The sequence below is a fragment of the Prunus mume genome, linkage group LG5, assembly GCF_029339155.1.
Source record: "Prunus mume cultivar Tortuosa linkage group LG5, ASM2933915v1, whole genome shotgun sequence".
NCBI lineage: Eukaryota > Viridiplantae > Streptophyta > Magnoliopsida > Rosales > Rosaceae > Prunus > Prunus mume.
This window is the reverse complement of record NC_142702.1, coordinates 9,869,914-9,942,002: the sequence shown is the minus strand read 5'-3', so window position 1 is coordinate 9,942,002 and position 72,089 is coordinate 9,869,914. Positions and strand designations below refer to the sequence as shown.

General features: G+C 38.8%; 1 non-coding gene and 1 pseudogene across 1 annotated transcript; one reads left to right on the top strand and one right to left on the bottom strand.

Annotated features, from left to right (window-relative positions):
- The first annotated feature begins 26,237 nt into the window (after positions 1 to 26,237).
- LOC148916864 (uncharacterized) lies at positions 26,238 to 46,837 on the top strand (annotated as a pseudogene).
- Positions 26,727 to 26,833, bottom strand: LOC148916865 (small nucleolar RNA R71). The gene has a single exon (XR_016127553.1). It is a non-coding gene; the product is annotated as a small nucleolar RNA R71 (small nucleolar RNA).
- Positions 46,838 to 72,089: the final 25,252 nt, after the last annotated feature.

Below are 72,089 nucleotides of genomic sequence, written 5' to 3'. Positions count from 1 at the left end.
ATACACCAGCCACTCCAATTCAAAATGAACTTCGCACGAACCTGAATTGTCCAATTCAGGGACCAATCGAGATTAGATTGAGTCCAAAACATGGGGAACATCATAATATGATGGGAGAAGTCATTTTGGGGGTTTTCAATGAAATCCAATCTCTAGAACTATGAAGTACGCCAACCACTTGCATTTGAGCGAACTTCGTACAAACCCGAATTGTCCAATTTCATGGAGCAATTGATATTGGATTGAGTCCAAAACTGGTGGAACATTATAATGTTGTGGGAAGATTGATTTGGTGAGTTTCGAGTGAAATCCAATAGCTAAAACTTTGCAATACGCCAACCACTCCATTTCAGAATGAACTTCGTACGAACCTGAATTGTCCGATTTCATGGACTAATCAATACTGGATTAAGTCCAAAACTTGGGGAACATCATAATATGGTGGAAGGAGTCATTTAGTGAGTTTTGAGTGAAATCCAATGGATAAAACTATACAGTAAACCAACCACTCCGTTTCATAACGAACTTACGAATCGAATTGTCCAATTTCATGGACCGATCGATATCGGATTGAGTCCACAACTTGGGGAACATCATAATATGGTGGGAGGAGTCATTTAGTGGGTTTTGAGTGACATCCAATTGCTAAAACTACTCAGCCCAGTAAGCACTCCATTTTAGAACGAACTTCGTACGAACCTGAATTGTACAATTTCGCGGACCAATCGATATGGGATTGAGTCCAAAACTTGGGGAACATCATAATAGGGTAGGAGGAGTTATTTGGTTGGTTTTGTGTGAAATTCAATCTCTAAAACTATGCAATACACCAACCACTCTATTCCAGAACGAACTCGTACGAACCTGAATTGTCCAATTTCATGGACCGATCAATATCGGATTGAGTCCAAAACTTGGGGAACATCATAATATGGTGGGAGGAGTCATTTAGTGGGTTTTGAGTGACATCCAATTGCTAAAACTACTCAGCCCAGTAAGCACTCCATTTTAGAACGAACTTCGTAACCTGAATTGTACAATTTCGCGGACCAATCGATATGGGATTGAGTCCAAAACTTGGGGAACATCATAATAGGGTAGGAGGAGTTATTTGGTTGGTTTTGTGTGAAATTCAATCTCTAAAACTATGCAATACACCAACCACTCTATTCCAGAACGAACTTCGTACGAACTGAATTGTCCAATTTCGTGGACCGATCAATATCGGATTGAGTCCAAAACTTGGGGAACATCATAATATGGTGGGAGGAGTTATTTGGTGGGTTTTCAGTGACATCCAATTGCTAAAACTATTCAATACACTAAGCAATCTATTTTAGAACGAACTTCGTACAAACCTGAATTGTCTAATTTCGTGGCCCAATCGATATCGGATTGAGTCCAAAACTTGAGGAACATTGTAGTGTGGTGGGAGGAGTCATTTGGTGGGAGCAGTTGGGAGCAACTAAGAGAGGTGTGCTTCACCAGCCAAAGGGGAGGATAAAATTGCACTTTATAAATAGAGAGCTGCACACTCATTCAAGGAGGGGATAGAGAGAGTCAGATACACATTTTCACTTCATCCATTACTCTCATACACACATTCAGATTCACCACAAAGAAAGAAGAGAGCTTGGAGTTGTCCTGAGAAAGAAGAGAGCTTGTTCTGTATTCATAGTTATGTTTAACTAATCCTTTTAGTTAGGGCTTAGGATGAAGCCCTAGTCATGAATATTCAATGTTATGGATGATTTTATAGTTAATTGATTTCCTTACTTTCATTATCAAGTTGTTAATCTCCAGCCTATTATGTGCTTGATGTATGTTTTCTTGGAGTAGCTAACTAGGATTTTATGCATCTAGAACAAGTTGGGAAGGGGTTTAGATTCACCAATTCTACCCTCCTTTCACAAGCAACATATGAATGGCCTAAGAATCATTCAAGGGGTTAATAACCATAGGTTGACTAGGACAGATACCATGTTCTAGGACTTGTGTGATTATCATATTCTCATGAAACTTAATGACTCTTGTATGCTTTATTCTAAGTAGATACCATGATTAGGTTGCATATTAGAGATCAAGTGTTGTGTAGATACCATGCACAATCACATGCCTTCGGAGAATCATGCATCCTGCACCTAGATACCATAGGCTTGTATGCGATAATCTATTGTTGATGAAGCTTGAGTCAATTTCTATGCATTCATAACTTGGATAGGAAAACTAGTGGTTGATTCCAAGGCTCTAACACCTCTCAATTATTGTTTCACAATCTGTTAATTGCAGCCATTGTTTACTTTCGAGCACTTTCATTTCACTTTCTTCTTTTCATTTCAACAACAAAAACCCCCCATTTCGAGTGCGTAAGTAATTAGCGAGAGGCATTGTCGAATTCGACTTTGCCTTTAGCTAGTTAGTCAGTTTCCTTGTTCTATATTTTTCTAGCATTCTAAGTAATTTAACTTGGAACCAAGTTACCATTCTCTTTGGGATCGACCTCGTATTTACATAAGTTATACTATAAACAGTTTGTACACTTGCGAGAATTAAAGTTGCTACTTTTAATAACTCATTTAAGTTGTTAGGAATCGAATCAACAAGGAGTCATTTAGTGAGTTTTGAGTGAAATCCAATGGATAAAACCATGCAGTACACCAACCACTGCATTTGAGCGTTGCAAGAACCTGAATTGTCCGATTTCTTGGACCAATCGATATCAGATTGAGTCCAAAACTTGTGCAACATCATAATGTTGTGGGAGGAGTGATTTGGTGAGTTTTGAGTGAAATCCAATGGTAATACTATGCAATACACCAACCACTCCATTTCAGACCGAACTTCGTAAGAACCTAAATTGTACAATTTCGTGGACCGATCGATATCAGATTGAGTCCAAAATGTCGGGAACATCATAATATGGTGGAAGGAGTCGTTTGATTGGTTTTGAGTTAAATCCAATCTCATGAACTAGGCAATACGCCAACCACTCCATTTTATAACAAACTTCGTACGAACGTGAACTGTCCGATTTCATGGACCAATCAATATCGGATTTAGTCCAAAACTAGGCGAACATTATAATGTGGTTGGTGGAGTCATTTGTTGGGTTTTGAGTGATAAAAAATCTCAAGAACAATGCAATACACCAACCACCACATTTCAGAACGAACTTCGTATGAACATAAATTGTCCGATTTCAAGGACCAACCGTTATCGGATTTAGTCCAAAACTTGGGGAATAGCTTAATGTTGTGGGAGGAGTCATTTGGTGAGTTTTGAGTGAAATCCGATTGCTAAAACAAAGCAATACACCAACCACTCCATTTCAGAACAAACTTCGTACGAACCTGAATTGTCCGATTTCATGGACCAATCCATATCGGATTAAGTCCAAAACTTGGGGAACATCATAATGTGGTGGGACGAGTCATGTAGGGAGTTTTGAGTGAGATCCAATGACAAAACAATGCAATACACCAACAACTCCATTTCAGAACAAACTTCGTACGAACCTGAATTGTTCGATTTCATGGACCAATCCATATCGGATTAAGTCCAAAACTTGGGGAACATCATAATATGGTGGGAGGAGTCATTTGGTGGGTTTTGAGTGAAATCCAATGGCTAAAACAATGTAATTCACCAACCACTCTATTTCAGAACGAACTTCATACGAACCTGAATTGTCCGATTTGATAGACCAATCGATGGGTTTTGAGTGAAATACAGTGACTAAAACTATGCAGTGCACCAACCACTCCACTTCAGAATGAACTTCATACGAACCTGAATTGTCTAATTTCATGGACCAATCGATATTGGATTGAGTCCAAAACTTGGGGAACATCATAACGCTGTCGGAGGGGACATTTGGTGAATTTTGAGTGAAGGCCAACTGCTAAAACTATGCAATACACCAACCACTCCATTTCAGAATCAACTTCATACAAACCTGAATTGTCCGATTTCATGGACTAATCGATAAAGGATTTAGTCCAAAACTTGGGGAACATCAGAATATGGTGGGAGGAGTCATTTTGTGGGTTTTGAGTGAAATCCAATCTCAAGAACTATGCAAAACACCAAGCACTCCATATCAGAACGAACTTCGTATGAACATGAAGTGTCCGATTTCAAGGACCAATCGATATCGGATTGAGTCCACGACATGGGGAATATCTTTATAGGTAGGAGGAGTCGTTTAGTGAGTTTTGAGTGAAATCCAACGGCTAAAACTATGCAGTACATCAACCACTCCATTTCAGAACGAACTTCTTACGAACCAGAATTGTCAGATTTCATGGACCAATCGATATCAGATTGAGTCCAAATCTTGGGGAACATCATAATGTTGTGGGAGGAATCATTTTGTGGGTTTTGAGCGAAATCCAATGACTAAAACTATGCAATATACCAACCTCTCCATTTCATAACGAACTTCGTACAAACCTGAATTGTTCGATTTCATGGACCAATTGATATCGGATTGAGTCCAAAACCTGGGGAACATCATAATATGGTCGGGGAGTCATTTGGTGGGTTTTGAGTAAAATTCAACATCTAAAACTACACAATACACCAACCACTCCATTTCATAACGAACTTCGTGCGAACATGAATTGTCCGATTTCATAGACCGATTGATATCGGATTGGGTACAAAACCTGGATATACCAACCTCATAATGTTGTGGGAGGAGTCATTTAGTAAATTTTGAGTGAAATCCCATGGATAAAACTATGGAACACACCAACCACTCCAATTCAGAATGAACTTCGTACGAACCTGAATTGTCCAATTTCATGGACCGATAGATATGGGATTAACTCCAAAACATGGGGAACATCGTAATATGATGGGAGGAGTCATTTGGTGGGTTTTGAGTCAAATTCAACCTGAAAAACTATGCAATGCACCAACCACTCCATTCCAGAACGAACTTCGTATGATCAAGAATTGTCTGATTTCATGGGCCAATCGAGATCGGCTTGGGTCCAAAACTTGGGGAACATCATAATGTTGTGGGAAGAGTCATTTTGTGAGTTTTGAGTGAAATCCAATGGCTAAAACTATGCAGTACACCAACCACTCCATTTCGTAACGAACGCTGTAGGAACCTGAATTGTCGATTTCATGGTCCAATCGATATCGGATTGAGTCCAAAACTTGGGGAACATCATAATACGATGGGAGGAGTCATTTGGTTGGTTTTAAGTCAAATCCAATCCCAAGAACAATGCAATATACCAACAACTTCATTTCAGAACGACATTCTTTTGAACCAGAATTGTCCGATTTCATGGACCAATCGATATCGGACTGAGTCCAAAACTCGGGGAACATCATAATATGGCGGGAAGAGTCATTTGGTGGCTTTTGACTGAAATCCAATGGCTAAAACTACGCAATACTGCAACACCTCCAATTCAGAACAAACTTCACACGATCCCGAATTGTCCAATTTCATGGACTGATACATATCGGATTGAGTCCAAAACTTAGGGAACATCATAATATGATGGGCGGAGTCTTTTGGTGGGTTTTGAGTCAAATCCAATATAAAAAACTATACAATACACCAACCACTCCATTTCGGAATGAACTTCGTACAAACCTGAATTGTCCGATTTTATGGGCCAATCGATATCGGATTGAGTCCGAAACTTGTGGAACATCATAATGTTGTAGGAGGATTCTTTTGTTGAGTTTTCAGCGAAATCCAACAGCTAAAATTATGCAATACACAAACCACTCCATTTCAGAACGAATTTCTTACGAACCTGAATTGTCCGATTTCGTGGACCAATCGATATCGGATTATGTCCTGAACCTGGGGAACATCATAATATGGCGGGAGGAGTCATTTGGTGGGTTTTGAGTAAAATCCAAGAGCTAAAACTACGCAACACACCAACCACTCTATTTCATAACGAACTTCGTGCGAACATGAATTGTCCGATTTCATGGACCGATTGATATCAGATTGAGTCCAAAACCTGGGGAACATAATAATATGCGGGAGGAGTCATTTGGTGGGTTTTGATTAAAATCCAATGGCTAAAACTATGCATTATACCAACCACTCCATTTCATAGCGAACTTCGTACGAACTGTCTTGTCCGATTTCATGGACCAGTCGATATCTGATTGAGTCTAGAAGTTGGGGAACGCCATAATGTTGTGGGAGGAGTCATTTGGTGAGTTTTGAGTGAAATCCAATCTCTAGAACTAAGCAATACACCAACCATAATGTCTGATTTCATTGGCCAATCGATATCGGATTGAGTCCAAAACGTGGGTAACATCATAATGCTGAGGAAGGAGTCATTTGGTGAGTTTTGAGAGAAATCCAATTGCAAAAACTATGCAATACACCAACCACTCCATTCCAGAACGAACTTCGTACTAACTTGAATAGTCCAATTTCAGGGGCTAATCGATGTCAGATTGAGTCCAAAACCTGGGGAACATCATAATGTTTTGGGAGGAATCATTTGGTGAGGTTTGAGTGAAATCCAACGGCTAAAACTATGCAATACAACAACCACTCCATTTTAGAACAAACGTTGTACAAACCTGAATTGTCCGATTTCATGGACCAATAGATATCAGATTGAGTCCAAAACTTGGGGAACATCATAATATGGTGGGATGAGTCATTTTCTGGGTTTTGAGTTAAATCCAATCTCAAAAACTATGTAATATAGCAACCAGTCCGTTTGAACGAACTTGCGATCCTGAATTATTTGATTTCATGGGCCAATCGAGATCGGCTTGCGTCCAAAACTTGGGGAACATGATAATGTTGTGGGAGGAGTCATTCGGTGAGTTTGAGTGAAATCCAACTGCTAAAACTATGCGATAGACCAGCCACTCCATTTAAGAACGAACCGTACGAACTGAATTGTCCGATTTCATTAACCAATCGAGATCGGGTTGAGTCCAAAACTTGGGGAACATCATAATGTGGGGGGAGTAGTCATTTGGGGGGTTTTAAGTGAAATCCAATGGCTAAAACTATGCAACACACCAACCACCCGTTTGAGCGAACGTCGAACTCAATTGTCCGATTTCATGGACCAATCGATACCGGGTTGAGTCCAAAACTTGTGGAACATCATAATGTTGTGGGATGAGTCATTTGGTAGGTTTTGAGTGAAATCCAATGGCTAAAACTATGCAACAGACTAACTACTCCAATTGAGCGAACTTCCCACAAACCTGAATTGTCCAATTTCATAGACCAATAGATATCGGATTGAGTCCAAAACTTGGGAAATACAGTAATATGGTGGGAGGAGTCATGTGACGGGTTTTGAGTAAAATCCAATCTAAAAAACTATGCAATACACCAACCAATCGATTTGAACGAACCGTACGATCAATTGTCGATTTCATGGGCCAATCGAGATCGGCTTGAGTCCAAAACTTGGGGAACGTCATAATTTTGTGGGATGAGTCTTCTGGTGGGTTTTGAGTGAAATCCAATGGCTAAAACTATGTAGTAGACCAACCACTCGATTTCATAACAAACGTCGTACGAACCTGAATTGTTCGATTTCATTGACCAATCGATATCGGATTGAGTCCAAAACCTCGGGAACATCATAATATGGTGGGAGGAGTCATTTGGCTGGTATTGAGTCAAATCCAATCCCAAGAACTATGCAATACACCAATAACTCCATTTTAGAACGACATTCGTACGAACCTGAATTGTCCGATTTCATGGACCAATCGATATCGGATTGAGTCCAAAACTTGGGGAACATCATAATGTGGTGGGAGGAGTCATCTGGTTGGTTTTGAGTCAAATCCAATCTCTAGAACTATGCATTACACCAACAACTGCGTTTCAGACAGAACCTCGTACAAACTTGAATTGTCCGATTTCGTGGACCAACCATATCGGATTGCATCCAAAACTTGGGGAACATCATAATATGAAGGGAGGAGTCATTTGGTGGGTTTTGAGTGAAATCCAATCCCTAGAACTATGCAATACACCAACCACTCCCTTCAGAATGAACTTCGTGTTAACCTGAATTGTCCGATTTAATGGACCAATCGATATCGGATTGACTCCAAAACCTGGGGAACATCATAAAATGGTGGGAGTAGTCATTTGGTTGGTTTTCAGTCAAATCCAATCTCTAGAACTATGCACTCCACCAACCACTCCATTTCAGAACGAACTTCATATGAACCTGAATTGTCCTATTTTATGGGCCAATCGATATCGGATTGAGTCTAAAACTTGGGGAACATCGTAATGTCATGGGAGGAGTCATTTGGCGGGTTTTAAGTGAAATCCAATAGCTAAATACGCAATACACCAACCACTCCATTTCAGAACGAACTTCGTACGAACCTAAATGCTCCGATTTCATGGACCAATCGATATCGGATTGAGTCCAAAACTTGGGGAACATCATAATGTTGTGGTAGGAATCTTTTGGTGAGTTTTGAGTGAAATCAAATAGCTAAAACTATGCAATACACCAACCACTCCCTTTCATAACGAACTTCGTATGAACCTGAATTGTCCGATGTAATGGACCAATCGATTTTGGATTGAGTCCAAAACTTGGGGAACATCATAATATGGTGGGAGGAGTCATTTGGTAGGTTTTGTGTGAAATCCAGTCTCTAGAACTATGGACTTCACCAACCCATCCATTTCAAAACGAACTTCATATGAACCTGAATTGTCCGATTTCATAGGGCAATCGATATTGGATTGAGTTCAAAACTTGGGGAACGTCACAATGTCATGGGAGGAATCATTTGGGGGCTTTTAAGTGATATCCAACAGCTAAAACTCTACAATACACCGACCACTCCATTTCAGAACGAACTTCGTATGAACTACGCAAATCTTGTGGAACATCGTAATATGATGGGTGGAGTCATTTGGTTTGTTTTGAGTCAAATCCAATGTCAAAAAATATGCAATACACGAACCACTCCATTTCATAATGAACTTCGTATGAACTTGAATTGTCCGATTTCATGGACCAATCGATATCGGATTGAGTTCAAAGCCTAGGGAACATCATAATATGATGGGAGGAGTCATTTGGAGGGTTTTGAGTGAAACCCAATCTCAAGAACTATGCAATACACCGACCAATCCATTTCTGAAAGAACTTCGTATGAACTTGAATTGTTCGATTTCATGGACCAATCGATATCGGATTGAGTCCAAAACATGGGGAACAACGTAATATGACGGGAGGAGTCATTTGGTATGTTTTGAGTGAAATACAATCTCTAGAACTACGCAATACACCAACCACTCCATTTTAGAATGAACTTCGTACGAACCTGAATTGTCCGATTTCATGGGCCAATCGATATGGGATTGAGTCCAAAACTTGGGGAACATCATAATATGGTGGGAGAAGTTGTTTGGTAGGTTTTGAGTGAAATCCAATGGCTAAAACTATGAAATACACCAAGCACTCCATTTCATAACGAATTTCATACGAACCTGAATTGTCCAATTTCATGGACCAATTGATATCGGAATGATTCCAAAACTAGGGGAACATCATAATGTTGTGGGAGGAGTCGTTTTGAGTGAAATCCAATGGCTAAAACTATGTAGTGCACCAACCACTCCATTTTAGAACGAACTTCGTACGAACCTGAATTATCCGATTTCATGGACCAATCGATAACGGATTGAGTCCAGAACTTGGGGAACATCATAATATGGCGGGAGGAGTCATTTGGTGGTTTTTGAGTGAAATCCAATGGCTAAAACTATGCAATACACCAACCACTTCATTTCGTAACGAACTTCATCCGAACCTGAATTGTTCGATTTCATGGACCAATCGATGTTGGATTGAGTCCAAAAGTTGGGGAACATAGTAATGTTGTGGGAGGAGTCATTTGGTGGGTTTTGAGTGAAATCCAATGGCTAAAACTATTTAATACACCAACCACTCCAATTCAGAACGAACTTCGTACGAACCAGAATTGTCCAATTTCATAGACCAATCGATATCGGATTGAGTCCAATCCTTGGGGAGGACCATAATATGGTGGGAGCAGTCATTTGGTTGGTTTTGAGTCAAATCCAATCTCAAGAACTTTGCAATACACCAACAACTCTATTTCAGAACGAACCTTGTACGAACTTGAATTGTTCGATTTCGTGGACCAATCGATATTGGATTGAGTCCAAAACTTTGGGAACATCATAGTGTGATTTGAGGTGTCATTTGGTGGGTTTTGAGTGAAATCCAATATCTAAAACTATGCAATACACCAACAACTCCATTTCAACAACAAGAATGTTGAAGGAGGTGGTGCGCTTGTTGTCCAACGTCGAAAACCCATACGTGAGTTTTCCGTTCACAAAGTCACCGATCAACCTTCGTGCATCGTCTATCCTCAACTCAGAGTTGACAGGTTTGAGCTTAAAAGTGGTATGATTCATCTTCTTCCAACTTATTATGGTAATACTACTGAGGATCCTTACATGCATATTAAGCAATTCTTTGAAATATGTGCTACGATCAAAATTCAAGGCCTTGATGATAAGCAGATTAAGATGAGGCTATTCACATTCAGTTTAAAAGACAAAGCTAAGTCTTGGTTATACTATTTGCCTAATGCGTCAATTCGTACTTGGGATGAGCTTTCTAATAAGTTTTTCCAGAAATTCTTTCTGACTCAAAAGACTAACAAGATTAGAAAGGAAATCCTTGGTTTCACACAAAAGGAAGGAGAAGCTTTTTCATCAATCTTTTGCAGAGCACATGCTAGCAAGGATTAAAATATCGGCCGTGCAGATAATATTGGGCCTCCAATTTACGGATATTTCGGGGGATATATCGTTATCGTTTTAGGTATCGGGAAGAAATCAACAAAAATGACAGATATAGGCATTGAAACACATAATTTTGGTGTAAAACTTTCATAGATGTTATGTACATTGTCAATGAATGTATTGAACAAATAAAACTCAAAATTTACTAATAATAAGATATATATATATATATATATATATGATGAAGTATAAGTGGTATGTAATGCGCGTTATGAAAAGTTTGAAAATAAAAAGTTGATTAGAATGAATAAACCATGCATAAATTCATAGTTTATTTAAACATTGGATTACAATTTAGATGAGTGTCCAACTACATAAATGAAGAGCTCCTATGAGGTTCAAACAATGAGGAACAACCATCTAGATTCATACAATAATCATACCAAGTCATGTAACCCGAGTAGTTTGTAAGCCATGTTTGAACATGGTGCACATATGTCTCTCTTGAGCTCCCTACTGTCCTCCCATATATGGGATAGTTAGGATTAACCCAACTAGTAGGTCCATAATCTATTTCCTCATCTTGAGCTCCATATCTAGTTCCATTATAATCAGACATGGCATAACCATAGCCATCATAAGATTCATTTGAGTTAGTACTAGGTCTAGTTCCTATGCTCATAGATCCAAAACTGATCGCCATGTCCTCTTCGGATGAATTGATTGGTTGGCTTCTTTTCTTTGAGTATTGCTTCCGAATTGCGTCAATGTCTGGTCCAGCTTCTCTGCATCCATGATCCTCATCTTGGGTGGTATGAGTAAAATCAGCCTCAACAGTAAATGGGTTGTATTGTCTTCCTTCTTCATTACCTCCTGATCCATCATTACTTCCTCCATTATTATCTGACGAATTGGATGAACTTTCCATTCTACTAGCACTAGCATCGTCTCTCAAGGGACGTCTTTGACCTTGCCTAGGTCCAAGCATATACCTCCAAAAAATATTTTCAGTTTCAATTTGCTTCAAAGCTTTTTAATTTTTTTGGGTTTTGTTATGGGTATCGGGAAATATCAGGAAATATCGGCAAAATATCGGGAATATCGCACTTAGCGGGGATATATCGTCGATATAGGGGAAGATATGACCTTACCCCCCAATATCGGTGTCGACAGTTCAAAATGTCGATATATCGGCTGATATATCGGTGTATCGGCCGATATTTCAATCCTTGCATGCTAGAATAAGTAAATTCCCTTCAAGCAAGGAATCCTAATAATGATCCGTACTCAAACACGTACAATCCGAGGTGGAGAAATCATCCTAATTTCAAGTGGAGCAATAACTCAAATGTGCAACAATCTCAAGGACCTCCCCCAAGATTTCAAATACAACAAAGGCAATTCCAGCAAGCACCCCAACGAGTGCAAGAGCAAAGGGGTGACCAAATGGGAGAATTGCAAGACATGTTCAAGAATTTCATGGGGCAACAGATGCAAACCAATCAGAATCTTCAAAATGCAGTGAACAAGCTAGAAGTGCAAGTTGGGCAGATTGCATCCTCCTTGAGCAATAGAGCATCCGAAACATTTCCAAGCCAAACGGAGGTGAATCCAAGGCATCAAGAGCATGCTAAAGCAGTACACATCTTGAGAAGTGGTAAACAAGTTGATAATAAGGTTAGAGATGCCAATGAAGAGCAAGAAGATGGAGAAAACGTGGAGATCATTCAACCACCACATGGGCAGCCCACAGGTTCCACCAAATAGCCCCTCAATGCTCCTAGAAAGAGCACAAGCCCTAAGGTATCATCTAATGCTAATCAAGTTCCAATTTCAACTAATGCTTTTAGGCCTATTGCACCATTTCCCAGTAGGTTATCAAAGTCAAAGAAAGATCAAGGCTTGGATGAGATAATGGAAACATTCAAGAAGGTGCAAATCAACATCTCATTGCTCAATGTCATTGCTCAGATTCCAAAGTATGCAAAAATTTTGAAGGATCTATGCACTAACAAGAGGAGATTCAAAGAGCATGAACAAGTTGCATTGAGTGAAGAGGTCAGTGCAGTGTTACAAAGAAAGCTACCTCCAAAGCTAAAGGATCCAGGTTCGTTTTATATACCTTGCATAGTTGGTGATTTTAAGTTTCAAAAAGCTTTGCTTGATCTTGGTACTTCTATAAATCTTATGCCATATCATGTTTATGGGAAACTTAACCTTGGTGAGTTGCAAGCCACAACTGTGCGCATTCAATTGGCAGATAGAACTATTCGGTACCCCAAGGGCATTCTAGAAGACGTTTTGGTGAACGTAGAAGGTTTAATCTTGCCAACTGATTTCTTAGTCTTGGAGATGGAAGAAGCACCAATTCCTGACAATGAATTGCCCCTTATCTTTGGCCGACCCTTCATGGCTACTGCTAGGACCAAGATTGATGTAGAGCAAGGCACTCTCACCATGACCGTTAATGGAGAAACTGTTGCCTTCAAAGTGTTTGATGCCCTGAAGCCAAATGTTGTACAAGATTGTTTTCAAATTGAAGTATTTGGTAATCCAGGGAAAGAGAGATTTGATGGCCTTCCATATTCAGTAGAATCATGCTTGCTAAAAAGAGGAGACAAGGAGGAGCAGGGGGCAGCCCTCATGTTCAATGCTACAATTCCCACACACAAGAAGGGGCTGCCCAAATTTGGAGATGTGAATATTCCAATCATTCCTACAATTCATTGTGATTCTATTCATAAACAGAAAAGGAAAAGAAAAGCAGCAAGGAATCAATGGAAAAAGAAAACAAACTTGGTGAACTCTCTTGCATTGCATGAGGTGTCGATTGAGCCCAAAACCCCCATTCACTATACAAAGTTTGGACGTCCAGCAGAAGATGTGAAACTTAGAGCTTCTTGGGAGGCAACCCAAGGTGACGATGAGAAGATAGAACGTGCGAGGAAGCTTGCTTGCGTCCTAATTGCTTCAAAGGGGAGTTTTTCTGAACTCTAACCTTTGCTTATGTCTTTCCCTTATCTTCTTTCCTTTCATTTATGAGCATTGCTTTTTCTTACACTCTAGATATTGAGGGCAATGTTTCATTTAAGTTTGGGGGGGGGGGGAGGATTTGGTTATGTTGTTTTATTATCAAATTAATTTTATTTTTTTTTAGTGTGTTTAATGTCTAAAAATTCAGGATTTTGTGTGTTGTTTTGTTATCCTTCCAAACACCTATGATAAGACTTGGATCTAATACTAATATGGTTTCTTAGAAATTGACAATCATTGTTTAAGGACTTTGTGTGGTTCTGAGTTGGCTCTATCTTGCATGCCATCCTTGCACTTATTGAGCACTTTGCCGAGTTAGTCCAATTTCTTGCTACTTGGAGACGTTATGCAATTTTACTTATCTCATGATCTTGGTTTCGTACTCTATAACTTATTTGAATATCTCTTGAGACATTTTGTTGCCATACAATGCTTAGGAAGTGATTTAGGCCATGTTTGAACCGTTTGAGCTTTTCTAACCATCCTTCTACATGTATTCATCTCTAGTCAACCCATTTGAGCCTATGTTAAGCCTTTCTTTGTGTAAACCATTCCTACCATAATGAATCTCTGTTTTCTTATTCTATGAGCAATTAAAGCTATCTTCAAAAAAGAGTTATAAAGAATGCAAGGTTTTTGGAGCAAAAGTGAATCATTAGTGCCATAACCCAAGTGTTGAAAAGAAATAAGTTTGGGGGTGTTGGTAACTAATCAAAATAGGTAATGAAGTGTGACCAATGTAGTCACGGTCCTAGGGTGTTATAAAAGAGAAGATCATGGTGATCTAGGGTAAAGAGCCACAAAATTAGGCCAAATAAACAAATATGAAGGTGCTGAAATTCTGTTGAAAGTATGCTCATGTATGTGTCCCTTGATTCTTAAAAAAATCAGTAATCTCTAATGCTCTTACTTATGCTTTAGTTGTTCTCAAGATGTTGTTATATATCCATATCCCCTCTTTCATTCAACCACTACCCTAGGCCTCATTACGACCCTCGTAAAGTCCTTTTGATACTTGGTATTATATGGTATTACTGTCGAGAGCTGATTTGATAATGAGCTTATGGGGTTCGGAATTCGTGATTTTGCTCTAAGTGTGTGCGCATGTACTTATTTGAGTTGCAGGTGTTGTACTGATTCGGCATTCACACACTACACTTAAGGATGTCATTGTGAGCTTTGGTTACTCTTGAATCATGTGTGGAACTTAGATTGTGATTGTTGTTTCTTTGGAACCATATACTTCGGTGATTCTTTGAGGATATTGTTTGAAAGGCTTACCGCTTATTTCCTGTTTTCTAAATCGTATTTTTACTTTGTTTTGCTCGAGGACTAGCAAAATCTAAGTTTGGGGGTATTTGATAAGTTCATAATTTCATACATTCACTTGCCTTGTATGCTTTATTCTAAGTAGATACCATGCTTAGGTTTCATATTAGAGATCACGTGTTGTGTAGATACCATGCACAATTACATGCCTTAGGAGAATCATGCATCCTGCACCTAGATACCATAGGCTTGTATGTGATAATCTATTGGTGATGAAGCTTGAGTCAATTTCTACACATTCATAACTTGGATAGGAAAACTAGTGGTGGATTCCAAGGCTCTAACACCTCTCAATTATTGTTTCACAATCTGTCCAATGCTTACTTTCGAGCACTTTCATTCTTCTTTTCATTTCAACAACAAAAACCCCCATTTCGAGTGCGTGTGTGGTGCTAGGATTCTGTCCTAGACCTTGAGTACTTAGCAAGAGGCATTGTTGAATTTGACCTTGCCTTTAGCTAGTCAGTCAGTTTCTATGTTCTATGTTTTTCTAGCATTCTAAGTAATTTAACTTGGAACCAAGTTACCATTCTCCGTGGGATCGACCTCGTAATTACATAAACTGTACTATAAACTGTTCGTGCACTTGCGAGAATTAAAGTAGCTGTTTTTAATAACTCATTTTAGTTGTTAAGAATTGGCTCAACATCCAACAGCTAAAACAAAGCAACAAAGCAACCACTCCATTTCAGAACGAACTTCGTATGAACCTGAATTGTCTGATTTATTAGACCAATCGATATCGGACTGAGTCCAAAACATGGGGAACATCATAATGTTGTGGGAGGAGTCATTTGCTGAGTTTTGAGTGAAATCCAATTGCTAAAACTATGCAATACACCAACCACTCCATTTCAAACAGAATTTCGCACGAACGTGAATTGTCCGATTTCATGGACCAATCGATATCAGATTGAGTCCAAAACTTGCGGAACATCATAATATGGTGGGAGGACTCATTTGGTCGAGAGAAATCCAATGCCTAAAACTATGCAATACACCAACCACTCCATTTCATAACGAACTTTGTACAAACCTGAATTGTCCGATTTCATGGGCCAACCAATATCGGATTGAGTCCAAAACTTGGGGAATATCATAATGTTCTGGGAGGAGTCATTTGGTGAGTTTTGAGTGAAATCCAATGATAAGTTCATAGTGTACGAATCTAAATTGTCCGATTTTATACACCAATCAATTCGGATTGACTCCAAAACTTGAGGAACACCATAATATGGTTGGAGGAGTCATTTCCTGGGTCTTGAGTGAAATCCAATCTCTAGAACTATGCAAAACACCATCCACTCCATTTCATAATGAACTTCGTACGAACCTGAATTGTCTGATTTCGTGGACCAATCGATTTCGTAATGAGTCCAAAACTAGGGGAATATCATAATATAGTAGGAGGAGTCATTTGGTGGGTTTTGTTTGAAATCCAATCCCTAGAACTATGCAACAAACCAACCCCTCCAATTCACAACGAACTTCGTATGAACCTGAATTGTCCGATTTCTTGGGCGAATTGATATCGGATTGAGTCCAAAACATAGGGAACATCATAATGTTGTGGGAGGAGGCATTTGCTGAGTTTTGAGTGAAATCCAATTGCTAAAACTATGCAATACACCAACCACTACATTTCAAATAGAACTTCGCACGAACGTGAATTGTCCGATTTCATGGACCAATCGATATCGAATTGAGTCCAAAACTTGGGGAACATCATAATATGGTGAGAGGACTCTTTGGTGGTTTTTGAGTGAAATCCAACAGCTAAAACTATGCAATACACCAACTACTCCATTTCAGAACGAACTTCGTACAAACCTGAATTGTCCAATTTCATGGGCCAACCGATATTGGATTGAGTCCAAAACTTGGGGAACATCATAATTTCGTGGGAGGAGTCATTTGGTGAGTTTTGAGTGAAATCCAACTGCTAAAAACTATACAATGCACCAACCAAACCATTTCAGAACGAGCTTCGTACGAACCTTAATTGTCCGATTTCAAGGAACAATGAATATCAGATTGAGTCCAAAACTTGGGGAATATTATAATGTTATGGGAGGAGTCACTTGGTGAGTTTCGAGTGAAATCCAATGATAAGTTCATAGTGTACGAATCTGAATTGTCCGATTTCATGGACCAATCGATGTTGTATGAGTCCAAAACTAGGGGAACATCATAATATTATTGTTTGCCCGTTCTTGGTTTACTCCTATGATGGAAGGGCAAAGTTCCCCACTGCCTTGAGAACCATAAACTGGTCAACAAGTCAGCTTTCTTTGGTGTGCGAGCGTGCCACTGCTAGCAAAATTTCTAGCAGACTTGGTTTGGAATGGATAACTTGCGTCCCAAGTTACTGATTTCTGCAAACAAACGATTGTGAATTTGGGTGAGGAATATCTCCCAAGTAAGTTCTTTTCCTGCCTCAGACTGGTGAGGACTTTAACAATTTATCTCAGTATAAAGAGGTTGCTTTGGCCAGAATGGTTGGATGGGATTTAAATTGTTCTTTAGGCGGAACTGCCTTTTACAAAAAGAAAAAAATATATATATATAACAGTGAATGCTTATACTAGAGGAAGATGAAAGGGACAGCCGGGGCTTTATTTCTGTCGAGATAGAAGGTTACAGTGCGAGGTAATTTGAAATACCGGGCTGGGGACCCGGGGACTGGACCGTTGACAACCTTGGCTGCTAGGCTTCAACTTGTAAATCGATACCAAAGGCTGATTCTGGCAGAGCTTTGATGTACCTCATGCTTTTGTGAAGCTTTTGAGTGGGCAGAACGCAATTTTCTCAATCTGCAGGCGTAGTATTTTGAGGGCTTGATGGGCTAGAGACTGCCTGTGAATTTTGTTGAGGTTTTCCATACTTGGAGGAGACTCAAACCCTGCCTGTCTTGGTTTGCTGAACCAAATTTGTAACGAAAGAAATCTCGTTATGAATGACTTGTTTCTTAAATCTGGATTTTGTGGATCCTGATCTAGAGCTGGTTTCACTTGAAATTCAAGTGGGCTTGTTGGTTGATTTTGAACTTGTCCTTTGACGGTTTTCTTTGTGTAGGATCTTTGTTTGATTGGGTGATGATTTTTGTGTTGTGTGTCCTTTACCCTGTTCACTCCTTCTTGTATTTATAGTAAACTGTTTCTTTTCTGGAGTAGGGTGATTGTGTTTATTTATTGGGCGGCAAAGATATCTCCCCCCTTTTTCTCTTCTTTAATGGAAGGAAAGAAAATAGGATTTCTTCAGTTTTGGCAGATAGGCTCTCAAATAGGCAATCACTTCCCTGATTTTCTTGAAAAGGAACCTAATCTCTTTCCCAATTTCAACTGCCCCTTGTGATATTTTACCCGTGATGGTTAGTTTGACTCCTTTTACGGACAGCTCCACGCTTTCCGCTTATCCCTCTCTGAGATTGTAACTTGCTTATCTCCTTGGGAGAATTACCTTCTCTGAAAAGACAGAAGAAAAATCTCTGAATATATATATATATGTAAGAGGGATTTGATCTTCAGTTTTTTAGAATCAATTTGATGTCATGAACCCTTCAATCACTTCTTCTATGACAGTTGCCATTGCTGACTTTTCTTTATCCCAGAGATGTCACGTGGGTTTGTTCTTATTTCTGGGCTCCCTCTTCCTAATATTTTGGGCCTGTGAGGCCCAGATTAGCCTTGTTTGCTCTGATGAGCCTTGGCTGGTCTCTTACAGTTTTGGGCTTCCATCTTTCTTTGATTTTTGCAGCTTTATTCTGGGCCTAATTTTCGCTGGGCTGGGTGTGTCAATTTTTGGCCCAAACAATTATAGGAGGAGTCATTTGGTGGGTTTTGTTTGAAATCCAATCTCTAGAACTATGCAACAAACCAACCACTCCATTTCACAACGAACTTCGTATAAACCTAAATTGTCCAATTTCTTGGGCCAATCGATATTGAATTGAGTCCAAAACGTGGAGAACATCATAATATGGTGGGAGAAGTCATTTGGTGGGTTTTGAGTGAAATCCAATCTCTAGAACTATGGAATACACCAATCACTCCACTTCAGAACGAATTTCTTATGAACTTGAATTGTCCGATTTCATGGGCCAATCGATATCGGATTGAGTCCAAAACTTGGGGAGCATCATAATATGGTGGGAGGAGTCATTTGGTGGGTTTTGAGTGAAATCCAATCTCTAGAACTGTGCAATACACCAATCACTCCATTTCAGAACGAACTTCGTACGAACTTGAATTGTTCGATTTCATGGGCCAATTAATATCGGATTGAGTCCAAAACAAGGGAAACAACATAATGTTGTGGGAGGAGTCATTTGGTGACTTTTGAGTGAAATCCAACAGCTGAAACTATGCAGTACACCAACCACTCCATTTGAGAACGAACTTTGTACGAACCTGAATTGAACGATTTCATGACCCAATCTATATCGGATTGTGTCCAAAACTTGTTGAACATCATAATGTTGTTGGAGGAGTCATTTGGGGAGTTTTGAGTGAAATCCAATGGCTAAAACTATGCAATACACAAATGACTCCATTTTAGAACGAAATTCGTGCGAACCTGAATTGTCCAATTTCATGGACCAAGCGATATCAGATTGAGTCCAAAACTTGGGAAAAATCATGATATGGTGGGAGGAGCCATTTGGAGGGTTTTGAGTGAAATCCAATGGCTAAAATTATGCAACACACCAATTACAAACCTGAAGTGTCCAATTTCATAGACCAATCGATATTGGATAGAGTCCAAAACTTGGGGAACATCATAATACGGTGGGAGGAGTCATTTGGCGGGTTTTGAGTCAAATCCGATCTCAAGAACTATGCAATACACCAACCACTCCATTTCATAAAGAACTTCGTATGAACTTGAATTTTTCGATTTCACGGACCAATCAAAATTGGGTTAAGTCCAAAACTTGGGGAACATCATAATATGGTGGGAGAAGTAATTTGGTAGGTTTTGAGTGAAATCCAATGGGTAAAACTATGCAATACACCAACCACTCCGTTCAGAATGAACTTCGTACGAACCTGAATTGTCCAAATTCTTCGACCAATCGATATCGGATTGAGTCCAAAACTTTGGGAACATTATAATATGGTGGAGGAGTCATTTAGTGTGTTTTGAGTGAAACCCAATGGCAAAAACTATGGAATACACCAACCACTTCATCTCAGAACGAACTTCGCACGAACCTGAATTGTCCGATTTCATAGAACAATCGATATCGGATTGAGTCAAAAACTTGGGGAACATCATAATATGGTGGGAGGAGTCATTTGGTGGGTTTTCAGTGAAATCCAATCTCTAAAACTATGCCATACACCAATCACTCCATTTCGGAATTAACTTTGTACGAACTTCAATTGTCCGATTTCATGGGCCAATCGATATCGGATCGAATCCAAAACTTGGGGAATATCATAATGTTGTGGGAGGAGTCATTTGGTGAGTTTCGCGTGAAATCGAACAGCTGAAACTTTGCAATACACCCACTGCACCATTCCGAACAAACTTTGTCGAGCCTGAACTGTCCGATTTCATGGATCAATCGAAATTGGATTGGGTCTAAAACTTGGGGAACATCATAATATGGTGGGAGAAGTCATTTGGTGGGTTTTGAGTGAAATCCAATGGCTAAAACTATGCAATACACCAACCACTCCATTCAGAACGAACTACGTACGAACTGAATTGTCCGATTTCTTGGACCAATCGATATCGGATTGAGTCCAAAACATGGGGAACATCATAATATGGTGGGAGAAGTCATTTGGTGGGTTTTGAGTGAAATCCAATCTCTAGAACTATGGAATACACCAATCACTCCATTTCAGAACGCAATTTAAATGAACTTGAATTGTCCGATTTCCTGGGCCAATCGATATAGGATTGAGTCCAAAACTTGGGGAACATTATAATATGGTGGAGGAGTCATTTAGTGTGTCTTGAGTGAAACCCAATGGCAAAAACTATGCAAAACACCAATCACTCCATTTCAGAACGAACTTCGCACGAACAGAATTGTCCGATTTCATGGACCAATCGATGTTGGATTGACTCCAAAACTTGGGCAACATCATAATATGGTGGGAGGAGTCATTTGGTGGGTTTTGAGTGAAATCCAATCTCTAGAACTATGCAATACACCAATCAGTCCATTCCAGAACGAACTTTGTACGAACTTGAATTGTACGATTTCATGGACCGATCGATATCGGATTGAGTCCAAAACCTGGGGAACTTGATAATGTTGTGGGTGGAGTCAAAATCCAATATCTAGAACTATGCAATACACCAACCGCTCCATTTCATAACGAACTTCGTACGAACCTGAATTGTCCGATTCCATGGACCAATCTATGTCGGAACGATTCCAAAACTTAGGGAACATCATAATATTGTGGGCGGAGTCATTGGTCCGTTTTGTCTGAAATCCAATCTCAAGAACTATGCAATATACAAACCACTCCATTTCAAAACTTGGGTAACATCCTAATGTTGGGGGAGGAGTCATTTGATGAGTTTTTAGAGAAATCCATTTGCTAAAATTATGCAATACACCAACCACTCCATTTTAGAACGAATTTCGTATGAACCTGAATTGTCCAATTTCATGGACCAATTGATATTGGATTGGGTCCAAAACTAGGGGAACATCATAACGTGGTGGGAGGAGTCATTTGGTGGGTTTTGAGTGAAGTCCAATTTCAAGAACTATGCAATACACCAACCCCCCTATTTTAGAACCAACTTCTTACGAACTTGAATTGTCCAATTTCATGGACCAATCAATATCGGATTGAGTCCAAAACTTGGGAAAAATCATAATGTTGTGGGAGGAGTCATTTGGGGAGTTTTTATTGAAATCCAATTTCTAAAACTATGCAATAAACCAACCACTCCATTGCAGAACGAACTTCGTACGACCCTGAATTGTCTGATTTCATGGACCAATCGAAATCAGATTGAGTCCAAAACTTGGGGAACATCATTATCTTGAGGGAGGAGTCATTTGGTGAGTTTTGAGTGAAATCCAATCTCTGGAACTACGCAATACACAAACCACACCATTCCAGAACGAACTTCGTACGCACCTGAGTTGTCCGATTTCATGGACCAATCGATATCGGATTGAGTCAAAAACTTAGGGAACATCATAATATGGTGGGAGGACTCATTTGCTGGGATGAAATCCAATCTCTTCAACTATGCAATACACCAAACACTCCATTTCAGAATGAACTTCTTATGAACTTGAATTGTCCAATTTCATGGGCCAATCAATATCGGATTGAGTCCAAAACTTGGGGAACATCATAATGTTGTGGGAGGAGTCATTTGGTGAGTCTTGAGTGAAATCCAACAACTCAAACTATGCAATACACCAACCACACCATTCCAGAACGAACTTCGTTCAAACCTGAATTGTTCAATTTCAAGGACCAGTCGAAATCAGATTGAGTCCAAAACTTGGGAAACATTATAATGTTGTGGGAGGAGTTGTTTGGTGGGTTTTGAGTGAAATCCAATCCCAAGAACTATGCATTACACCAACCACTCCATTTCATAACCAACTTCGTACGAACCTGAATTGTCTGATTTCATGGACCAATCGATATCGGATTATGTCCAAAACACGGGGAACATCATAATATTATGGAGGGGTCATTTGGTGATTTTTGAGTGAAATCCAATTGCTAAAACTATGCAACACACCAACACCTTCATTTCAAAACGAACTTCGCACGAACTTGAACTGACCGATTTCTTGGACCAATCGATATCGGATTGAGTCCGAAACATGGGGAACTTCATAATGTTGTGGGAAGAGTCATTTCATGGGTTTTGAGTGAAATACAATCTCTAGAACTATGCAATATACCAACCACTCCATTTAAGAACGAACTTCATACGAACATGAGTTGTCCGATTTCGTGGACCAATCGATTTCAGATTCAATCCAAAACTTGGGAACATCATAATATGGTGGCGAGTCATTTGGTGGGTTTTGAGTGAAATCCAATGACTAAAACTATGCAATACACCAACCACTCCATTTACGATCGAACTTCGTACGATCCTGAATTGTCCGATTTCAGGGACCAATCGAGATCGGGTTGAGTCCAAAACTTGGGGAACATCAAAATATGGTGGGAGGAGTCATTTGGTGGGTTTGGAGTGAAATCCAATGGCTAAAACTACGCAATACACCAACCACTCCATTTCAGAACGAACATCGTACGAACCTGAATTGTCCGATTCCTTGAACCAATCGATATCGGATTGAGTCTAAAACTTGGGCAATATCGTAATGTTGTGGGAGGAGTGATTTGGTGAGTTTTGGGTGAAATCCCATTGCTAAAACTGTGCAATACACCAACCACTCCATTTCAAAACGAACTTCGTACAAACCTGAATTGTCCGATTTCATGGACCAATTGAAATCAGATTGAGTGCAAAACTTGGGGAACATCATCATGTTGTGGGTGGTGTCATTTGGTGGGTTTTGAGTGAAATCCAATATCAAGAACTATGCAATACACCAACCACTCCATTTGATAACCAACTTCGTACGAACCTGAATTGTCCGATTTTGTGGACCAACCGATATCGAATTTAGTCCGAAACTCAATGAGCATCACAATATTGTGGTAGGGGTCATTTTAGGAGTTTTGAGTGAAATCCAATTGCTAAAACTATGCAATACACCAACAACTCCATTTCAAAACAAAGTTCGTACGAACCTTTATTGTCCGATTTCATGGACCAATAGAAATCAGAGTGAGTCCAAAACTTGGGGAACATCATAATGTTGAGGGAGTAGTCATTTGGTGAGTTTTGAGAGAAATCCAATCTCTAGAACTATGCAATACAAAAACCACTCCATTTCAGAATGAACTTGGTACGAACCTGAATTGTCCAATTTCATGGCCCAATCGAAATCGGATCGTACAAACCTGAATTGTCCGATTTCGTGGACCAATCGATGTCAGATTGAGTCCAAAACCTTGGGAACAACATCATGTTCAGGGAGGAGTCATTTGGTTGGTTTTGAGTAAAATCCAAAGGCCTAAAACTATGCAATACACCAACAACTCCACATTCGAACCAACTTCATACGAACCTGAATTGTCCGATTTGATTAACCAATAGATATCAGATTTAGTCTAAAACTTGCGGAACATCATCATGTTGAGGGAAGGAGTCCTTTGGTGAGGTTTGAGTGAAATACAATTGCTAAAACTATGGTATACACCAACCACTCCATTCAGAACGAACTTCGTCGAACCGGAATTGTCTGATTTCATGGCCCAATCGATATCGGATTCAGTCCAAAACTTTCGTAACATCATAATATGGTGCGAGGAGTCATTCGGTTGGTTTTGAGTAAAATCCAATTCGTAAAACTATGCAATACACCAACCACTCCTTTTTCTAACGAACTTCGTACAAACCTGAATTGTCCGATTTCATGTACCAATCGACATCGGATTGAGTCCAAAACTTGGGGAACATCATAATGTTGTGGGAGGAGTCATTTGGTGGGTTGTGAGTGAAATTCAATCTCAAGAACTATGCCATACACCAACCACTCCATTTCAGAACCAACTTCTTACGAACCTGAATTGTCCGATTTGATGGACTAGTCGATATCGGATTGAGTCCAAAACTTGTGGAACATCATAATGTTGTGGGAGGAGTCATTTGGTGAGTTTTGAGTGAAATTCAATTGCTAAAACTATGCAATACAACAACCACTCCTTTTTCGAACGAACTTGGTACAAACCTGAATTGTCGGATTTCATGTTCCAATCGGCATCGGATTGAGTCCAAATCTTGGGGAACATCATAATGTTGTGGGTGGAGTCATTTGGTGGGATTTCAGTGAAACCCAATCTCTAGAACTATGCAATAAACCAACCACTCCATTTCAAAATGATAATAGCTGTGAAGTGCATCATTTATGTCCCTAAAATATACCCTTAGAGCTTATTTATTTACTAATTTATTTATTTTGGTCTACTATATTTTTAATTGGTCAAATGAAGTTTAATATTATTTTGCATTGACTTTGGCCCATTTTATGTAGGCAAATAATATTGGAATTATGTGGGCAGATTATTGGATTGCAAAAGAGATGAAGTAAGAGAGAAAACTAAGTTAATTGATTGGAGACTCATCATGTGCTGAGTAAGAGACCATGACTTATCAAAAGAGGAAGCTGACGTGCATGCATAGGACTGTGGAGAAGTTAAATTCAAGGAGAAAATAACTCCTAAGGGATTAGGGTTTCACTGATATAAAAGGGAGCTACTAGCTGTGTCTCGGGGATTCTGCTTTTTGGCTCAAAACACTTTGTTTTTCTAGAGTTATTGTTCTTTGTTATGGAGAACTAACTCCCTAGCTAAGGCTAGGGGGAAAGCCTTTGAGATACTATGTGGTTTTGTTAGTTTGATTTCGATGGAGCTTTAATGTTAAATTCTTATTTATGGATTTGTTCAATTTAATTTTAGTTTTTCTCTTTGATCAATTGATGGGTTCTTGATAATCTTATTCATAGGTTCAGTCAAGCTTTTCCTATAGTTTAGTAAAAACATCCATGCTTTTGAGATTTGAGAAAAATTAGTAGATTACTTTGATTTCATTGAAATTATTTCTTGATAGGTTGTTGCTGTAGGTACAGGTTATACTTGAAATTCTCTCTAAACGAAATTAAATTGGATTTTAATTGTGAACAATCATAGTGAGAATCAAACTAATGGGATTACATATGTATTTTGAAGGTGGAACCCCGACGTCTTAGTGTTTTATTATCATTGAACTTTCTTCTAATCTTTTAATCACATTCTTCTTGTTGCAGTTATCTTACATATTTTGTGCACTTTAACACCGCTCTCTGTGGATACGATACTCGACTTACGAGATTTACTATTGCGCGACACCTGCACTTGGGTTTAGCAAGCAATTTTTGGCGCCGTTGCCGGGGAGCGGCTTTACAAAGAGCACATGATTTTCTTTACATTCAGTACACTCTTTCCTTTTTATTTATTTATTTGTTTGAATTTACATGCGGTATAGAGATCATCTAGGAAGATTTGCTAAACGACCTGAATCAGAAACTTTATTCAGAAATCTTTTTGATATCTCTAGTGAATCTGAAACCATGGGTGATCAAGTTAATGAAGGTGAAAATCCTCCAGTTAGAACATTAAATGATTATTTGCATCCTAGCCGTACTGCATCTCCTTCGTGCATTGTTTTTCCAGCTAATATGCCCAACTATGATTTTAAACCTGGCATGATTCAACTCCTTCCTATTTTTCATGGGATGGATAGTGAAGATCCATATGTGCATGTTAGAGAATTTGAAGATGCTGTAAGCACGTTTTATAATCAAAATGATAAAATTGAGATCATAAAATTAAAATTCTTTCCATTCTCTTTGAAAGAAAAAGCAAAAAGTTGGTTATATTCGTTGAGGACTGGGTCTATTACTTCTTGGACTGATATGACTCATGTTTTTTTTCAGAAATATTTTCCAAATCATAAGACAATTGCTTTGAAGAAAAGAATCTCAAATTTTGCTCAAAAAGAAAGTGAAACATTGTATCAAACATGGGAATGATTTAAAGAACTTTTGAGTCTTTGTCCACATCATGGTTTTGAGAATTGGCGACTAGTTAGTCACTTTTATGATGGACTCCTTCCTCGAGATAAGCAATTTGTTGAGTCTATGTGTAATGGTGAATTTATGCAAAAATATCCTGATGAGGCCTTAAATTTTCTTGATGAAATTGCTGAAAAATCTAATCAGTGGACCACTCCTAGCCCATTTGAAAGTACTGACCACTTTAAGTCTGCTTCCTCTTCTGTTAGTAAAGGAATTTTTCAATTAAAAGAGGAAGACGATTTGAAATTAAAATACAAGAATTGGCCAAAGAGGTAGCTGCTTTAAAAATCGGAAAATCTAATGCACCCCAACATGTTTATTCCACCGATATTAATCAGATTTGTGATGTTTGTTACGAGATTGGTCACTACACTAAAAATTGTCATCTGTTACAGGAGATGAAAGGAGCTTATGAAGAACGATGTGCAGTCATAGGAAATTATCAAATGGCATATTCTCCTTTTTCTGAGACCTACAATCCAGCAACAAGAAATCATCCTAATTTCCGTTGGAGGAATAATGAGTCCCACCCTCAGGTAAGTTTCCCTAACCATAATCATCTGCTCCAAATTCATTTAATCCTAAACCATAATCATTGGGAGATACTCTTCAAGCTTTCATACAGGAGAACCAAAAGCAAAGTCAAAGGTATGATTCAATGTTTAATCAATTGTTTGAGGAAAATAAAGAAATTAAGAGTCATATTTCCAAATTAACTAATTCTTTGGCTGTTAATGAAAAAGGGAATTTTCCTTCCAACACTGAAGCAAATCCTAAAGGTGTTAGTTCATGTGAAATTGGATATGAACATGCAAAGTCTGTTATTTCTCTTAGAAATGGAAAAAAAAAATTGATACTACACCTCCATCTAAAGAGGTTGAAAAATCTAAGAGCAATAACGAACTTGACAAGTCCAAGGAAAGTGAAATTGCTAAACACTATCATGTGCCTGCACCTTTTCCTAAAGCTTTGCTTCCCCAGAGAAAAATTGGTCAAAACTTTGAAATTTTGGATCTTTTCAAACAGGTTAAAATTAATATTCCATTGTTAGATGCAATTAAACAGGTTCCTGCTTATGCTAAATTTTTGAAAGATATGTGCACGTATAAGAGAAAGCATAATGTCAAGAAAACTGCATTTTTAGCTGCTCATGTCAGTTCGGTGTTGCAAAACAAAATGCCTCCAAAATATAAGGACCCAGGGAGTCCTACTCTTTCATGCGTTAATGGAGAACATTTTATTGATCGTGCTCTACTTGATTTAGGTGCCAGTGTCAATTTACTGCCTTATTCAGTTTACTTGCAGCTAGGTCTTGGAGAGCTTAAGTCTACAATGGTGAAACTGCAACTAGCCGATCGTTCCGTCAAGACACCCCGAGGGATTATTGAGGATGTGTTGGTCCAAGTGGACAAATTTTATTATACTGTTGATTTTATTGTTTTGGACACTGAACCTGTTTTAAATTCTGACAACCAAATTCCTGTGATTTTAGGTCGACCTTTCTTGGCTACATGTGATGCTAACATTAGCTGTAGGAGTGGGGTGATGAAACTTAATTTTGGGAATATGACCATGGAAGTTAACATATTTAATGTGTTTAAGCAGCCATATGAAGATGAGAATCTGAAGTTGTGAATTTGATTTCACCTCTTGCCCATGATCAATTTGTGAAAAACAGCATGCCTGATTCTTTGGAGAATTTTTCAGTGAATTCTAATATTGATGAAGATGAATTAAACCCTGAAGTTGCTGAAATTCTTTCTTGTTTTGACTCTTTGCAGGTGCAAAACGTTAAAAAATTGCCACCCACATTTGAAACGTTGCCACCTCAAGTCCCGCCAAAGCCATCTAATGTGGAGGTGCCTGAATTAGAGTTAAAACCTCTACCAGCAGGTCTAAAGCATGCATTCTTGGGACCTAATGATACTTTTCCTGTGGTAATATCTTCTGAATTAAACTCTTCACAGGAAGGTAAGCTACTTAATGTTTTAAATACTCATAAATCTGCCATTGGTTGGACACTTGCTGATATCAAAGGAATTACACTACTACAAAAAGTGAAAAAGACGACCAGAAAAACACGGCGGTCTAAGTGAAAACCGTCGTTGTTTTTTAAAAGACGACGGTTTTATAAAACCACCGTGTAATAACACCTTAGACAACTAAAAAATGGATATTCAAATGGCTGTTCCTAAAACACAACGTACTTAATTAAAAACCGACGTCTTATTGAAATAGGATTTTCAAGTGGTAAAATCATAGCCAACAAATAACGGCGGAAGTTATGAACCGACCGACGTAGAAAGTAAAGACGACGATTTCAAAAAAAGCCGCCGTTTTTACCCAGAAATTAACACGACCAAGTTTTCGTATAAGGCGCCGTATAATTACAAATAAATCCACGGACGGTAAAATACAAAATACCGCCGTATTAAATTAATGTACAACTACGGCAAAGATAAATATAACGACGTCTTTCTCGTATTTCTACGACGATATCTTTAAATCTTACCAAGTTGGGGTTTTCATTTAACGACGTATTATACAATTTAACGTCGTATTTGTCCACTTTATACGTCATACATTATATTTAAACCGTCGTCTGAATAAGAATTTTTTTTAACAATTTATTTCTTGGATTTTGTTATCCTACGTCGGTAGATCTACTTAATGACAAGAATTGAAATAACCACGACGGTTTATATAGAAAACCGCCGACATAATCAGATTTTTCTGAGATCACAAGGGTTAGGAAATCATACAAGATGGAACTTTGTTGCTCATCATAATCTTACCAGAAAGACAATATTTTAGAGGTTAATGATGTATGTGTATTTGTGTCTTTGAGATACACAAACGCACATACACATTAACATCCAAAAAATTGCTTCTAAAATTTGACGACGGCAGCCTCAGATTTGCAATCAGAGAGACAATTTTTTGGAAGTTGATGATATGTGTGCGTTTGTGTATCTACACAAACGCACACACACACATCAACATCCAAACAATTGCCTCCTAAAATTTCACGACGGTAGCCACAGATTTGCAATCAGAGAGACAATTTTTTGAAAATTGGTGATGTGTGTATGTTTGTGAATCAGATACACAAACATACACACAAACCAACATTCAAACAATTGCCTCCCAATAGATGAGGTGAGACAGAGAAAGGGGCAAGAAGAAGTTGCAACCCTAATCGAATACTAAAACTGAAAGCACCCGTGAAAAAAAACTCTATTTATAATTAAAAAACCAAATCCACGTCGGTTATTACACATAACGACGTTTAACAAAAATAATCCACGTCGGTTAGCAAATACATTACGTCGTTTTAGTCTTACTTAAGACGACAAGAAAAGCCGACGGTATAACAAAAAACAGTTGTTGTTTTTATATTCGTATTTGATTTAAATCAGTCACCCAGAAAAGAAATTTTACAAATTCTAGAACATTAATTTGCTCGGGAAAAAAAACTCTATTTATAAGGCACTGTTTTTGAAAAATAAACTGAAAGAAAAAGGGAAAAAAAATTATATTTATAATTATAAAAATAAAATCCACGTTGGTTATATGACACATAACGACGTTTGAAAAATGAATCCACGTCGCGAAAAAAATATTGTGTCGTTTTAGTTTAAAAAAGACGACAGTATAACAACAAACAGTCGTTGTTTTTATATTGGTATTTGATTTAAATCAGTCCCCCAGAAAAGAAACTTTACAAATTCTAGAACATTAATTTCCTCGGGAAAAAAACTCTATTTATAAGGCACTGTTTTTGAAAAATAAACTGAAAGAACAAGGGAAAAAAATTATATTTATAATTATAAAAATAAAATCCACGTCGGTTATATTACACATAACTACGTTTGAAAAACGAATCCACGTCGCGAAAAAAATATTGCGTCGTTTTAGTTTAAAAAAGACGACGGTATAACAACAAACAGTCGTTGTTTTTATATTGGTATTTGATTTAAATCAGTCCCCCAGAAAAGAAACTTTACAAATTCTAGAACTTTAATTTCCTCGGGAAAAAAAACTCTATTTATAAGGCACTATTTTTGAAAAATAAACTGAAAGAACAAGGGAAAAAAAAATCTATTTATAATTATAAAAATACAATCCACGTCGATTATATTACACATAAGACGTTTTAAAAACGAATACACGTCGCGAAAAAAATATTACGTCATCTTAGTTTACAAAAAGACGTCGGTAGAACATAAAACCGTCGTTGTTTCAATTTCTTTAACCGTTCTCTTTCTGAAGCCATTTCTACTCTTTATCGCATTCTTGAAAACCCATCTCCTTCTTCAGAAGCTCTACGGATAACTCATCTTCTTCACTAATGCCGATAACCCATCTTCTTCTATCACAAACCTGACGGATCTTCTTAGCCAAGAAAATCGAGTAGAGGCTGACATCGATCTTCAGGTTTCCCTGAGAAGCGAACTTTCCTTCGACAGCGAGTGGAGGCCAAGCTTGCATCTCTTTTGATGGAAAGCAAGGAGTATTCAGAAGCACTAAGTCTTCTATCAGGATTGACAAGCTTCCTCTTGTGGATATAGATTTGTTGGAGAGTAAGCTCCATTTCTCTTTGAGAAAGACATCCAAATTATTGTCTTCGAGATGTGAGAGAGAGTGTCTTTGAGAGAGGAAGAACTTGGAAACCTAAATGAAAACTGAAACTGAAAGAAAGCGACAAATTTATACAATAAATTTTTAAAACCCACGGCGGTCCTTACAAAAAACCGCCGTCTATTTACAAAATTCCACGTCGGTATATTACAACAAAACGACGTATATTATAAAAATAAACGTCGGTAAATTACAAAAAACCGTCGTGTTAAATATTTCTACCATGACGCGAGATATTGATTTATCGACTTTTATTTAGGCGTTTACTACGGCGGTACCTACAACACTACTGTCGTATTTATTTACCATGTCCTAAGTTCAAATTATCGTCGTAGTTTGTCTATTAATACGTCGTCGTTCTATGTAAACCGCCGTCTTATTACTATGAAACGGTTTGTATATATATACAACTTTTCGTCTACCTGACTACACATGTACTGTTTCCAAACCCGAGAAAAAATTTCAATATCCCGGAGAAAACTTTTCGTCTTTTTCCTTGTCGAGCACTGTCGAGTATCTCATCGTCTTCTTCTTGTCTTCATCGTCGTCTCTGAACTTAAACACCAAACTCCGAGAGAAAGCTTTCATTGCACGCAAAAGGTAAGCTTTCATTTCTCACTATTTTTGTTGCTATTTTGCATGCTCATACGGTTTTTGTTTTGAAAATCTTTTTACCTTTTTTCTGGCGAAAATCATTTTTATTCTTTCCAAGTTTGATAAAATACATAGACAGAGAGGGAAAGTTTCCAACTTTGAACACAACTAATTCAACTAAATAAGACGACGGTAGCTTCTTATTTACATGGTTAAATATGTAGACCACGACAGTTCGTCAGTCGTCCTAGCGTCGTCTTAAAATTGATCTAAGTTGTTTTTAAAATGACGGTCAATTTTTTATTTGCTTGTTTAATTGCAGGTTTGATTTCTCTGAACCATGGTTTTCGTTTTTCCTAATTTGATAAAATACAAAGACAAAGAAAGTAGGGTTTGGTATCTTATTATTGAAGCCGTGTGAATGTTCATACCACGACGTTATACTAAGATACCGTCGTCTATAAAAGATGTCAAACCTTTCTTTCTTTTTCTTTGTATTTTATCAAATTAGGAAAAACAAAAACCATGTTTCAGAGAAATTAAACCTGCAATCAAACATTCACAGAGAAAGAAAAATGTTTTTGGTTTCTTATAAATACGAAGGTAGCTTATTATTTACGTCGCGTGAATATCCATAACACGACGTTATATTAATATTTACGTCATGTGAATTTGAATATCACGATGTTGTGTAAATATCACCGTAATAAGTTCTTATTACGTCTTCTTTAATATTGTTTCGTCGTTGTTTAAGTACTCTCGTTTTAAACATTTATTACATCTGATGTTATGTTATTACGTCGTATAAAATCTTATCATACATCGTATTTTATAAATAACCGTCGTTTGTATTCTAATTTTTTTCCTGAAATATTTTCACTTGCAGGTTTGTTTTTTCTGTAACCATGGTTTCTCAAGACCAAAGTAAGGACTCTGGCTCCAAAAAAAATGGAGGTAAGGAGCTTGGAATGGTAACTCCTCAAGACAAGCCCTTGAAGAAGATGAAGTTTATTTCATCTGCTGAGACAGAACCAACCAGCACGACAACAATTTCTAAGGATTCAAAGTCAGGTCGAGGTATGAGCACAATGCCTCGTGTTGTGAAGAGAAAATTTCAGAAAATCAAGCCAGTTGTTGAGTACAATAAAAGGGGGAAAGGATGTGGCCCTGCACATACTGAGATGCAGTCCTACATTGGTGTGTTGGCACGCTCCAAAGTCCCACTTGTGGACAAGAAATGGGCTGAAATCCCCAAGGATATAAAGGAGCAGATTTGGGAAGCCGTTGACATGGCTTTTGTGGTAGGTCAAGGGGGCAAGACCTCGGTGTTATCTTCTGCTGCCAAGAAATGGAAGGATTTCAAGTCTACACTGACGAGGCATTATATCCTTCCATACATCAAGGAGAGGGAGAAATTAAGCCAACCCCCTGAAGTATATAAATTCATAGAGAAAGCGAGAATGGGATGCCTTTGTAGCTTCAAGGTTATCCAAAGAATTTGAGTCTGTGTATTCTCAACATTCACAGATTAGGGAGAAACTTGAGTACAATCAGCGATTGTCTCGAAAAGGATATGCTGGTTTGGAGGATCAATTGGAGGAAACCATGCAGGGTAGAAATTGATCGATCTACCTTATGGAAGAAAGCTAGACAGGACAAACATGGTAACATCCTGATCCAAAGGTGGCAGAGAAAGCAAAATTAATTGTAAGCCGACACACTCTGTTTTAAATTTTTATTAAACTGTGTATAATTCTTATTACGTCTTATGTTATATTTTTCCGTCGTGTGAATGATTTTACTACGTCGAAATGTTTTAAAAACGTCGTGAAAGATCTAAATCTGGAATCACAACTCGTTTTCTGTAATTATAGCATAAGACGTCGGTGGTTAATTTTTTCTTCGTGTGAATGATGTTACTACGCCGAAATGTTTTCAAAAACGCCGTGAAAGATCTAAATCTGGAATCACAACTCTGTTTTCTGTAATTATAGCATAAGACGTCGGTGGTTTATTTATTGCGTCGTTTTTAAGTAATGTCGTTATAAAAATAATATAACGTCGATTTCTATGTTGTTGCGTCGTGTGAAATTATATAATGCGTCGTTTGTTTATAAATAACCGTCGTGTGTTTTCTTGTGCTGACTTTTTTATATGTCTTTGTTTTACGATGAATTGCAAAAAACAAGTGGCTGAAGGCAGTCTTAGTGTAACTGGCAATAATGATGTGTTAACCTTGGCTTTGGGTCCCGAGCATCCAGGGAGAGTAAGAGGGGTAGGTGCTGGGATTTCCCCTAGGCAATTCTTCAATTTACCTAGACAACAGAGGGTAAAGTTTGCCAATCAATTGAAGAAAAGTGTAAGAATTGTCCTTCAAGAAGAGACTAAGAAGATGGAAGCTAGATCAAGGGAAGAGGCTTTAAGGATGGAGGCTAGAACCAAACAATTGGTAGAGGCTGAGAGGGAACATTTACTAAGTCAGCTTTCCCAACTCATCCCCAATTTTGATCCAAGCATGCTTAAACCGAAAACTAGCCCCTGTCAAAACCAAGGTCTAGAGCAAAGTCCCAAAAATCCAATGTCTGATAAAGCAAGCTGTTCTGGGGCTGATGTGAGATCCCTACATTTAGAGGATGATACTGCCAAAAATGGGGAACAGCAGGAAGAAACGGTAACATATCTGAACTTTGAATTCTCTGTTTTTTTAAAAACATTAGACGTCGTTATTATGAAGAAACCCGTCGTTTTAAAACCATACCACGACGATTTTATAAATAAACCGTCGTTTTTATTTAAATACCACGTCGTATTTAGTTTACTTGTTTTACACGCCATTAGACGTCGTACTTTGTGGTTTTTAGACGACGGTTTTAGTCCTTACCGACGTAATAGACAATTACCACGACGTTTATTATTTACCATCGTTTAATAATTTTAAGACGTCCATAATTCTTACATACCGTCTTATGTTATGCCTTACCACGACGTTTTGATTTAATTTTTTTACTTTCTGTACAATCTGTCTTATATATATATATATTTCTTTATTACTTAAAACAGAAATCTGGGGCTTTAGAAAATCAAGATGAAGAGAAGAAAGAAGAAAAAAAAGATGAAGAGAAGAAGGGAGAAAAAAAAGATGAAGAGAAGAAGGAAGAAAAAAAAGAGAAAAAAGATGAAGACAAAAAGGAAGACAAAAATGATGAAGAAAGAAAGAAGAAAAACAAGATGAAGAAAAGCATGACAAAGAGGTATATTCTCATAACTTTGCCTTTTTTATTTGTTTTTCAAATTTCAGACGTCGATATTTTTCTTTAAACCGTTGTTTGTTTTCAAATTAGACGTCGGAATTTATTTTCTATGACGTAATAAATTATTTAAAACGACGGTTTTTTATTACCGTCGTTTAAATTATTATCAGACGATGTTTTTTAATTTAAACCGTCGTTTTTATTGAATTACCACGTCATTTTATTTTGCTTTATTTCTTTAAACAGGGTAATGAAGTAGTTGATTATTCAAATGTGGAGGTGCCATCTTCCTTACAATCCCTTTGTCGTTATGTGGAAACGACACTAAAGCCTCAGGAGAAGATCATGACCTTCACAATTGAGAAGGAGGTGTTTGGTGCAGATCGCAGTACCTTCGTCTTGCATGAAGATATTACACAGTTTGCAGGCATGGAAGAAATTGGGGCTACTGTGGTTGCAATATATATGAGGTTTGTCCTTATCAAACATTATAGCATAAGACGTCGGTGGTTTATTTATTGCGTCGTTTTAAACCACTAACCACGTCGTTCTTTTTTTACCGTCATGATAAATTAGTTATAACGTCTGCTTCTATTTCAGTTCGTCGTGTGAAATTGTATAATACGTCGTTTGTTTATAAATAACGTCGTTTGTTTTATATATTTAGGTGCTTATATGATCGTTTGAGAGAAGCAAATATGTGCAGCATGGTTGGCTTTATCGACCCTGCTCAAGTTAGTGCCAACGCTGGGTCACTAATCGACAAATCACGAATTGTAGCCAATCGACTTCAGAAAACAGATGGTGAACAGATTTTCATGATGCCTTACAATCCAGGGTTAGTCTCCTTAAAAGGATTTTGTTTGTATGATTTTCACTAACTGACCACTTATAAAACTGTTTAACTAATTTTGTGTCGTTTGAAACATCTAACCACGTCGGTTCTTTATTTATTGAGTCATTTGAAATAACTAACCACGCCGGTAGTTAATTACCGTCGTGATAAATTTATAATGACGCCGATGGCTATGTTATTACGCCGTGTGAAACTCTATAATACGTCGGTTTTTATAAATAACCGTCGTTTGTTTTCTTGTGCTGACTTTTTATATTAACCGTCGTTTTTTATTTTAATTTTGTGCAGCCGTCATTGGGTCTTGCTGATTGTGAGAGCAAAGAGGGAAACCGTCTATTTTCTGGATCCTCTGCCTGAAAATCGTGTGGTTGATGAGGAGGGCAAAAATATCGTGAACAGTGCTTTAAAATTTATAATTCCCTACATAGGCGCAGACCAGGCCGTAAAGCACCAATTTGGAAAACTCGCCAGCACACCAAAGCAACCCAAAGATGTCAAATGCGGGTATTATGTGATGCGCTTCATAAGGGACATCATCATGGATCCTTCCTTGGAGTTTGAGAAGAAGGTAAGAATAAAATTTTCAGAAACATTTTATGTGGTTTTTTGTATTATCAACGACGGTCCTTTAAAATTACCGTCGTTGAATCGATAGACAACGTCGGTTATGAAAAAAAGCGTCGTCTGTGACTGAATTTCTTTTTATTTTGTAAAGCTTAATAATCATTGTTTATGGATTGCAGTTTGCCAAGGGAAAAGAGCAAGCGCCATACCCCCAAGCAGCCATTGATGAAGTCCGGAATGAATGGGCAGAGTTTGTTTGCCTTCATATTGAATAGAGGATTTTTGGAACACTAGATATTTTTATATGTACTAATTTTGTCTATAATATATAATGTACAAATTTTGTCTATAATATACATCCTTTTTTTCCTTGAAAATTTGTTGAGGTTTTCATAATATAAAAGAAAAAACAAATTGCGTAACCGACGTGTAATAACTTTCCAATGACATAATTATGTAAAAAACCGACGTAAAATGATATTTAGACGTGATATACCGTTTGTACGTACATGGGACGTCATTTTAGTGAAAATTTCGCCATGGTTTCGCTTTTAAACGACGTCCTTTGAACAAGTAAGTCGTTTATTATATAATTTAGAGTTTAGGGTTTAGGTTATTACTTTTTAACGACGGTGATTGAGTCGTGGAATATGTAGTTTACGTCGGATGGTGAAACATCCGCCATGATTTCTCTTTTAAACGACGCCCTTTTTACAAGTGAGTCGTTTACTATTATTTACAACGTCGTGGTTTGTTGTTGATAAAAGAATATTTTATTATTTTTAATTCAAAATATTCAAAATAAATTTAAAATAAATCCAAAAAATTCAACTTCAACTCCTATGAAGTCATTGATATATTTTCTTCCCCCTAAACCCCAAAAAAATGCAGTTTGAGTAATAAAAGTTTAAAATGACCAACCAAAATAAAATTGTTTTGATGAGTCATAACATCACTTATATAGTTTGATGGTTTAGGGTTTAGGGTTTAGGGTTTGGGGTTTAGGGTTGTTATTTATTAGGGTTTAGGTTAAAGTATAATTTTTGGGGTTTAGGGTTTATGTTTGTTATATATTAGGCTGTAAAACCATAAACAATTTTATAATATTAAATTTTACAAATATATAATTTATGGTTTTAAAGTTTATAGTATTACTTTTAACGACAGTGATTGAGTCGTGGAATATTGAGTTTACGTCGGATAGTGAAAAATCCGACATGGTTTCTCTTTTAAACAACGTTTTTTTACACGTGAGTCGTTTATTATAATTTACAACGTCGTTAGTTACTTAACCCCAATGTGTTTTGTTGTTGATATACGAATATTTTATTATTTTTAATTCAAAATTTTAAAAATAAATTTAAAATAAATCCAAAAAATTTAACTTCAACTCCTATGAAGTCATTGATATATTTTCTTCCCCCTAAACCCCAAAAAAATGCAGTTTGAGTAATAAAATTTTAAAATGACCAACCAAAATAAAATTGTTTTGATGAGTCATAACATCACTTATATAGTTTGATGGTTTAGGGTTTAGGGTTGTTATTTATTAGGGTTTAGGGTTAAAGTATAATTTTTGGGGTTTAGGGTTTATGTTTGTTATATATTAGGCTATAAAACCATAAACAATTTTATAAAATTAAATTTTACAAATATATAATTTATGGTTTTAAAGTTTAGGGTATTACTTTTAACGACAGTGATTGAGTCGTGGAATATTGAGTTTACGTCGGATAGTGAAAAATCCGTCACGGTTTCTCTTTTAAACGACGTTTTGTTTACACGTGAGTCGTTTATTATTACTTACAACGTCGTTAATTACTTAACCCCGACGTGGTTTTTCATAGTTTTGATGACTTCTGTTTGATTTTGCGTCGTACATAGTTTTACCACGACATCCTTAATGTAATAAGCGTCATGTTTAATGTGAAATTTTAATGACGTTTGTTTTTTCGGTCGATGTTTTAAAGAGCGCGCTTTCTAAAAATATTCGCGGGACCTAAAATTTTCAGATTTGGCTCTTAGTTTTATACTTCTAACCCTGAACCCCAAAATTTTCAGATTTCGCGCAACATAACATTTCGCTCTCTCACTTCATCTCTAATTCAAAGTTGGGCTCTCCAGGCTATGTCAAATCCAATTTGGTCATAATCTGTGAGCTCTGCCAACCTGTAAGTACAAACCCTCTCTTCCCCTTGTAAATTCATTGAATGATATTACGTTGTTTTGTTAAAGGGTTTTAGATATATGTTTTGCGATCTGTTAATAATGTTGTTGGAGGTATGGGTTCATGGATTTTCTGTTTAATGTTTTCTTGATCACTCTTTGTTATGTTGAATAGGGAATGGATTTCATTTTGTCGGATCTTTTAATCACTCTCTGTTATGTTGAATTGGGAATGGATTTATTGTTTTCATGCTTAGTATATATTGGTTTCATGCTTGGTTTCATGTATATGTTGTGTTCTTAATAGGGTTTTGGGATCTTGAAAAGAAAATGGATATCGACGCGTTTTCAGGCATCGACGGTTTTTACTTTAAACCGTCGTTTGTATTACTTATACACGACGGTATTATTTAACTACCGTCGTGGTTATAATTAGACGACGTTTGTTGAAAATCCGTAGTCTATATATGTCAAATACGTCTGTTTTTATTTAAAAACCATCGTCTCTGTTGTATATTACTTGCTATTAGACTTTATATAATCTGCTATAGTGATGGTCATTGCTTGTCTTTTCACTTTATTATATATAATAGGGTATAGTGTCGGAGATGGATAAGTCATGGATGCACTCGGATAGAAGATCAAAGGCATATGAGTTAGGGGTGGAAGCATTTTTGAACTTTTCTGTAGCAAATCTTCTAACTACAACACATATCCGCTGCCCATGTGTTAAATGTGTTAATTTGAAATTGTTTGGGGTTGGAATTATAAGGGATCACTTATACTTTAATGGAGTTGACCAAAGCTATAAGAATTGGACATTTCACGGAGAACCTTGGGAAGCAACTACTAATGCTAGTAGAAATGTTGAAGAAGATGATGACCATAGTAGGTACAGTTTTGTGTCCTGAAGAAATAGAGATGGATGATAATGATTTTGGTGATTTTGGATCTGATCCTTATGAGTTTGCCAATGTGATTGGGGATGGAGATCAACCATTGTACCCTGGTTGTAGAAAGTACACGAAGTTATCGGCATTAGTGAAGTTGTATAATTTGAAGGCAAAACATGGGATGAGTGATGTCTGTTTATACAGAATTATTGATACTTCAAGGCGATTTGCTTCGAAGGAAATACAATACCGGCCTCTATGTATGAGGCAAAAAAGACTTTGTGTGCATTGGGGCTGAGTTATGAGAAAATGCACGCATGCCCCAATGATTGCATCTTGTATAGGAAGGAGTATGAGGATTTAACTCATTGTCCTACTTGTGGTATCTCAAGGTGGAAGGAAGGCAAAGATTCAATCTTGAAAGAGGGTGTGCCAGTGAAGGTGGTGTGGTATTTTCCTCCAATTCCAAGGTTTAAAAGGATGTTTCGATCACATGAGACCGCTAAGAGTTTGACTTGGCATGCTACTAGAAAATCAATTGACGGTTATATGTCTCATCCGGCAGATTCCCCGTCTTGGAAACTTCTTGATGATAAATGGCCCGAGTTTGGTAATGAGCCGAGAAACTTGAGATTGGCTCTTCATCTGATGGATTCAATCCCCACAGTTCTCTAAGTAGCAGATATAGTTGCTAGCCAGTTATCTTAGTTACATATAGTCTCCCTCCATGGTGTGCAGAAACGAAAGTTCATGATGTTGACCTTATTGATTTCTGGTCCTAAACAGCCCGGAAATGATATAGACGTCTACTTGGAGCCTTTGATTGATGATTTAACATCTTTGTGGGATGGGATTGGAGTAGTGTAGGATGCACATAATGGAGAATACTTTACACTCAGAGCTGCATTAATGTGGACAATTAATGATTTCCCCGCCTATGGAAACTTATCTGGTTGTGTTGTTAAAGGATATAAAGCTTGTCCAATATGCGGCGATGATGCACCTAGTCACAGGTTGAAAAATGGCCACAAAATTTGTTACATTGGGCATAGAAAATGGTTACCAATCAATCATCCATACAGGAGGCAACGTGCAGCTTTTAATGGGAAACTGAATATGGCACGCCCCTGAGCCATTAACCGAGAAGAAGTGCTGCATATGGTTGAAGATGGTGTGAGTTTGTTGGAAGAAGAAATCAATATTCTTTGATCTCGAGTATTAGAAATACCTTCCTGTGAGGCATGTCCTAGATGTTATGCACATTGAGAAGAATGTTTGCGATAGTATCATTGGTACATTGCTGGAGATCCCTGGAAAAAATAAAGATGAGATTGCTGCTCGATTATATTTATTGAACATGGGGTCAAAACGATTTACAACCCGAGTATGGACAAAGACGTACTCGTTTGCCTCCCGGGCCTTGGAATTTGTCAAGAGCAGAGAAGAGAGAGGTTTGCAATTCTTTCTATGGTATGAAGGTCCCTGAAGGTTATTCTTCAAATATAAAAAATCTTGTATCTTTACAAGATTCAAGACTTCTTGGCCTTAAATCACATGATTGTCATACCTTAATGCAACAATTGCTCCCTGTGGCAATTCGTTCTGTTTTGGAGAAGCCTGCAAGGTATGCAATAACTCGTTTGTGCTTCTTCTTCAATGCTATATGTGCAAAGACTGTTGATGTTTCCAAGCTAGATAAGTTGGAAGAAGATGTAGTAGTTACTTTGTGTTTGCTTGAGAAGTACTTTCCCCCTTCATTCTTTGATATCATGGTTCATCTAGTAGTACATCTTGTCAGAGAAGTTCGTCTATGTGGGCCAGTATATTTTAGATGGATGTATCCGTTTGAAAGATATATGAAAGTGCTAAAGGGGTATGTTCAGAATCATACTCGTCCCGAAGGTTGCATTGTGCGGTATATAGTCAAGAAGCTGTAGAGTTTTGTACCGAGCATTTATCTAATGTTAGTACAGTTGGAGTGCCTTCAAGCCAAAAGATGGGAGTTTCAAAGCCATTATCAGGTTGCACAGTGAGCGTAGTTGATCGGGACCTGTTGAACCAAGCACATCTATATGTCTTGGAGAATACGGAGGAAGTCCTACCTTATATCGAGTACGTATGAGTTTTATTCTTTAAGTTTCCATTTTAAATTATTTCTTATGTTTATCTTATATGTTTAGGACCGTGATACTTGAATTTTGTGTGTCATGTAGGCAACATATGATCCACATCAAGACCGCTTATCCAAAATTTAGAAAGAGAACAAAGTGGCTGCAGGATAAGCACAATAGCACTTTCATTCAATGGCTACGCTTCAAGGTATATGTTATTGAATAACATATTGGACTTTTAATTTTCTTCTTTCTATGTTAGATTGAATTAAGTTATGATCAATTTGCAGGTTAAAAGTGAACTTAATAAGGAAGACAATCATGGCGTATCAGAAAATTTAAGGTGGCTAGCAACTGGTCCAAACATGGCAGTGCCATTATATAGGAGCTATCTTATTAAAGGTATTAAATTCAACATCAAGGCACAAGATGATGTGCGGACAACTCAAAATAGTGGAGTTTATTTACTTGCACATACTATGCATGTTGCTAGTGCCAAAGATAAAAACCCAATTCTCTCAAATATGGGTTTCTATGGTGTCATTCAAGAAACTTGGGACCTTGACTACCAAAAGTTTACAATCCCAGTCTTTAGGTGTGATTGGATTGATAATACTTCTGGTTTTGTAGTGGACGAACTTGGATTTACCCTTGTAGATTTGAGTAAAATTGGACATAGGAATGACCAATTTGTTTTGGCTTCTCAAGTCAAATAAGTATTTTTTGTTGACGACCCGATGCATCGTGGTTGGTCGGTAGTGTTATCAATGCCTAATAGAGAATATAATAATGTTATTGGTGATGATGTCTTAGGTGATGTGAGAATTGAGTGTGAGCCATTTACTAGAGGGATGCCAAATGTTGACACATTTGATGAAGTGGTGGTTGAGTTAGGGAGTCAAAATATTCGAGATGGGTGTGAAGATATATGGGTTGAATGATGCTTTATGTAATTGGCAGTGTATGACATTAATTTTGTAATATATTGTAATGTGATTTCTTCACTTTCATTATACAGGTTTTGGTCACAAAACAATCAGTACAAAAATTACTGGTTCCAGATTACAAACACGACGGTTTTGATAAAAATGTGAAAAACAAACGTCTGTTCTAATAAATAACGACGTTTTGGAGCATTCAACGATCGCAATATATTTACCGACATCTTAAAGCAACGTAACAATGAAGAACCACGACGCTATTGTGAAACAGTTATCCAGGATAACACGTCGGACAAGCATAAAGAATCGCCATGTAATTCAAAATAACACGACTCCAATCCCATAATAACGACGTCTAAAAGACGAGAACTTTAACCTGAACGTTACAAAAGACGACGTCGTCATGAATTTACCACGTCGTATGTTCTTTCATAAACGAAGTGGAAAAGGATGAATTCACGGCGGTATTTGAAGTCCATTAAATTTGTCGACGTTAAGATATATGAATTAGACGACGTTAATTTTTTTAATGAAGACCTATAAATTATTAAACATGACGGTCTTTTTCATGGTAACAACGTTGTATATAGACGACAACGTCGTCCTTATAAATTACTGTGTCGTAATTAATGACCCCATCATTTTTTCCATGTTGTTTATCTTTAAAATATGACGTATAAATTCTGTAATACGGCTCTCATTTATTTGGAACCGACGTTGTTGATTCATTTCAACGTCGTCTCTGTAAATACATGCGTTGTAAGTAATAACCCTGACATCTATTTCCACGTCATAATTCATAGAAAAATCAAAGTGGAAAATTTATTTTACGACGGTTGTTGGAAATGTTGTGACGTAGTAGGTGTCAATAACGTCGTCTATTATGATTGTAAAGACGTCATATTTATATTTGTACTTAAATATTTATTTCACGGCGTTAAGTTTTAGTTCTCATCGTTGTATGTTTATCTTGCGGCCATGTTCTGTTAATATATGTCATATGTTTCCTTTTTAACGACGTTTTTTTGTTGGAGTTGGTCGTCTATTCTCATCCTCGACTCGTTTTTTTATGTCTTTTTGCAGCACAAAGACGTCTGTTTTTATTTTTTGATGACATTTTTTGTTTTAACAACGACGGTTATTCACCATCGTGGTTTTGTTATGGAAAAGATGTCAGTGGATTCCACAACCATTTGAAAACAGAATACACGACAGTGAATTCCCGTCGTGTTTTTCCTTTTTTGTAGTAGTGTTAGCCCTCTTGTTTATACTCATAAAATATTTTTAGAGGGGGGTGCTAAACCATCAAGGGATGCACAATGTAGATTAAATCCAAGCATGACAGAAGTAGTTAAAACTGAGGTTTTGAAACTATGGGATGCGGGTATTATTTACCCAATTTCTGATAGTGAGTGGGTCAGTCCTATTCAAGTTGTCCCCAAGAAATCTGGCATAACTGTAGTTAAAAATGATAAAAATGAATTGGTTCCTACTAGAATTGTTTCTAGTTGGCGCATGTGTATTGACTATAGGAAACTTAATTCTGCCACAAGAAAAGACCATTTTCCTTTGCCTTTTATTGATCAAATCTTAGAAAGGGTTGCTGGTCATGAATTTTATTGTCTTCTAGATGGATACTCTGGTTATTATCAAATTGGAATTGCAATTGAAGATCAAGAGAAAACAACTTTTACATGTCCTTTTGGTACTTTTGCTTTTCGTCGAATGCCGTTTGGATTATGTAATGCTCCTGCTACTTTTCAAAGATGCATGATTAGTATTTTTAGTGATATGGTGGAGAAATTTCTTGAGGTTTTTATGGATGATATCTCTGTCTTTGGTGATTCTTTTGATGATTGTTTGAGTAATTTGGAAAAAGTTTTGGTTAGATGTCAAGAGAAAAATCATGTTTTGAATTGGGAAAAATATCATTTCATGGTTCCTTCTGGAATTGTCCTCAGTCATATTGTTTCTGCTAAAGGCATTGAAGTGGATAAAACGCAAATTGAATTAATTTCTAAATTGCCCATTCCAAAAACCATAAAAGATGTTAGATCCTTCTTAGGACATGCTGGCTTTTATAGGAGATTTATCAAGAATTTTAGTGTTATATCTAGACCATTGTGTAATCTCCTACTAAAAGATTCTCCTTTTGAGTGGACTGATGCTTGCCAAGTTGCTTTTGATAAATTAATTGGAATGTTGACATCTGCTCCTATCATGCAACCACCTGATTGGAATTTACCTTTTGAAATTATGTGTGATGCTAGTGATTATGGTATTGGGTCTGTTTTGGGACAAAGAAGGGATAAGAAACCTTATGTCATTCACTATGCAAGTAGGACTTTGAGTAGTGCTCAAATGAATTATTCCACAACTGAAAAAGAACTTCTTGCAGTGGTATTTGCTTTGGATAAATTTCGTGCTTATTTGGTTGGATCCCCTATTGTTGTGTTCACTGACCATGCCGCTTTAAAGTATCTTCTCACCAAGAAGGATGCTAAGGCTCGATTAATTAGGTGGATCTTGTTACTTCAAGAATTCGACATCACCATTAAGGACAAAAAGAGAGTAGAAAATGTTGTGGCTGATCATTTATCCCGATTGGTTTTTGATGAATCTTTTGAAAATACCCCAATTAATGATTCTTTCCCTGATGAGCAACTTTTTGCTCTTTCTGAATTATCTTGGTTTGCTGATATAGTTAATTTTCTTGCTACAGGTCAAATTCCATCTCATTGGAATGCGCAAGATCGGAAAAAGTTTTTGGTTGAGGTACGCAATTTCTTTTGGGATGATCCATATCTGTTTAAATATTGCCCGGATCAAATTATTCGTAGATGTGTGCCTGATCATGAAATTCATGCTGTAATTTCTTTTTGTCACAATGGACCATGTCGTGGTCATTTTTCTGTAAACAAAACTGCTGCAAAAATTTTGCAATGTGGATTTTATTGGCCTTCTCTTTTTAAGGATACTAATATTTTTTGTCGGACCTGTGAACGTTGTCAAAAATTGGGGGCCATAACTCGTAGAAATATGATGCCTTTAAATCCCATTTTAGTGATTGAAATATTTGATTGTTGGGGCATTGATTTTATGGGTCCGTTCCCTGCATCTTTTGGGTATCTATATATTTTGGTAGGAGTTGATTATGTTTCAAAATGGGTCGAGGCTGTTCCTTGTCGACTTAATGATCATAAAACAGTTTTACGGTTTCTAAAAGAAAATATTTTCTCAAGATTTGGAACACCTCGAGCCATTATCAGTGATGGGGGAAAGCATTTTTGCAATAAACCTTTTGAGGCTTTAATGAAAAAATATGGTATAACTCATAAAGTCGCTACCCCCTATCATCCACAAACAAGTGGCCAAGTTGAACTTGCTAATCGGGAATTAAAACAAATTTTGGAGAAAACAGTAAACCCAAATCGCAAAGATTGGTCTCTCCGACTAACCGATGCGCTTTTGGCATATCGTACTGCTTTAAAACCCCGCTTGGTATGTCTCCCTACAGATTAATCTTTCGGAAAGCTTGTCACTTGCCTGTGGAATTGGAACATAAAGCTTATTGGGCTATACAGATGTTTAATTTTAATGTGGATGATGCCAGTTCACTTCGAAAGCTTCAATTAAATGAGTTGGCAGAAATTCGAAATGATGCATATGAAAATTCAAAAATTTACAAGGATCGAATGAAAGTTTTTCATGATAAACATATTCTGAGAAAAACTTTTGAGCCTTCACAGAAAGTTCTTTTGTACAATTCACGATTGCATCTATTTCCTGGCAAGCTTCGTTCTCGATGGGCAGGTCCTTTTGTGGTGAAAAGAGTTTTTCCTTTTGGAGCTGTGGAGATTGAGAACCCCATAAATGGTGATGTTTTTAAAGTTAACGGTCAACGCCTTAAGCCATTCTTGGAGACTATTGTTTTGCAGGACGAGACTTTCCCTTTGGAGACTCCAGTTTATGAGCATTGATCCTCTACACTTTCTACTGTCTAACCCTTTGCTTTCTCTATCTTGTCTTTACACTCACTTGTTGCAGGAAATCTTTTGGAGATCTTTTGGACACTCCAGGTGCATTCCTTCCTCACCCTTGTCTTTTATTCACATTTTTTCTATTTTGCCTATTCACATTGAGGACAACTGTTAGAATTCTAGTTGGGGGTAACGTAAATTTGTTTTTTTTTTTGTTGTTTTTGTTGTTTTTGTTTTTTGTTTTATTTATTTTTCTTTATGAGGTTAGACATTTGTGATGTTGTTAACTTTACATTACCTTCTCAATCCTTATACCTACTGTCGTCAATTTGAAAGCACTAAACTTACATGTTGATTTGATATTCATGAGTGATTTTAAGATTCAGAACACGTGAGCAATATGATAAGTATCCTGATTTTGAGTCTTTTTCATTATTTCTGGTTAGTGGATAATTCATGAGTTACACTTTGAAATTTGCACAAGCACACTAACACTTTTAAGGGGAGTAAGCTTAGAAACCAGTTGTATTCAATCTTTTGTTCAAGTGTTAGTGGATGAACTTACTCTTGACTAACCTTGGTGTAAAAAAATAATAAATAAATAAATTTATATATATGTATATTGTTCTATCCAAGATTTTACTTAGTAACCGGGCCTCTTGCCTAATCAGCAGTGAGTGTTCGCGTCAAATGGTGGAGTTTTGGTGTGAAATATTGTGTGACTAGTTTAGCTTCGTAGCCTTTTTAATACGAGTTATTAAGCTCATACGGGTGTCTTTTCACCTAATGCCTTAAAACCTTTGGGTTTGAGAGTCATTGGCCTAACGCTCGCTACATGGGTAAATTAGAAAGCTTAATGGAGTTAGACATTGCACAGTCCGCAAAAAAAAAAAAAAAAAAAAAAGGAGAAAAAAAAAGAAAAAAAAAAAGGGTTTGTTTTAGGTAAGAGAGTCTGAAAATCCTTGTTATAAGGAGGTTGGTATGATTGGAATTGAGCTTGTGTCACATGATTGTGTTAGTTCACTCTACACTAAAGGAAATTTGTGAAAGGTTTATTAACTTGTTATAAATGATTTGGACCTTGAGTTGGGATGAACTTGGAATTTTGGATAAGTGTTCTCTCTTTTAACATTGTTCATGAGTTGAAAATCAAAGCTTTGTTATGTGTTATTTTTATGGATGACAGTGGGTGTTGGATTTATTTTCAAAGTTTTGACCAAGCAAATTGTTTTAACCTCATACTTCGATGTTTGTGGGTATCATCCCTGGAAACCCTCACGAGACTATAACTCGTCCTCTCTGGGTAACTTTGAGGTTTAAAGGCTTGTTGCATACACTCAATGCAATCGAGTTCCCTGCGAAAGTGGCTTGTTTATTTTTATTCTTTTTTGTTTTTTTTGTTTTCTTGTTTTTGTGGTTGAACTAGAGTTTCCTTTGAGACGCTTGAATTGCTTGGCTCTAGCAATAAGCTGGTTGGGAGGTGTGATAATAGCTGTGAAGTGCATCATTTATGTCCCTAAAATATACCCTTAGAGCTTATTTACTTACTAATTTATTTATTTTGGTCTACTATATTTTTAATTGGTCAAATAAAGTTTAATATTAATTTGCATTGACTTTTGCCCATTCTATGTAGGCAAATAATATTGGAATTATATGGGCAGATTATTGGATTGCAAAAGAGATGAAGTAAGAGAGAAAACTAAGTTAATTGATTGGAGACTCATCACGTGCTGAGTAGGAGACCATGACTTATCAAAAGAGGAAGCTAACGTGCATGCATAGGACTGTGGAGAAGTTAAATTCAAGGAGAAAATAACTCCTAAGGGATTAGGGTTTCACTGATATAAAAGGGAGCTACTTGCTGTGTCTCAGGGATTCTGCTTTTTGGCCCAAAACACTTTGTTTTTCTAGAGTTATTGTTCTTTGTTATGGAGAACTAACTCCCTAGCTAAGGCTAGGGGGAAAGCCTTTGAGATATTATGTGGTTTTGTTAGTTTGATTTTGATGGAGCTTCAATGTTAAATTCTTATTTTTGGATTTGTTCAATTTAATTTTAGTTTTTCTCTTTGTTCATAGGTTCAGTCAAGCTTTTCCTATAGTTTAGTAAAAACATTCATGCTTTTGAGATTTGAGAAAAATTAGTAGATTACTTTGATTTCATTGAAATTATTTCTTGATAGGTTGTTGCTGTAGGTACAGGTTATACTTGAAATTCTCTCTAAACGAAATTAAATTGGATTTTAATTGTGAACAATCATAGTGAGAATCAAACTAATGGGATTACATATGTATTTTGAAGGTGGAACCCCGACGTCTTAGTGTTTTATTATCATTGAACTTTCTTCTAATCTTTTAATCACATTCTTCTTGTTGCAGTTATCTTACATATTTTGTGCACTTTAACACCGCTCTCTGTGGATACGATACTCGACTTACGAGATTTACTATTGCGCGACACCTGCACTTGGGTTTAGCAAGCACAGAACGAACTTCGATTTACGAACCTGAACTATCCGATTTCGTGGACCAATCGATATCGGATTGAGTTCAAAACTTCGGGAACATCATAACATGGTAGAAGGAATCATTTGGTAGGTTTGGAGTGAAATAAAATCTCAAGAACTACTCAAAACACCAACCACTTCATTTTAGAACCAACTTTGTACGAATATGATATGTTCGATTTCATGGACCAATCGATATCAGATTTAGTCCAAAACTTAGGGAATATCGTAAGGTTGTGGGAAGAGTCATTTGGTGAGTTTCGAACGTGTCCGATTTTCATGGACCAATCGATATCAGATTTAGTCCAAAACTTGGGGAACATCATAATACTGTGGGTGGGGTCATTTGGGGCGTTTTGAGTGAAATCCAATTGCTAAAACTATGCAACACACCAAGAAGTCCATTTCAGAACGAACTTCATACGAACCTTTATTGTCCGATTTCATGGACCAATAGAAATTAGATTGAGTCCAAAACTTGAGGAAGATCATAATGTTGAGGGAGTAGTCATTTGGTGAGTTTTGAGTGAAATCCAATGGCTTGAGAAATAACTAATGCACAAATTAAACCCTATAAATCATGCAATCATAGTACGAGTAAGTACGGATCGTGCTATTCCAGGGAGTAGGAGGGATGCTAATCAACACAAATTAAACTTATTAAACTTGAAACTAAGTTAAGGAAACAATGATTTAGGGGAATTCTGACGATTTAGACTAAAGTAAGACTGACAGTAGCAAACAACTAAGTTGTGAATGAAATATGGATTAAGGGATAGCTAGAGGATTCTTCTCCACACATGGAACATATGCACACAAATCGATCTCCAGTTACTCTTTCTATAAAGTATGAATGACAAAGCCCCAAATTAATTGTGAATGCACTAATTAACTCTCAGATTTTCCTAAGTTCATTGAATTGGACTCAGCGACGCAATCAAATTATCCTTATCAAGTTCCCTATATGAACAGCATGATAGAGATACATATCAAAGATCATTAAGTTCTATGAAAATCATAAGCCTTGACAAGGCATTTGTAACTATGAAAAGCATGATACTCCTGTCAGGAATTTACTTAACGCAATCATGACTAGTGACTTTTACTACTTGTGAATATAAGTTCATAACGATTAGGTGAAATTCCCTTATATTCTAGCATCAAATCCCTGCATGCAAACTAAGTATGCATCCTTAATAAACATACAAGAATAAGTTCTCAATAAAACAGAAAAGTAAATCACATGCATACTTTATGAAACCATAACTGAAAGTAATCAGTTCATATAAAACATATGTCCATGGCTTTGAATTCACCTCTAACTAAGAAGAAATTCAGTCACGCATGTTCATAATAATTGAAAAGCAATCTAGAATAAACATTTGAACTAATCAAGGGAAGAACATTGAAAAACCCAATGGATGCAGCAGGTTCCGGCTCCAAGTTCTTCTTCCCTCTTTCTCCTTCTTGCTACGGCACAAAAAAAAAACTCCCTTCTCCTGCGACAACCCCTCCTTTATATATGTGGTAGATCTATAAAAGGGCCCAGCAGAAACCCACGAAATTAGGGTTTTTTTTGACAGATTTCTTTTGGAACAAGGATAGGGCCCAGGCGCTACCTTTTTAGGAAAGAGGTACGGCCCAATGCTTTCTTCCAGAACCATGTTTTTAGGTTTCCTAATCTAAAAATAATCCCCCCCTTTGCTGCTGGAATTTAGGTAGAATAGGATTATGATAAGGTAAAACAAAATAAAATCAGTTAGGGTTGTTTCTTCCCAGAAGCTGATTCTTGAATTAATTTCCCCATCTTTTTAGCACATTCCTAGCCTCTTCGAACTTCAAAAACGTCCATCCATCTTGGCCCATGCATATGCTATCCATTCCAAGTCCAAAACTGCTCTAAAATGCTCCAAAATGCCCCTTTCTTGCCAATCTTGCCATCTGGACCTACAATAGTACGAAAATAAGCTAAATCACTCTAATAAATGGGAATTAACTAAGTAAATGCAAAGAAATAAGATAGCAAAGTCGCATAAATATGCTCCTATCATCCAATCTCTAGAACTATGCAATACAAAAACCACTCCATTTCATAACGAACTTCGTACGAACCTAAATTGTCCGATTTCATGGACCAATCAAAATCAGATCAGATTGAGTCCAAAACTTGGGGAACATCATCATGTTGAGGGAGGAGTCAATTGGTGAGTTTTGAGTGAAATCCAATTGCTAAAACTATGCAATACACCAACCACTCCATTTCATAATGAACTTCGTACGAACATGAATTGTCCGATTTCATGGACTAGTCGATATCGGATTGAGTCCAAAACTTGGGGATCAGCGTAATATGGTGGGAGGAGTCATTTGGTGGGTTTTCAGTAAAATCCAATCTCAAGAACTATGCAATACGCCAACCACAACATTTCGGAACGAACTTCGTACAAACATGAATTGTCCTGTTTCAAGGACCAATCCATATGGCATTGATTCCAAAACTTGGGGAACATCATAATATGGTGGGACGAGTCATTTGTTGAGTTTTGAGTGAAATCCAATGTCATGAACTATGCAATACACCAACCACTCCATCTCAGAATGAACTTCGCACGAACCTGAATTGTCTGATTTCATGGACCAATCGATATCGGATTAAGTCCAAAACATGGGGAACTTCATAATGTTGTGGGAGGAGTCATTTCGTGCGTTTTGAGTGAAATCCAATGTCTAGAACTATGCAATACACCAACCACTCCATTCCAAAACTTGGGGAACGTTATATTGTTTTGGGAGGAATCTTTGGTGCGGTTTGAGTGAAATTCAATGGCCAAAACAATGCAATACACCAACCACTCCATTCAAGAACAAAATTCGTGCAAACCTGAATTGTCCGATTTCATGGGCCAATCGATATCGGATTAAGTCCAAAACATGGGGAACATCAAAATGCTGTGGGAGGAGCCATTGGTGCTGTTCGAGTGAAATCCAATGGCCAAAACTATGCAATACACCAACCACTCCATTTCAGAACGTACTTCGTACGAACCTAAATTGTCTGATTTCCTACACCAATCAATATCAAGTTGAGTCCAAGACTTGGGGAACATCATAATATGGGGGGAGGACTCATTTGGTGGGTTTGGGTGAAATCCAATCCCTAGAACTATGCAATACACCAACCACTCTGCATTTAACCCAATTGTCCGATTTCATGGACCAATCAATACCGGGTTGAGTCCAAAACTTGGGGAACATCGTAATATGGGGGGAGGAGTTATTTCTTGTGTTTCGAGTGAAATCCAATTGCTAAAACTATGCAATACACCAACCACTCCATTTCGTAACGAACTGCGATTTAACTGAATTTTCCTGTTTCTTGGACCAATCGAGATCAGGTTCCGTCCAAAACATGGGGAACATCATAATATGGGAGGAGTAGTAATTTGGTGGGTTTTAAGTGAAATCCAATGGCTAAAACAATGCAATATAGCAACCACTCCATTTCAGAACGAACTTCATATGAACTTGAATTGTTCGATTTCATGGACCAATCGATATCAGGTTGAGTCCAAAACTTAGGGAACAACATAATATGGTTGCATGAGTCATTTGGTGGGTTTTGAGTTCAATCCAATTGAGAAAACTACGCAAGACACCAACCACTCCATTTCAGAACGAACTTCGTACGGAATTGAATTGTTGGATTTCATAGACCAATCGATGTTGGATTGTGTCCAAAACTTGGGGAACGTTATATTGTTTTGGGAGGAATCTTTGGTGCGGTTTGAGTGAAATCGAATGGCCAAAACTATGCAATACACCAACTACTCCATTCTAGAACGAAATTCGTGCGACCCTGAATTGTCTGATTTCATGGGCCAAACGATATCGGACTAAGTCCAAAACTTGGGGAACATCAAAATGTTGTGGGAGGAGTCATTGGTGTTGTTCAAGTGAAATCGAATGGCCAAAACTATGCAATACACCAACCACTCCATTTAAGAACGAACTTCGTACGAACCTGAATTGTCTGATTTCCTACACCAATCAATATCGGGTCGAACCAAAACTTGGGGAACAACATAATATGGTTGCATGAGTCATTTCATGGGTTTCGAGTGAAATCCAATTGCTAAAACTATGCAATACACCAACCACTCCATTTTAGAACGAACTTCGTACGAACCTGAATTGTCCAATTTCTTGGACCAATCGAGATCAGGTCCGTCCAAAACTTGGGGAACATCATAATATGGGGGGAGTAGTCATTTGGTGGGTTGTAAGTGAAATCCAATGGCTAAAACAATGCAATATACCAACCACTCCATTTCAGAACGAACTTCATATGAACCTAAATTGTTCGATTTCACGGACCAATCGATATCAGGTTGAGTCCAAAACTTGGAGAATAACGTAATATGGTTGCATGAGTCATTTAGTGGGTTATGAGTTCAATCCAATTGATGAGTTCAATCCAATTGATAAACTATGCAAGACACCAACCACTCCATTTCAGAACGAACTTTGTACGAAACCTGAATTGTCCAATTTCAGGGACTAATCGAGACCGGTTTGAGTCCAAAACTTGGGGAACATCATAAAATGGGTGGAGTAGTCATTGGGTGGGTTTTAAGTGAAATCCAATGGCTAAAACTATGCAATACACCAACCACTCCATTTCAGAACAAATTTAAACCCAATTTCGTAATGACTTCAGATGAACTCAATTGTCCGACTCCATGGACCAATCGTTATCGGATTGAGTCCAAAACTTGGGAAACGTCATAATATGTGGGGAGTAGTCGTTTGGTGGGTTTTAAGTGAAATCCAATGGCTAAAACTATGCAATACACCTACCACTCCCTTTCAGAATGAACTTCGTACGAACCCGAATTGTCCGATGTCGTGGACCAATCGATATCGGATTGAGTCCAAAACTTGGGGAACATCACAATATGGGGCAAGTAGTCATTTGTGCGTTTTAACTGAAATCCAATGGCTAAACCTGTGCAATACACCAACCACTCCATTTCAGAACGAACTTCGTATGAACCTATATTGTCCGATTCCATGGACCAATCGATATCGGATTGAGTACAAAACTTGGTGAACGTCATAATATGTGGGGAGTAGTCATTTGGTGGGGTTTGATCGATATCGGATTGAGTCCAAAACTTGGAGAATGTCATAATATGTGGGGAGTAGTTATTTGGTGGGTTTTGTGTGAAGTCCAATTGTCACATCCCGGGATCGGCTCCGCCAGAGTCGATATTGTCCACTTTGGGCCTCTCTCTGCCCTCACGGATTTGTTTCTGGAAGCTCACAAGAAACTTCCCAGTGGGTCACCCATCTTGGGGTTACTCTAGCCCCAACTCGCTTAACTTCGGAGTTCCCATGACTAAACCGAGCTCCCAAAAGGCGTCGTGCTAGATGGATATGCGTGTGCCCATATAAGGCACATCACCCCTCTCCGTTGGTCGATGTGGGATCCTACACCAACGGCTACTACTATGCAATACACCAACCACTCCATTTCAGAATGAACTTCGTACGAACCTGAATTGTCCGATTCCATGGACCAATCGATATCATGTTGAATCCAAAACTTGGGGAACATCATAATATGTTGGGAGGAGTCATTTGGTGGGTTTTGAGTGAAATCTGATTGCTAAAACTATGCAATACACCAACCACTTCATTCCAGAACAAACTTTGTACGAACCTGAATTGTCCGATTTCATGGACCAATCAGTATCGGATTAAGACCAAAACTTGGAGAACATCATAATGTTGCGGGAGGAGTCATTTGGTGAGTTTTGAGAGAAATCCAAGTGCAAAAACTAGGCAATACACCAACCACTCCATTTCAGAGTAAACTTAGTAAGAACCTGAATTGTCCGATTTGACGTATCAATCGATATCGGACTGAGTCCAAAAGTTGGGGAATATCACAATATGGTGGGAGGAGTCATTTGATGGGTTTTGAATGAAAACCAACCGCTAAAACTATGCAACACACAACCACTCCCTTTCAAAACGAACTTCGAACGAACCTAAATTGTCCGATGTCGTGCACCAATTGATATCGGACTGAGTCCAAAACTTGGGGAACATCACAATATGGGCGAGTAGTCATTCAGATGCGTTTAAATGCAACCCAATGGCTAAACTTATGTACATGTTTGGGCCTAAAATTGACACACCCGGCCAATAAAATGAAGCCCAAAATCTAAGAAAAGCCTCAATTAAAACTCCGGGCCTCACACCATTGAGATAGAAAGGAGGAAGCCCAGAAATAGGAAACAACCCCACGTGACATCTCTGGGATGAAGGAAAGTCAACAATGGCAACTGTCATAAGAGAAGTGATTGAAAAGTTTATGCCATCAAGCTGTTCCGAAAAAAGCCTTAAAAATCAGAAGATAAAAATCCCCCTTACATATACATATATATATATATTAAATCAGAGATCTTTTTCTACTCTACAGAGAGGGTAATTCTCCCAAAGAGATAAGCAAGCTACAAGCTCAAAGAGAGATAAGCAGGAAAGTAGGGAGCTGTCCAGAAATAACCATCATGGGTGAAATCTCACAAGGGGCAGTTGAAATTAAGAAAAGAGATTAGGTTCTTTCTCAAGAAAAACAGGGAAGTGATTGCCTATCTGTTGAAAGCCTATCTGCCAAAACTTATAAAATCCTACTTTCTTTCTTTCCATTTTAAAAGAGAAAAAAGGGGGGAGATATCTTCTAAAAGAGATTTGCCGCCCATTATTAATTTTCACTATAAATACAAAGAGGAGTGAACAGGGTAAAAGACAACAAAAAATTCATCACCCAATCAAACAAAGATCCTACACAAGAAAACCACAAAAGACAAGTTCCGCAAAATCAACCAACAAGCCCACTTGAATTTCAAGTGAAACCACCAGATCAGAATTCCCAAAATCCAGATTTAAGAAGCAAGTCATTCAAAACGAGATTTCTCTCGTTACAAATTTGGTTCAGCAAAAAACCAAAACAGTGTGGTTTGAGTCTCCTCCAAATATGGAAAACCTCAATAAAATTCACAAAGGCGCCTCTAGCCCACCAAGCCCTCAAAAATACTCCCGCCTGCAGATTAAGAAAACTGCATTACGCCACTCAAAAGCTTCACAAAAGCATGAGGTACATCAAAGCTCGCCAGAATCAGCCTTCTGATCGATTTACAAGTTGAAGCTTAGCACCAAGGTTGTCAACGGTCCATCCAAGCGTTTCAAATGGGCATCTCAAATTGCACTGAACCTTCTATCTCGACGAAATAAAGTCCCACTGTCCCTTCATCTTTCTCTAGCATAAGTATTCATCATATATTTTTGTAAAAGGCAGCCCACTAAAAAAGCAGTTTAAATCCCATCAACCATTCGCCAAGACAACCTCTTTATACTGAGATAAATTGTTAAAGTCCTCACCAGTCTGAGGCAGGAAAAGAACTTACTTGGGAGATATTCCTCACCCAAATTCACAATCGTTTGTTTGTAGAAATCAGTAACTTGGGACGCAAGTTATCCATTCCAAACTAAGTCTCTAGAAATTTTGTGGCAAGGGCACGCTCGACACCAAAGAAAGCGACTTGTTGACCAGTTTATGGTTCTCAAGGCAATGGGCAACTTTGTCCTTCCATCATAGGAGTAAACACAAGAACGGGTGAACAATTTGGCACGCCATGGGACTTCTCAAGATATACATATTCTCATTGAGTTCTTTGCCAATTCATGAATACTGGAAGCTCTAGCCAGAACCCACACCACGACATGGAAATAAACCAAGTGGCCCTCGGGAAGGACTGAATCGAAGAAAGTGATGCCCTGCATTCAAAGACATGGCAAGACAGGAGCGTGTGGTCCAGACCGGCTCTAGAAGGATGAACCTAATACAGGAATCTATGTTACGACAAGAGGTCACAACACAAAGGATCCAAGATACTCTAAATAATATGACAGCCATATCCACCTTACATTGATCAGATACCCTTGTCCCCAGGTTTTAAAGTACCAAACTTCACTTTATTCAACGGAGAGGATCCTCATGCTTCATCATTCAAAGCACGTAGGCAGATTTTCTACCCAATGCATAGCCATAGAGAATAACCCACTGTTAAAGCTAAGACACTTCATCCAAATGGCTCAGGCTGCCCTCAAAATTTCTCTGAGGAAAAGATTTGATGGGATGTCGTTTGGAGATCTGGCAGAAGCTGGCGGATAAAGCGTCAAGTACGAGGAATTGCTCAGAGAGGAACAGCAGAAGAGAAACTCTTCCAAAGGCACGTATTATAAATCCCCTTCTTCCTCAATACATATGATTGAAGTGGAGTCAAGAAGATGCGGAGGAATCGGAGGAGAGAGAGGTTGCAGTATGAAATGGCAAAATTAAAGCATCCCATCAGTTGTAAAACTCTTACAAAGCCTCCAAGGGATCAGAAGCCGCCACCATTCACAGGAGGGTTTGTTCCAAACAAACCCATGCAGAACAAAGTGTATTCCTTCGATCTGACCAAAGTAAATGCCTTGTTTGATGAAATGTTGCTACAGAAAGCAATAGAGACGCCTCACGAATGCCCAAACCAGAAGAACTCAAGGGCGACAGATTGCAGATGGCACAATTCTTAGAATCATTCTACCAATAGTTGTGTTGTTTTCAGAGATGTCATACAGGAAGGGATAACAGCAGGAAGGCTGAAGCTAGCAAAAAAACCTCCATCCGTCACCACAAATCCTTTTCCCGCCACAAGTTAATATGGTCAACCTAAATTGGCCGTAACGAAAGAAGGATGTAATACCTATAGAGGCCGACTCCAGTAGAAGCAGAATAGTTTCAAAAGAGACTATGGAAAGACCAAAAGCAACCATTTCACCTGGAATAGTGCTCTGCAGAGGTGCAAGTGTGAGGTCGAGCCGAGGTAGTCCCTGGAAAACAGGATCTGCCCACTCCAAGTGTTTTTGATGGATCGAACCACGCCCCATGATAAGGCAGACAGAGAAACTACCCTAGGCCTGTCCAATCCAGCAGAAGAATGACTAAGCAGCCCAAGGAGGAAATATCAATAAAAGTGCACTGGAAGTGATAAACCTTTGGTGGCCATCATTGAAGGCAAGTCGTATTCTGTCGGGAAGAATGGCAGACCAACAATGGAGCTAACAAGAACCCAAAGGAGGAGGGTTCAGAGACAATCTGCACATTCCTCAATGACGAGAAAACGCACAAGTGCTTCCAGAGGCCAATTCGCCAAAAAGGGAAAGAGCCGAAATACTTCCCAGACAGAACAAGCAATCTCTCAACCACGAAGTTGACGAAAGTAATCCTCAGAGAAACCTTCTATCCATCCTACCTCCGCCTCGTAAGATCTACTTAAAACTCCCCAACCAGAGGAAAAAACCGATCCTATTCCAGGAGAAGGGCAAGAAGACTGGGTTGAGGAATATGAAGAGGAGCAATGGATTATGAACCATCTATAGATGACTGAATGCGCTCCTGAAGAAGAAGCGGGAGAATGGACGGAGGAATATGATGGAGAAAGATGGATTATGACGTAGAGTTGGGTGCGAAATCGAGGCCTTTGGTGCGGGGAATTGGAGGACTTGTTACGTCTTGACCTAGGCATCAATATGGTGTTCATTCTGCAAGAAAAGTTCGGTAGAGGGATGAAGAGCACTGACGGAGACGATTTTCCCAAGAAAGTTTTGAATGCAAAGTTGGCGTATGGAAGAAATGCCGAACAAAGAAACAGCAATCCCAGATGTAAAGAACAACCCACAAGCTCTACAGTCGGCTTTGCTTCTCCAAACCAACCAAAGAAATGGCAAACCACCTGCACTCCATGTTTATAATAAAGAAACTTTGGGGTGTTCATATCCCAAAACTATGGTAGATGGAGGTGCAGCCATCAACCTTCGCCTGCACGCCTTTGAGCAAAATGGGCGAATGTAAATGATTTAATTCCAACCCGCCTGATCACCAATTTCGCAGGAGGCATCACCAAAACCCTTGGGATCCTGGATGTGGATGTTTTGGTAGGAAGCAAGAAGTCTGAAGGTTGCATTCTTTGTGGTAGATACTACCTCTACCACTTACAATGCATTGCTTGGCAGAGACTGGATTCATCAGAGTCTATGTGTTCCTTCCACTCTTCATCAACAGTTAGCTTTATGGAATGAAGAAGGCTACATGGAGATAATAGAGGCCGATCCACGGCCATTCCTACCTTCTGCCATGTGTTGTGAGGCAAGGTACTATCATGATGACCTTGGTCCTTTCACCTTCTTTGGGGTCAACCAGAACGGCCACCCCCATGGTGTCACGGCCCAGAGGCTCATTGAAGAAGGTCTAACCAATTCTTTGGAGGATTGGAACAGACCTTTTGTTCTAAATTTCCAAAGCACTGATGTTTAGTCCCAATCAACAAGAAAAGGATCGAGCTGCAACAATCTGGTCCATTACAAAAAGATTGTTGATATACTGGGAGGAAAAAGTTTTTTGCGCAGAATCCAGCCATCAATATGGTAGAATTCACTCATGAAAGCACGGAAAGCCAGGAGGAAGAGGAACTATAGGAGGAAGTGCTAGATTTTGCACCAGCCGCACTGGATGACTCTCTGCCAGAGGTAGAAGATCCTTTGCAGGAAATAAACTTAGGAACAGGGGAGGATCCAAGGCCTACCTTTATCAGCGCACTATTGAAAGAACCACTTAAGAATGAACTCGTTGCACTTCTACAAGAGTTCAAAGATTGTTTTGCTTGGCATTATCATGAGATGCCAGGATTAGACAGGGAATTGGTAGAACACAAGCTGCCAATCAAAGAGGGATACCTTCCAGTCAAACAGGCCAGAAGAAGGATGTCCATGGACACAGAACTAAAAGTCAAAGAAGAAATAGAAAGGCTGCTCAAGGCAGGATTCATCAGGCCTGCCATCTATGCCTGATTGGCTAGCTAATATTGTACCATCTAAAAAGGAAAATCGGCGCTAATCGCGTGGATTACGTAAACTGAATGAAGCCTCTCCCAAGGATGAGTACCCTATGCCAATGGCAGACATGCTAGTAGATGGAGCTGCCCACAACCAGATGCTATCTTTTATGGATGTCAACGCAGGTTACAATCAGATCATGATGGCAGAAGAAGACATCCACAAGACAGCCTTCATGTGTCCAGGGCATATAGGTGCTTTTGAATACACTGTAATGCCTTTTGGCTTGAGAAATGCAGGGGCTACCTATCAAAGGGCAATGAATTCTGTTTTCCACGATATGATAGGACATTCCTTGGAAGTTTATATTGATGATGTTGTGATTAAATCACCAGAGGAGGGAAACCACATGACAAATCTAAGAAGAGCATTCCTAAGAATGAGGCAACATAAACTGAAAATGAACCCAAAGAAGTGCGTTTTTGGAGTTCAAGCGGGAAATTTCCTAGGATTCTTGGTCCACCAAAGAGGCATAGAGATCGACAAGAACAAAGCAAAATCCATCATAGAAGCTTTGCCGCCTAGGAACAAGAAGGAATTACAAAGTCTCTTAGGAAAAATTAATTTTTTAAGGAGATTTATATCCAATTCTGCAGGAAAGATCCAGCCTTTCTCTTCTTTGTTAAGATTGAAACAAGAACAAACCTTTAAGTGGGAAGAACAGCACCAACAAGCTTTTGAGGAAATCAAGCATTACCTCTCAAATCCACCAGTTCTGTCCCCACCAAGAGAGCAGGCACCACTCAAGCTCTATATATCTGCATCAGAAGTATCCATTGGAAGTTTATTGGTTCAGGATAACAAGGAAGGAAAGGAACAGGCGGTTTACTACCTAAGCAGAACTCTAACAGAAGTGGAAAGAAAATATTCTGCAATTGAAAGACTTTGCCTAGCCTTGTACTTCACTGCTGTAAAGCTCAGACATTACATGCTGCCATACACCATCTATATCATTGCCAAAACAGATCTGATCAAATACATGCTAACAAGACCAATGCTAAGAGGCAGAATTGGAAAATGGACCTTGGCCTTGACAGAATTTGCCTTCAGATATGTTCCTCGTAAAGCCGTCAAAGGACAAGCTGTGGCAGACTTCCTAGCAGATCATCCCGGAGAGGAGATTGAAAATATGGACTCTTTAGACATAGCAAATGCAGATCTATTAACCAGAGCTCACACCTGCCTCAACAATCCTATCTACTCAGTTCATCTTGCACCTTGGAAGTTATACTTTGATGGATCAAAAACTGATATAACTTCCGGGGCAGGAATTGTCTTAGAAGAACCACTTGGAATCGACATGCTACTCTTTCCAATTGGATTTCCAATGCACCAACAACAGGGCAGAATATGAGGCCTTAATCATTGGCTTGGAAATGCTGGTAGAACTAGGAATCCAATCTGTGGAAATTCTGGGAGATTCCATGTTGGTTTTAAAACAAGTTGCTGGGGAATACAAGTGCCTAAGCCCTTCTTTGGCTGTCTACTTGGTGGCAGCTAGGAATCTTCTGACAGAATTCAGAGAAGCCACTTGGGAACATATCCCAAGGGAAGAAAATTTTGCAGCCAATGAATTGGCCCAGGTGGCAACAGTATACAAATGCCCAAGACTGTACAAAGAATCATCAGGATAGGAAAGAAAAGCCTGCCATCTGCTCGCCAAGGGGATGGAGATAGATGTCAACTCTGCCACAATCACTGAAGATGATTGGAGAAATCCTATCTTGACCTATCTACGATATCCAACTTTGCCCTCTGAGAAGAGAGTCAGAATCATGGCTTAAACTACCTTATGTGGAATGAAGATTTGGTCCGAAAGAGTAAGGATGAGGTGCTTTTAAGGTGCCTCGGAAAGAAAGAATACATGAAAGTTATGGGGGAAACCCATGAAGGAATCTGTGGAGCGCATCAAGGTGGGAGAAAAATGTGCTGGTTAATTAGGAGATATGGCTACTTCTGGCCAACCATGATGAAAGATTGCATTAACTATTCCAAGGGGTGTGAATCTTGTCAAAGACACGGCCCAGTCCAGCAGGCTCCATCAGTTCCCATGAATCCAGTGGTAAAACCATGGCCCTTTAGAGGATGGGCAATGGATCTCATTGGTAAGATCTATCCAGCCAGCAGCCAGCAGAACACTGCTTTATCATTGTTGTCACAGACTACTTCACTAAGTGGGTGGAAGCCAAGGCTGTTAAATCCACTACATCTCAAGAGATCATCATTTTCATAGAAGAACAGATTATACAAAGATTTGGCATCCCAGAATCAATCACAACTGATAGAGGATCCTATTTCATATCTAGAGAAATGCTGGACATGGCAGAGGCATTCAAATTCAGACTGCTCCAGTCCACTCCTTATTATGCCCAAGCCAATGGACAGGCGGAGTCAAGCAACAAAGTGATCATCAACATTATCAGGAAAATGCTTGAGAAGAATCTAAAACAATGGCATGAGAAGCTGTCAGAGACTCTTTGGGCATATAGAACTTCAAAAAGAGAAGCAACTGGCATGACCCCTATGCGTTAACCTACGGCCATGATGCAATTCTACCTATGGAGATAGCCGTTCAGTCCCTCAGAATTGCTCACCAACATAACTTAGTAGGAGAGAACTACTCCCTGTGCCATGCTGGAATTGAAGGATTGGATGCAGCACTGACACTCTCAACAAACTCCTGGCAGGAAAACAAGCTGTATCAAGGGCTTACAACAAAAGAGTCAAAAACAAGAGTTTTGAAGAAGGAGAGATAGTCTGGAAAGCGGTTCTGCCCCTTGGAACACATGTGGCTGGTTATGGAAAATGGTCACCTACATGGGAAGTCCCTTTCATAATCAACCAAATCCTTGGAATGGGGGCATATAGGTTACAAGATAGGAACGGAGAAATTCATACTGCCCCAATCAATGGCAAATGGTTAAAAAAGTTTTATCCAACCATGTGGGATTCACAGGCTGTACAAACAGACCCTGGGATAGACATAAGGCTACACTGAAGATCTTTTGATTCTTTTAAGATTACCTTTGTTCTAAAAATTATTTTAAGTTTGTTCCCTTCTGTACTTTTACTTCTACTTCTGTTCCTCGTTTATTTCATCAATAGGAATCAAAAACTAGAATTGCAACAAAAAATAAACTTTATTTAAAATAAAAAAAGTCATAGGGCTTTCCCCATGACAAGCTGTTCATCAAGAAATAATAAGAAGAGCAAAATCAAAATCCTAATTTTCTGAGGGTCTCTTGCAGATTGGTCTTCTTGATAGAAAGTTCCTTTCAAGCAAAGACACCCGATGAATTGAAGCCTCTGCAATCTCCAGGGCTGGCCTAGAAGCTGCAACCATGTTCTGCACAAGGAAAGTGGCCTTGGTCTTAGAGCTCAATCCAGCCCGAGCCTTGCACTTCCCGACGCTCACCTGTTTTGAAGCTCCGCAACTGCTTCTCCAATTTATTCGCAGAGCTTTGGCTTCTTTATACCCCACAACCATCTGGTCCATTCGCTTTGCAAAATCAGCCAAGTTGGCTTCATGAGTGGCCTTGCGTAACTCAGAGGTTTTGGAGGTAGGCTTCAGATCTTCATAACGGTGGTGAAGGTTGAGCACATCCCTCACCAAGGCAAGGCTCATCTCAAGGATAGGTTTTGGGGCCATGTTCTGTCTGTGCAGCAGATCCAGATCCTTCATCACCGTCAAAGACCTCCTTGCCCTCATCTAGCTCTAGTTCAGAGATCGCCAGATCTTCGATCTCTCCATTGCTTCTTCCACGCCCTGGACCTTATTTTGCCAACAGGAGCTGAGCTTTTCCAATTTGTCTAGCTGGGCATCTAGGTCCATGGCTTCAAATTCTGCCCGGGTCAGCAAAAGAAGCCGTGGCAAATGAACCTGTAAGGGAATGAATAGGCATCTGCAGAAGGAAGCACAAGTCAAAAACAAGGCAGAGACAGAAAAGAAGAAGATAAAAGTACAAAAAACACTCACAGCAACAATCGGAGGCTGCAAAGGGGTGGTCCTCACCGCCAAGGTCCCAGCAGTTTTTTGTGTTTCTACCTGTAAAGATTTGAGGGTCAGAGGGACAAAGGGATAGAAGGAAACCACATAAGATGGGAAAAGACAGAGTAAGGACAGAACTCACCATAAACCCGAACGGCAGCGGCCACTTCTACTACGGTTTCAGGAGCAGAACCACTTGTTCTGCCTCCCTGTGCTCGATCCGATTGTTCCGCTTGGTCCTCATTTGCTGGAGCAGCAGAGAATGTTCCGCCTCTGGATCATCAAAGAGGGCCACCTCTGAGTTAGTTAGCCTTGTCCCTATATCTTCCTGCGGCTTCCGAGCCAAGGCGATGTTCTCCACTATCACCTCAGCAGAATTTCCTCCTACAAATGCACAGTCAGTAATAAATCAAAGTGCAGCAGAACAAATACTCCTGATATAAATACAGACTCACCTCTTCTTCCACTGACTTGGCTTTTTCTTGAGGCCCCTCTCCTACTTCTTCTAGCTCTTCCAGCTCCTTTTCTTGCTCCACAACTTCAAAGCCTCTCTTAGATCGTCATCCGTGCTGTATGGTGGTAGGAACTGCTTCCCCGGCCACGATTCTTCTACAAACTTCTTTCTAAGTCTTTTTGACTTAGTAAGAGGAGGAGAAGGACTTCCAACTGCAACAGCATGTAAAATAAGTCCGATGTAGCAGGATTATGAAGAACTCAAAAAGGAAACTGTCAAAGAATACCGAGTCACAGATCGGGCGTTCTTTTCTTTTTCTTTAACAGAGAAGTGTCCTCAACAGAGTCTGTTCTACCTGATCTTCCTCCTCTTCTTCTTCTTCCTCTTCTCCATCCCGGAGGGCAGCTCTGCATCCCCAGCAGCAATACAGAATTAACTATGCAGAAGACAAAAGTCAAGGGTCGATCCATTAGAGGAGTAGTAGGAGAAACTGAACAAACATCACAACTTACCAAACACCTCTCCACTTTGGGCTGGTTGGCTGCCTATATTCTTTGTCAAAGAGGGATCTGAGTACAGACAGAAAAGATTAGCATCATCACTAAAAATAGAATGGGCAACAACAGACAGAATTGAGAGATTACCTTCTATAACTTGCATGTTGATGTCTTTAATGGTCTGCACCATGAATTTGTGAGTCTCTTCGTCTGTATGAACATTCCAATTGTCCCAGCCCTTAAAAAGGACTGAAGTGCGGTGCTAGAAGCAGGCGATCACGGAATCTGGCTTTCCACCAAGCATCAAACTCCGCAGAACTGCAGGAGTTCAATTCCCATGAAGGATAAAGGGCATCGCACTATTGTTGATCTTATTCACCGCACACCTGGCATCTTTGTGGACCTCCAAGTCATCTGCGTCCCTCCAAGAAGAGCCCCGACACTTCAGATGACTTGAGGGGTATGATCTGAGGGCAGCCAAGCCGCCTTGCACGTGGTTGGGATGGTAGACTTCCGCCCTAAATGATAATTTGGAGGCTTTCCTCCTCCGTGAGGCGATCTCAGGTAAGGTCACACTCAGAACTTCTTCCTAAAATCTGCGATTCTTCTTCTGGCTCCTTCTCAAACAGATGATGTCCGTGTTTAAACCAAGGATAGGTTCTCCCGATCACCACTTGCCATCGCGCTGCGAACCTCTTGGTACAATGCCTAAAGATCATCGTACTCATCAATTGACCGCCGACTTCGCCGACTACAATGGTTGAGCCGTAACTGATCCTCGTGCGTAACTATATCCGAAACCTTAACTCAGAAAATAGACTGCAGCGGATCAATCATCCGTAAGGCACCAAGAGCATGATTTGGCGGATACTCGGTGGCGGTATGCGAGTGTTCTTGAATAGATGGGCCAGAATCAGAGGCCCAAGTCCAACATCGATATGATTATGCGAGCTTCGCGATGTCTATACTCAAGCAGAATCACAGAAGAACGACAAGGTAACAAACCTATTCACCAATACAGAGAAACAACATATGTCACGATCTTTGTCCTTCTCGGACTAAATTTTCGAGATAATTGGAGAAGGAGCAATTCTAGTTGATCATGGGAAATATTGAATGGCTTGGCTAGCTTCACTGGTCCTTCTTCCTGTGATAATCACCAACAGCATCAACAGGTCTTCCATGAGGCCTAAAACCAAAAATCTGAGCCATATCCAGCAGAGTTGGAGCCATGGGGCCTATACGAAAATCAAAAGTATTCGCAGAATTCCGTAAACACAGAGCAGAAGCGTGTTCTCATCCTGTTGAGAGATTGCTGGATAGGAGTATGGCGTCATAAATTCCAGCCCGCTTCAAAGTGAGCCCCAAATCGAGGAAGAAGTCTGTCAATCCAATCAGCCCACTTGATCTGGGCTATTTCTCACTTCACCTGGATGGGAACGAACGACTCAAATTCTTGCTAACCCAAGAATGAGAAGCAGAGCGTAAGAGCTCTCGAAACATAGAGGGCCTCAAGATCCTTCTTCATCACTCGCCATCTCGGACGAACGGGCCAAACCAGTGAGGCCCAAAGCACCAAGGTGTTTTCGAACAAATGGAGGACATTTTCATCTAGGTTTTTCTGGGCAAAAGGATGGAGCTTGCTCCTAACCTCTATCGCATGCTTATCAATCCCAGCCCCAGTAATATAGTCTGGAAGAACTGGAACAGAGGAAGATTGAGCACGAGATTTCAGGGAAGACATTTCTCGGAATTATTCTTCTTTTTAGCAAAAGGAAAGTATCTAAAAGCTCAGGGGAAACGAAGTTTGAAAGTACTAGGTTTTCAGGTGAACAGGAATAGTGGTTTTTGAAAGTCTTTTCTTCTTTTAAAGAAGCCAGAAAACGTGGGAAAGAGAAGCGACATGGAGAAGACAAAGCGTCATCGATATTGACTAGCTAATAAAGGGCTAGTAATCGAAAAACTGCGCCACACGGGCACTAGATTAGTGGGGAAGCGTGGCAGACGTGGGATAACGGAGGAATTTACCACGCGCCAATTTAATGGCCATGTCATTTAAGTCCAAACTGCTCCAAAAAAGATTCAGACTTAAGGCATTCTTTGGGCCTAAAATTGACACACCCCAAATAAAATGAAGCCCAAAATCTAAGAAAAGCCCAGCCCAAAACCTGGGCCTCACAACCCCATTGAGATAGAAAGGAGGAAGACCAGAAATAGGAAAAAACCCCACGTGACATCTCTGGGATGAAGGAAAGTCAACAATGGCAACTGTCATAAGAGAAGTGATTGAAAAGTTTATGCCATCAAGCTGTTCAAAAAGCCTTGAAAAAATCAGAAGATAAAAATCCCCCTTACATATACATATATATATATTAAATCAGAGATCTTTTTCTACTCTACAGAGAGGGTAATTCTCCCAAAGAGATAAGCAAGCTACAAGCTCAAAGAGAGATAAGCAGGAAAGTAGGGAGCTGTCCAGAAATAACCATCACGGGTGAAATCTCACAAGGGGCAGTTGAAATTAAGAAGAGAGATTAGGTTCTTTCTCAAGAAAAACAGGGAAGTGATTGCCTATCTGTTGAAAGCCTATCTGCCAAAACTGATAAAATCCTACTTTCTTTCTTTCCATTTTAAAAGAGAAAAAAGGGGGGAGATATCTTCTGAAAGAGATTTGCCACCCATTATTAATTTTCACTATAAATACAAAGAGGAGTGAACAGGGTAAAAGACAACAAAAAATTCATCACCCAATCAAACAAAGATCCTACACAAGAAAACCGTCAAAAGACAAGTTCCGCAAAATCAACCAACAAGCCCACTTGAATTTCAAGTAAAACCAGATCCAGATCAGAATTCCCAAAATCCAGATTTAAGAAGCAAGTCATTCAAAACGAGATTTCTCTCGTTACAAATTTGGTTTAGCAAAAAACCAAAATAGGCAGGGTTTGAGTCTCCTCCAAATATGGAAAACCTCAACAAAATTCACAAGATCTCTAGCCCATCAAGCCCTCAAAACATACTCCTGCCCGTGCAGATTGAGAAAACTGCATTCGCCACTCAAAAGCTTCACAAAAGCATGAGGTACATCAAAGCTCTGCCAGAATCAGCCTTTGGTATCGATTTACAAGTTGAAGCTTAGCATCAAGGTTGTCAACGGTCCATCCAAGCGTTTCCAGCCTAGCCTGCATCTCCAAATCCACCGGAACCTTCTATCTCGACAAAAATAAAGTCCCGCTGTCCCTTCATCTTTCTCTAGCATAAGTATTCACTGTTATATTTTTGTAAAAGGCGGTTCCGCCTAAAAACAGTTTAAATCCCATCAACCATTCTGGCCAAGGCAACCTCTTTATACTGAGATAAATTGTTAAAGTCCTCACCAGTCTGAGGCAGGAAAAGAACTTACTTGGGAGATATTCCCCACCCAAATTCACAATCGTTTGTTTGCAGAAATCAGTAACTTGGGACGCAAGTTATCCATTCCAAACTAAGTCTGCTAGAAATTTTGTTGGCAGTGCACGCTCGCACACCAAAGAAAGCTGACCTGTTGACCAGTTTATGGTTCTCAAGGCAGTGGGGAACTTTGCCCTTCCATCATAGGAGTAAACACAAGAACGGGTGAACAAATACACCAACCACTCCATTTCAAAACGAACTTCGTACGAACCTGAATTGTCCGATTTCATGGACCAATCGATATCGGGTTGAGTCCCAAACTTGGGGAACATCATAATATGTTGGGAGGAGTCATTTGGTGGGTTTTGACTGAAATCCAATGGCTAAAACTATGCAATACACCAACCACTCCATTTCAGAACGAACATCGTACAAACCTGAATTGTCCGATTTCATGGACCAATCGATATCGGGTTGAGTCCAAAACTTGGGGAACATCAAAATGTGTTGGTAGGAGTCATTTGGTGGGTTTTGACTAAAATCCAATTGCTAAAACTATGCAATACACCAACCACTCCATTTCAGAACGGACTTCGTATGAAACTGAATTGTCCGATTTCATGGACCAATCGAAATCGGGTTGAGTCCAAAACTTGGGGAACATCATAATATCATGGGATGAGTCATTTGGTTGGTTTGGAGTGAAACCCAATGGCTAAAACTATGCAATACACCAACCACTCCATTTTATAACGAACTTCCTACAAAACTGAATTGTCCGATTTCAGGGACCAATCGATATCGGGTTGAGTCCAAAACTTGGCCAATATCGTAATATGGCGGGAAGACTCATTTCAGAACGAACTTCGTTCGAACCTGAATTGTCCTATTTCTTGGACCAATCGAGATCGGGTTGAATCCAAAACTTGGGGAACATCATAATGTGTAGGAAGGAGTCGTTTGGTGGGTTTTGAGTGAAATCCAATGGCTAAAACTATGCAACACACCAACCCCTCCATTTCAGAACGAACTTCGTATGAAACCTGAATTATCTGATTTCATGGACCAATCGATATCGGGTTCAGTCCAAAACTTGGGGAACATCATAATATGGCGGGAGGAGTCATTTGGTGGGTTTTGAGGGAAATCCAACTGCTAAAACTATGCAATACACCAACCACTCCATTTCAAAACGAACTTCGTACGAACCTGAATTGTTCGTTTTCAAAGACCAATCGATATCGGATTGAGTACAAAACTTGGGGAACGTCATATTATGTGGGGAGTAGTCATTTGGTGGGTTTTAAGTGAAATCAAATGGCTAAAACTATGCAATACACCAACCACTCCGTTTCAGAGTGAACTTAATATGAACCTGAATTGTCCGATTTCACAGACCAGTCGATACCGGATTGAGTCCAAAAGTTGAGGAACATCATAATATGGTGGAAGGAGTCATGGTGGTTTATGAATGACATCCAGTTGCTAAAACTAAGCAATACACCACCCCATTTCAGAACGAACTTCACACGAACCTGAATTGTCCGATTTCGTGGACCAATCTATATTGGATTGATTCCAAAACATAGGGAACATCATAATATGGGGGGAGTAGCCATTTAGTGGGTTTTGAGGGAAATCCAATGGCTAAAACTATACAATACACCAACCACTCTGTTTCAGCGAACCGTCTGAATTGTCCGATATCATGGACCAATCGAGATCGGGTTGAGTCCAAAACTTGGGGAACACCATAATATGGTGGGAGGAGTCATGCAATACACCAACCCTTCCATTTCAGAACAAACTTCCTACGAAACTGAATTGTCCGATTTCAGTGACCAATCGATATCGGGTTGAGTCCAAAACTTGGGCAACATCATAATATGGTGGGGGTAGTCATTTGGTGGTTTTTAAGTGAAATCCAATGGCTAGAAGTTCGTACGAACATGAATTGTCCAATTTTATGGACCAATCGATATCGGGTTAAGTCCAAAAGTTGGGGAACATCATAATATGGTGGAAGGAGTCATTTGGTGGGTTTTGAATGAAATCCAATTGCCAAAACTACGCAATACACCAACCACTCCATTTCAGAACGAACTTCATACGATCCTGAATTGTCTGATTTTATGGACCAATCGAAATCGGGCTGAGTCCAAAACTTGGGGAACATCGTAATATTGGGGAATTAGTCATTTGGTGGGTTTAAGTGAAATCCAAGAGCTAAAACTACGCAATACACCAACCACTCCATTTCAGAACAAACTTCATACGATCCTGAATTGTCTGATTTCGTAGACCAATTGATATCGGTTTGAGTCCAAAACTTGGGGAACATCATAACATGGTCGGAGGAGTCATTTGGTGGGTTTTTAGTGAAATCCAATCGCTAAAACTATGCAATACACCAACGACTTTATTTCAGAACGGACGTCGTACGAACATGAATTGTCCGATTCCGTGGACCAATCGATATCGGATTGAGTCCCAAACATGGGGAACGTCATAACATTTGGGGAGTAGTCAATTGGTGGGTTTTAAGTGAAATCTAATGGCTAAAACTGTGCAATACACCAACCACTCCATTTCGAACGAAGTTCGTACGAAACTGAATTGTCCGATTTCAGGGACCAATCGAGATCGGGTTGAGTCCAAAACATAGGGAACATCATAATATGGTGGGAGGAGTCATTTCGTGGGTTTTGAGTGAAATCCAAGTGCTAAAACTATGCAATACACCAACCACTCCATTTCATAACGAACTTCGTACGAAACCTGAATTGTCCGATTTTAGGGACAAATAGAGATCAGGTTGAGTCCAAAACTTGGGGAACATCAAAATATGGTGAGTGGAGTCATTTGGTGGGTTTTGAGGGAAATCCAATTGCTAAAACTACGCAAAACACCAGCCACTCCTTTTCGTAACGAACGCCGGATGAACCTGAATTGTACGATTTCATGGACCAATCCACATCGGATTGAATCCAAAACTAGGGGAACATCGTAATATGGTGGGAGGAATCTTTCGGTTTGTTTTGAGTGAAATCCAATCCCTAGAAATATGCATTACACCGACCAGTCTATTTCGTAACGAACTTTAATCAATTGTCCGACTTCATAGGCCAATCGACATCGGATTGAGTCCAAAACTTGGGGAACAACATAATACGGTTGGAGGAGTCATTCGGTGGGTTTGGAGTGAAATCCAATACCTAGAACTATGCAATACACCAACCACCCCATTTCATACTGCACTTCGTACGAACCCGAATTGTCCGATTTCATGGACCATTCGAAATCTTGTTGAGTTCAAAACTTGGGGAACATCATAATGTGGTGGGAGTAGTCATATGGTGGGTATTGAGTGAAATTCAATTGCTAAAACTATGCAATACAGCAACCACTCCTT